Genomic DNA, 72,089 nt, shown 5'->3' on the forward strand with positions numbered 1-72,089 from the left:
GTTTGTTCTAAACAACCTGTCATTGAAACTGGACCGAATGATCTTTGGAGGAAAGTATAGGTGAGGGAATACTCTATCGTCGATTATTTAAACAAGAGCCCCGCCCAGATATCCATCTTGTCACTATTGCAAAATTCAGAGGCGCATATGAATGCTCTGATGAAGGTGTTAAATGAAGCTTACGTACCCAACAATATCACCAGTGGAGAAATGGCCAACATGGTAGGGCAAGTACTTGAGAGTCACAAGATCTCCTTCCACAAAGATGAATTACCGCTTAAGGATTGAGTCATAATAGGGCAATGCATAGCACGGTACAATTTAACGACAAATTCATTGTCAGGGTCTTCATAGACGAGGGTTCAAGCCTTAACATTTGTCCGTTGACTACTCTAAAAAGATTGGGCAAAGATTTCCACGATATACTGGCAGAAAGTATGAACGTGAAAGCCTTTGATGGGTCTCAAAGGGCCACGATTGGGGAGATTAACCTTTGCCTGCAGATGGGGCCAACTTGGTTCGATGTTGAATTCTAAGTACTTGACATATCAGCTACATACAATCTTCTGTTGGGTCAACCTTGGATATATACCACTGGGGCTGTGGCTTCCACGCTACACCAGGCCGTGAAGTTCGAATGGAACTATCAGGAGGTGATCATTTACAGAGATGGAAGTAACCTCATTTACACCAGTCAAATTATCCCAGTTATTGAGAATAGGAGAAGGTTGGGTGGAGAAACTTATCACCACATTGAACACGTCAACGCAATTGGGAAGGATATGCGGTGGACTAACAAAATAGAAAGCGTATTGGCATGGTCTGGGTATAAACCCGGCAAAGGGTTTGGGAGGAATCTCCAGGGCATTACCAAGTCGGTACAGTTTAAACGTCATGGCACAACATTCAGAATGGGTTACCCATACACCTATCAGGAGTATAATGATTGGTCGCCACCATGGCGTGGTCCTTATTACCCTCTTGAGCAGCCAGTGCCACATCTGGGTCAGACTTTTCATCAGGTCGATACAATATGGGGATCTGCAGAGGAAGAAGCTTTGTCTGGGTTAAGGAACCTATTCCTAGAAGACGAGGATATAGATTGCAGTGCGGTAATCGAGGAGGAGGGGAAGGAAGAAGAAGGACTCACCATTCAGACTGTGGAGAAGGGAGCTATTCTCAAGAATTGGACTGCCACACCATCCTAGGCCCGTCGAGTTCCTGGGTAGCTTAGCAATTAGCCTGATTTGTTTTATAGCCATGCTAGGAATTTAAGATATTTTTAGTAACTCTATTTTAAAGACGCATTTTGTTTTGAAATAATTGCTCGAGTCATCGAGCCGTACTTGTTTTGGGATATTTTCAAATTTAATAAATGCATTGCTATTTATTTTTCATTATTATCTTCACATTTTCTTTCTACAGCGTTATTATTACTTTTCCTGATGAACCGATGATTGTGACATGTAATAAGACAATGCAACATAAGGATAGTGACTCAGAAGAGGAGGATGAAATACATGAGGAAATTGTTAGGGAGGTTGAAAACTTTGAGAATAAACCTAAGTCCAACCTGGACGAAACCAAAGCAATAAATTTGGGAGACGCCGAAACCGTCAAGGAGACTCGCGTAAGCACTCACTTATCACCGTCATAGAAGGAAGAGTACATTCGTTTCCTAAAGGAATATGGGGATATCTTTGTATAGTCATATGATGGCATGACCGGTCTGAGCACATCCATAGTGGTTCACAAGTTTCCTGCCAATCCAATGTATCCGCCAGTGAAGTAGAAACTCAGAAAATTTATACCAGACATGAGCTTAAAAATCAAGGAGGAAGTCACTAAGTAGATCAAAGCCAAAGTCCTCAGGGTAGTTGAGTATCCAACCTAACTAGCCAACATTGTACCAGTTCCGAAGAAAGATGGGAAAGTCAGGGTGTGTGTTGACTATCGAGATTTAAACAGAGCAAGTCCCAAGGACAATTTCCTACTACCAAACATACACATCCTGATCGACAATTGCGCCAAGCATGAACTCCAATCCTTTGTAGATTGATTCGCGGGGTTATTACCAGATCTGGATGGATGAAGAAGGCATAGAGAAAATAGCTTTCATTATACCGTAGGGAGTATACTGCTATAAGATGATGCCACTCGATCTAAAGAATGTTGGGGCGACTTACATGAGAGCCATGACAACCATCTTCCATGATATGATACACAAAGAAATAGAGGTGTATGTTGAAAACATCATCATCAAGTCCAAGAGGGCCGCATATCACATAGAAGATTTGAGAAAGTTCTTTGACAGGCTAAGGAGGTACAATCTAAAATTGAACCTCACAAAATGTGCATTCGGGGTTCTCGTAGGAAAGCTATTAGGATTCATTGTCAGCTGCCGAGGAATTGAGTTGGACCCGTCCAAAGTGAAGGTTATCCAAGAGTTACCACCGCCAAAGAGCAAAAAGGACGTGATGAGCTTCCTAGGACGCCTCAACTACATCAGCCGCTTCATAGCATAGTCCATAGTTATATGTGAACCCATCTTCAAAATGTTGAGGAAAGATGTTGAAACGAGTTGGACCGAAGATTGTCAGAAGGCTTTTGACAAAATCAAGGAATACATGTCCACACCATCAGTCCTAGTCCTGCAAAACCTAGGAGACCTTTGCTACTCTATCTATCTGTATTAGATGGAGCTTTCAGATATGTTTTGGGACAACATGACGAGACAAGAAGAAAGGAGCAAGCCATATACTACTTGAGTAAGAAGTTCACACCTTACAAAGCACGATACTCCCTGCTGGAATGGATTTGTTGTGCTTTGACCTAGACAACTCAGAAATTGAGGCATTACTTCTATGCCTATACCACATACCTCATATCTAGGATGGACCCTCTGAAGTATATCTTTCAGAAGCCCATGCCAACCGGGAAGTTAGCCAAGTGGAATATACTATTAAGCGTGTTCGATATCGTCTATGTAACTTAGAAGGTGGTCAAGGGACAAGCATTGGCAAGCCATCTTGCTGAAAATCTATGGGAGGAGAATATAAACCCTTGAAAACGTATTTTCTTGATGAAGAAGTATCATTCGTAGGAGAGGACATTGCTGAAGCTTACAACGGTTGGAAAATGTTCTTCGATAGAGCTGCAAACTTCAAAGGAGTAGGCAACGGAGCGACTTTGGTATCAGAAACAGGTCAACATTACCCTATATCTGCGAAGCTTAGGTTTCCATGCACCAACAACATGGCAGAATATGACGCTTGTATCATGGGGCTCAATCTGGCCATCGATATGATATACAAGAGCTGCTGGTAATTGGTGACTCGGATCTTCTGGTACATCAGGTTCAAGGAGAATGGGCTATGAAAAACACCAAGATACTACCGTACTTGTATCATGTGCAAGAACTAACGAAGAGATCCACAAATATAGAATTCAAATATGTGCCCAAAATTCAAAATGAGTTCGCAGATGCACTGGCCACCTTATCATCAATGATACAACATCTAGACGAGAATTCCATCGATTCCATTATAGTGAAAATCCATAACCAGCCGGCTTACTGTGCTTATGTCGAAGAAGAAACTGGTGGAAAACCTTGGTTCCACAACATCAAAGAATATTTGGCGAGAGGAGAATATCAAGAGCAGGCAAACCATATTCAGAAACGCACTCTGCGAAGGCTATCCAATCACTTCTTCCAAAGTAGAGGGACCTCGTATAGAAGAACACCTGATCTGGGGATGTTAAGGTATGTTGACGCAAAGGAAGCTTCCAGATTGCTCGAAGAAATACATGCCGCAACTTGTGGACAACATATGAATGGTTTTGTTCTAGCCAAGAAAATACTTAGAGCTGGATATTTTTGGATGACTATAGAAACAAATTGCATCCAGTACATACAAAAATGCCACCAATGCCAGGTACATATAGACATAATAAGGGTACTACCTAATGAACTCAACGCAACAAGTGCACCTTGGACTTTTGCTGCATGGGGAATGGATGTCATCGGTCTGATCGAGCCCATCGCTTCAAACGGGCACCGGTTCATTTTAGTGGCCATCAACTATTTCACAAAATGGGTAGAGGCCGCATCTTACCAAGCTATAACCAAGAAAGTTGTCGCAGACTTTGTCAAGGATCGTATTGTTTGTCGATTAGGGGTTCTAGAGTCCATTATCACTGATAATGCTGCCAATATCAACAGTGATTTGATGAAATCCATGTGTGAAACCTTCAAAATCAAGCACAAAAACTCTACAGCATACATGCCTCAAATGAATGGAGCAATGGAAGCCGCCAATAAAAATATCAAGAAGATACTAAGGAAGATGGTAGAAAATCACAAACAATGGCACAAGAAGTTACCCTTTGCCCTATTGGGGTACCGCATTACAGTTCTCACATCAACTGGGGCAACTCTCTATTTACTGGTTTATGGTACCAAAGTTGTCATTCCAGCCAAGGTAGAAATTCCTTCTTTAAGGATCATACAGGAAGTCGAACTCGGTGATGTAGAATGGATAAGGAGACGCTATGAGCAACTGGCCCTTATAGATGGAAAACAGAATGAATGTAGTATGTCACGGTCAGATTTATCAGAACAGAATGTCCAGAGCTTTCAACAAAAGGGTCAGACCAAGGCAATTCGCACCGAGACAGTTGGTGTTGAAGAAGATCTTCCTATATCAAGATGAAGCCAAAGGGAAATTCTCTCCCAACTGGCAAGCTCCTTACATGGTTCACCGGGTGCTAACAGGGGGAGCACCCATACTTGCAAAAATGGATGGAGAAGTTTGGCCGAAACCAATCAATTCAGATGCAGTCGAGAGATACTATGTTTTGATTGTTTACATTCCTTCATATGATGTAACTGAACTACACTTGACTTGATTCCCATTTAAGAGGGGATACGCAGGCAGCCCTGTGGGTTTGGTCATATCTTAATAAAAATTTCATTTTCCCTAGGAACCAGAAACTGGGGCAGAATTTTGAGGAGGACCCTCAAAATTCCGGAACAAGTCCAGCCGGAACCATCGTATGCAAGACAGTTAGAGATTGGCTAAGAAACTGGGGCAGAATTTTGAGAAGGATTCTCAAAATTTCGGAGAAGGTTCAGCAAATTTCGTCACGCAAAATAGCTGAAGGATTGTTTACCAAACTGGGGCAGAATTTTGAGGAGGACCCTCAAAATTCTAATGCAAGAAAGCTGCAATGTCTCTAAAGTGTGTTACAGTTATTAATTCATCTAATTTACTTGATATTACATATCACTATATTTTCTAAAATAACTCTATTTTGTCAATAAGTATGTATTTTTGGAAACTTTATTTCTATGGCCGCTAGGTGCTACTCAGGGTAACTCGAACAGGGCCTCCAAAACGGAGCAAAGTGGAGCAAAAAGACAAGAGCACGACCCAACTTCCCCTTACAAAACTCATGATTTTTCGTTGGATCCAGGCCAGTGAACATAACAGGAGTATTCGCAAATATACATACCAAAGTCACTATCCTCATAACAATCAGGCCACGAGATGCAAATATACCTCCAGCTAAGAAATATTCTACTCCTACTTATTACTTGTTCACTGCAAAAGGCTAAGCATTGCCTTCTCTTTGTATGAGACTAAGCCTTGTCTCAAACCTTGCATAAGGCTAAGCCCTGCCTCCACATTTGTATAAGGCTAAGCATTGCCTTCTCTTTACATGAGGCTAAGCCCTGCCTCCCTATCTGCATGAGACTAAGCCCTGTCTTAAATCTTGCATGAGGCTAAGCCATGCCTCCATATTTGTGTTACCTTCTCTTTGCATGAGACTAAGCTCTGTCTCAAATCTTGCATAAGGCTGAGCCTTGCCTCCACATTTTCATAAGGCTAAGCATTGCCTTCTCTTTGCATGAGACTAAGCTCTATCTTAAATCTTGCACGAGGCTAAGCCCTTCCTCCACATTTGCATAAGGCTAAGCATTGCCTTCTCTTTGCATGAGACTAAGCTCTATCTCAAATCTTGTATGAGGCTAAGCCCTGCCTCCATATTTGCATAAGTCTAAGCATTACCTTCTCTTTGCATGAGACTAAGCTCTGTCTCAAATCTTGTATGAGGCTATGCCTTGCCTCCATATTTGTATTGACTTCTCTTTGCATGAGGCTAAGCCTTGCCTCCCTATCCGCACGAGACTAAGCCCTGTCTCAAATCTTGCATGAGGCTAAGCCCTGCCTTCTTACTTGCGTAAGGCTAAGCATTGCCTTCTCTTTGCATGAGACTAAGCCCTGTCTCAAATTTTGCATGAGACTAAGCCCTGCCTCAATATTTGCATAAGGCTAAGCATTGCCTTCTCTTTGCATGAGACTAAGCCCTGTCTCAAGTCTTGCATGAGGCTAAGCCCTGCCTCCACATTTGTATAAGGCTAAGCATTTCCTCCCCTTGCATGAGACTAAGCCTTGTCTCAAAGCTCGCATGAGGCTAAACCTTGCCTTCGTATTTGCATAAGGCTAATCACTGCCTTCTCGTGAGGTTAAGCTTGGTCACCCTCCACATAATTGTTGCTCTATTCTAGACTTTAAATTGTCTTCTTTCCTCAAGGCTAAGCTCTGCCCCAAAACTCTGTACAAGACTAAGCTCAGTCTTATTGTCACCTTTGGTATCATGTCTCTGCATTTCATGGGCTGATGTATAGCCAATTTTTCCAAAGGCTTCATAGTCCGAAGGCATCATCCTCATAGCCTAAAGACACCATGTCATGGCCTGAGGATCCCTCAGCGCTGCACATCATTATTCAAAGGCGTCATGATTCGGAGGCACCATTCTCATGGCCCGAGGACATCATTTCATGGCCTGCGAATCTCTTATCTCATGATTCATGGCCCCGAACATCATAGTCTAAGTACGTCATATTCATTGTCCAAAGACAATCTTTCATGGTCCAAATAGAACTTGCATCATGTTTAAATTCTCGCAATACTCTACATACTCACATGCATTGTGTTTTAAGTTTTGCAGGTGATCGAGGAAGTAACCGTTCTTCAAACAGGGGCAACCTTCGCTCTGGTTTCCTTTCATACCCTTCCGGTTACCATTCGTGCCTTACCATTATTTCAAACGTGATCAACCCCCATCAATTACCCACCTTTACTTTGTGACTGTTCAGATATCTGCCCTATGATACATCTGTTACACTCCAGACTCGTACTCATAACTCAGCATAAACCCATTTGATAATATCCTCCCCAAAGAAGGAGTCTTTCCGAAAATTGCCACCATTCCTATAATAACTCCATCAGCTTCATTCACCATTGGGTACAGAACTACACATGGCTTGATTCATGTAGAACCAGGGATATGTAGGCAACTCAAAGATTAGGGTTCGGACTCTATTTTTCAAAACATCCCATTCCGTCAAAATCGGTCATATTTCTTTACCTGAAAACTCTTTCATCCTTCCCAAGTAAAGAAGAGCAATTGTTGATACCTAATTTTTCTCTCATACATTTTTAAATATACATACATACTTTCACAATATTATACATGCATTTACAAACATGCACAAGTGTTTTTAAAAATTTTAAAGGCCTTAAATCAATTTATTTCTGCATTTTTAATTATATAAATATTCAATAATTATCCCTCATATTACTTTAAGACGATTTAATCATCTAAATTCATAATTTATGCTCATATAAGTGTTCAAATATTTTAATTGCATTTTTACAATTACATTTGCATTTTTAGGACTATAATTACATATTTTGCAATAATAGCCCATACATATGCATAACTACATTATTTGTACTAAAAATGAATTTTTATATTTTTATATTGTTAATTAGTTATTTTAAATTATCGTCATGCTTAAAAATTATTTTTATCATTTAATTATCTATTTTTACAAATTATTTTATTAATAAATCGGGGATTTAACAAATAGCCCCTTTAACTATATTTAAATTCGGACCCCTAGCCCAATTAAAACCCCGGCCTAATTCACGTAACCCAAAACCCTGACCCAATTTTATAACCCGCCCCAGCCCGGAACCAATCTTGGTCGGTGATCTCAAGAGATCAACGGTCCAGAACAAACCTTCCTTTTTTATCTAACCTACCCCTCAAACCCTAAGTCATTTACTAAGAACCGCCACCCTCAAATGCTCTAGTCTCTCTTCTCTCTCAGACACCCAACCCTTATAGCGCCGTCACCCCGAAATCCCCCAAACCCCTTCGATCTAGGGTTGTGCATTTGGACCAGATATCTGAAATCCGAACCGATCCGCTCAATTTCGGATTTCGGATATTTGGATCGGATTCGGATTTGATTTTTTAAAATTTCGAATTTTCGGATTGGATTCGAATTTGTATTGTTTGAATCCGATCCGATCCGAAATCCGAATTTATTAGGGGAAGTATCTGTTATCAGAGGAGAAAGAACAACAAGTTGCCGGATTCGTTTTAGCTATAGAGAATTTCAGAATGCAACTAATAACTTCTCAATAAAACTTGGGCAAGGTGGATTTGGTTCAGTTTACCAAGGGGTTCTTGTAGATAGGACTAGAATTGCTGTGAAGAAATTGGAAGGCGTTGGTCAGGGAAAGAAAGAATTTCGGGCAGAAGTTAGTATTATAGGCAGCATCCATCATCTTCATCTGGTGAGACTGAGATGCTATTGTGCTGGAGGAACACACATGCTCCTGGCTTATGAGTATATGTCCAAAAAAGAATAAAAGAAAATGTCCTTAATAATACGTACAATCCGATCCGAAAATTCGATCACCAAACCGATCCGAACTTTAAAAATCCGATCCAATCCGATATAATTCGGATCGGATTCGGATTGCAATTTTTGTGGAATCCGAAATCCGAAATTTCAATCCGAAATATGCTAAATCCGATCCGATCCAATCCGTGCACAACCCTACTTCGATCCCTGACTAGATATGGGATTATCTGGTGATTTTCTACCCTACCTAGCCTACTACCTCTACTGGTTGTTCGATTTTTGCTGTTATCTAAGGGAATCTCGAAGAGATTCGACTCAAAGTCTACCTAAACTCTTTGTTTCTTATGAACCTGCCTTGTGTTCATCAATGTTTGTGATTATTGGTTATCTTTGTGGCTGAGGTTAGATTTTTCCTTCACCTCGTCCCCTTTTCTCAAAACCATCATCTCTTGCAATTTGGATCTGTTCAAATCTTTGTAAATCTGAAACAATTTCGAGTTTCTATGGTTTTTTCCTTAGAGACCTCCTGTTTTCCTTATTATTAATCGATTTTCTAAGAACTAGGGTTTCACTTCGTTTTGTTTATGCAAAAACTTTTCTAAAAGTTCCTATGTGTTTGATTATCTCTTTCTATTGATTCTTTTATGACTATATTCAAGTCTTTAGTTTGTTTAATTATTTCATTGTTCACTTCAATATTTGTCCGTTATTCCTTGAGTAATTGATTGATTATCTGACTGTCTAGGGTTCGAAATTGCTTTATTTTGCTGAGATGGTTATTTTATGTAATTTTGTCTACTTTTCTTTTGGGACTCCTAATTGATACTACTTGCCTTAATTACTGTTACTAAGCTTAAACTAGGGAGTTGATTGTTTACCAACTCCAGATGGTCTCTAATTTACCTATTTACCTTATTTGTGTGACTAATTGCCCTTGCTACTGGCCGAATTTTTGGTGTTCTGACTCTAATTGACTATTAGACCTATTATCTGCCTTGTTTGGACCTCAATTCCGTGTTTATTTTTGGATAACTCCATGATTTTGTCTATTGATTGGTCTCATTAAGCCTAATTGACTGACCGATTGTTCTCTTTACTTTATTTGTGAACTCTTAACCTCCTTTACCTTATTTGCTTTACTCTACTCAATGCTATATAAGCCTCACTTTATTTTTAAACACACACACACACATACATAGAGAAACACATAACGGTTCTTGCTCTTATTCACATAATATCCTCCATCACAATCTTACTATTCTTTATTTGTTGCACTGTCTAGCCGGCTGAAAGCCAAGGCTAGACCCTTGGATCCTGTTTGCTTCACTTTCCTGTTGCTATCTCTTAACTGGTATGTCTCCACTTCTGCTATCATTCAAACTTTTATGTGATAAAATCTGTGTGCTCCCTGTCATCAGCATGTCTATTCCTATCTAATTAGACATATGTGCTTCATGTTATTACTCTTAATCAGCATGCCTACTTCCATGTGATTAGACCTAGATGATTTCTGTTTTCAGTATATCATCATGTCTACTTCTATCTAATTAGATCCATGTGCTTCATGTTTATTGATCCTAATTAGCAAGTCTACTTCTATTCAATTAGGCCTATGTGTTTCCTGTTTTCAACATGTCTACATGTTTTCTCCTATGTGAATTATACCTATGTTTACTTGTTTCTCAAGTAACATGCTTTTGTGTCCAGTTTTAAGTGTTCACCCCTAGCAGGCTCCTGATTAGTTCATGATTTCTCTGCCTCCTACTTCTGCTACCTTTCTGCATGTCTGAATGATAATCCGATCCCAGCCTGCTGTTCTTTGTTTAATACATGTTCATATGCTCATCTTAGTGGTAATTAATGAACTGAATCGAATCTAGGCAATGTGAAACTTTGCTTGAAGTGCTTGTGATCCTGTTTCTGTCTACTATTTGATTGCTGGAATTTTTGTTTGAATCTCAAGTGTTAAAATGACTCTGTTTGTTCCTATTTAACCTAGAAAATCCATTTTCTTAAAACTACCTCCTATTTTCAACTCCTACTCTTAGAATATCTAGGGTTCTTCCCCTCCAGTATGAGCACTGCCTAGAAGTCCATGAGACTCCTCTGAACTTTGACACACTGGGGCTGACTTTTCCAAAACTTGCTTACAAAAAAATGTTTCTTTAAAAGGTTTTCTGGTGTGAGCATTGCCCGGGGTCCCCGAGGCCCTTGAGAACTTTGACGCACCAGAAGACCATTGGGTGTACTATGAGAATATTTGCATGTTTCAGATTTGGTTGAAGGCCTGGCTTCCAGGTTTACTTTTGGGCCTATCCAGGCTCCCTATAGTATAGTGATTTCATTCTGTAATTTATTTATATTTGGTTTGTAATAATATTTCTTTGTAAACAGATATTGGGGTTATTAGTAAAACTGACAGGGATTCTTATATATGCCTTTGTTGGGAACGGGTAGAAATTATGCCTATAAGTTTCTGCAATGTTTGTTTACTTATGTGCATTAGAAATCGTGCCTATAGGACTCATCTAATTCTTTAAATCTTGAATTTTCTTCTTTCACATCATTAGAAAACCTGCTTCTAAGTCGTTTCTCAATTTTGAATCGATAATCATGTCTTTGAAACCTTCATGTGTGCATTAGAAATCATATTTCTAGGAATTTTCTTGTTGAGTCAACTTAGCAATTGATTGATGCTTGCCTAGAAATCATGCCTATAGGAAATACATATAGAAATCAGTCTTGATACTTAATCATTTGTGCCAATAAGTGTTAAAGAAGCAGTCCTCCATTTTGCCAATAAGTGTTAAAGAATCAGTCCTGCATTTAGATACCCTGCCTATATGGTTTTAAATCAGTTTCTGCACGTAGAAACCATGCCTATAGGAGTTAAAGATAAAATCTGCCTGTTGAGACTAACATCTGGTTTACATCTTAGATATCATGTCCATAGGTTTCTGCCCGATCATCAATTAGGCAAGCCTACAGGTCAATCAAATTATAGGTTTAAAACTGTGGTGGTTTGTTTGAAACTTGCTCGGATTCAGGAAGCAATAAAATCAGTAGGCAAATTGATCAGGTATTTACTGTTTCGCCTAATAACTACTGTCTATTCTGTTTATGCTCATTTAGGTATCAGCATATAGGATCCTTAAAATTTTAAAAATGTTTGTTTGAGGCGTGCAATTGTTTGTCTATTTGTGGAGGTAAATACAGCCCTTAATTGCATCTTTATGTGATAGTCCTACTTGACTTTTTATTTGTCACTTAGTTTTATCCTTTTTTAAAACAACATAGGTGAGTCTAGAACTTCCTTAAATAGAGGTCCTAAACACCTCCAGGGCCACAGGCAAGGTACGAGTAATGCACGCATAATGCACGTACTGGATACTATTAGAACGCTTAGGTAACAATAATTGAGGGAAGGGTAATCGGGTAGTAAAGGATATGATGACATGTGCGCTAATGCTATATGTAGCACCCCAACTTGGGGACGATTACGAAGTATTGCACAGAAGTGATCCTATAGGCTAATAAACCTAGGACCCCTTTTATCCCCATTTGAATAATCTCTATTTGTTTAAATTGTTTTGTTTGTTTATAAGACTAATTCACCTAATTCGAGTTTGGCCGGGACCCATCGTTGTGGATCTTGAGGGGTGCCTAACACCTCCCTCTCAATGTTATTTCGAGCCTTTACCCAATCTCTGGTAATGTAAACCGGTTTATGAGTTATTTGCTTTAGGTGCCCTAACGCACCTTAAATCCGTTAGGTGACGACTATTCAAATTTCATACCCAATTCCCAAAGAAAAATGAGTTGTCCCAAAAAATGTCTAAACTCGGACTCCACGAGAAAAAAGGGGCGCTACACTCATATCCATGTTTTTATCTCGTATATAATAATAAACAAATTCTAATATAAGTTATGCAACTACTAGTTATATGAAGTTCTATAATTGAATGTTGTGAATGGAATCAACTGTTATTTAGTTAGAATGATTGAAAAAAAATTCTAAACCCAAGATTCCGTATTGGATATGCTAACTTATGCAACGTTTGGCTGGTTGAAACATAAAAATGATTCCTACATAGTTTTATGCCTGCTTTTTTGATAGTATTAAATTGTACAGACATTAAGTTATACGAGAATATATCATTTTATGTGAGATAGAAGAATAATTTACAACGAAAACAATAATATTCGTCTAGATCTCCAAATAATTTGTTATCGCTAAATTTTTAAAATTTGACTCTCGATTCGTTTATCCATTTATTTTGTTAACACCTGATAGGTCAACGATTCAAAACCCCGCTATCAGATATCCCTCAAAGGTTGTCCCCTCTAGACAAGATACAAAAATTTTATAACACAAATTGAAGTTATAGAGTGCTTTCGAACACATGACTTCGGTAGAAGCCTGCGGACACACCAGCTATTTAATTCTATTCTACCATACGATGTTATTTTACTCTATTTATCTAATTTTTATTTTTGTACTTTAATTATAAATATGTTTTTAGTATTAAAAAAATAACAAAGCGATGTTACATGACACTGCTTGAATTGCGGTAAATTTGCCCTTTATGTATTACTTTTTTATATATGGTAAAAAAGGCTAACCAATACTTATATTAACCACACTTGAATAAGAGCATATAAATATAAAATGGCATCCAGAGAAGCTAGTCATTAGGAAATAAGCGAAGATATAAAGCTTTGCTTCTCCTCCTGTGGTTGTAATACTCGACTTATCAATACTATAATTCAAATAGTAATAGATGATTCCCACTATTACAAAATACGATCCTTAAATAACAATCCGCATATTAGTTAATCATAACGAAACAAATATGCATTATTTTTTATTCACTGTATAATAATGTATGCATTATAAATCATGTATAACCAAATCACCAACCAAACAACCTCTTAGGCATGTTGTTTAGGAAGCGAAGTGAGAAGAATTTTGGTCGTTTTTTTTTTCAAATTTAGTGAAATTATCTTGGACCGTAATTACATGGGCAAACAGGTCAAACGAAATACATTTGGTAGCGATCATAAATAAATAATAAATATAGCTATTATATTTGGGTTTAGGTTTAAAATAAAATATTCCTGAATAATTTTGGTCCTTCAATTTTTTTAATGGAAAATGGTCAAAAATACCTCTAACGTATTGAAAATGATTCACAAATGCCGTTTTTTAACCTTTTGGTCTTAAAAGACTCTTAACGTTTTATTTTTGGCTCACGTATACCCTTGAAACTAAAAGAACATAAATAATAAATTTTGGCACTTTAAAATATCCATGTAGCATTTTTTAAGGTTGCCACGTGTATTTCTTATAAACAAAATTAAAACCCACCTATTTTCTTATAACCCAACCCACCTAAGTCCCTATCATCCACCCGTTAAATTAGACTTGAAATTTTTTTTTATCATCTAAAATACTCTTATAATATTCTTGCCAGCTCAAATACAAATAATAATTTTTTGATCCTTTTAGTAAATTCTTATTTTTTTTTCTCTTTAGACAAAAACTTCATTTCTCCAGACACAAGTTCTCTTCCCATTATTTCCGATGTCTTCCACCACAATTATCTTTGGTACCATAGTCTTTCTTTCAGTTAGATAAGAGATTAGGAGGATGATGATTTTGCTTATTTATTTGTAAAACGCGTGGTCGATTTAGATTGGTTTGAAACATGAAGATGAAGTTGAAATTGTCATAAAAATAAAATTCAACTGGAATCTTTTCAACAACTTCTCAGATCTCTCAAAACATCTCAAATTAAAGATAAAATTTTATCAGTTAATATATCCTCAGTGAAATAAATATATAAGAGTATTTTAAAGGTTTCATACACTAAACATGTCATATTAACCAAAGAAGTTGGGCACAAGCTCCAACGTCGATGTTTAAGAGTAAAAGTATTTTAAATAACTAAGGATATATTTAAAATCACAAACTTTTAACTTAAGTTGGATATGACAAAGTATTTACTTCAATAAAACTTCAATTTAATCTAAGATTTCCTTAAATCAAGATGATAACAAATAGCATCGATCTTAGTGAGAGGCCTAAAAAATATACAAGGTTAACAAAGATTATGGCAAGATAACATAAACCTATTTTATTTCAAGAATAGGAGGATCCATGCAAGTTTAGTTATAAAAAATAAAAAATATTCTTAGCATAACAAAAAGAAAAACTAATATAAAAATACTGTAAATCCAACAACCTTGAACAAAAATTAAAAAATCAAGTACCAACTTTATGTAGAGTAAAAAAAAAAACAAAAATAGTTTTTTTGACATTACAATAAATTTGTCTCATTCAAAAATTTTAAAAATTTCAATTATTAAGATTGAATAAGTTATAGACAACATACAAAGTGATTAAAACTTTAAACGATAACTATCAAACTGATAACATAACAATTTATTGATTAACGTTGGTCAAATAACATCCATCTTTTTGAGAGGTCTTAATCAAATATTAAGGTTAACAGATAGTAAAATAGTTAGAGATATAATATATACCTATTTTATATATATAAAAAAAGAGGATCCGTGGAAATTTAATTGTAACAACAACAAACTCAATATAATTCCATAAGTAAAAAAAGTTTAGTTGTAAACAACAACAAAATAATACTCCTAACATAACAAAAGGAGAAAGGAACGTAAAAATACCCAATATCTTCACCTAAAAATATAAAAATCGATTAACAAATTTTAAGTAGAACAAAATTAAAAATATTTTGTTTGGTATGAATAAACTTGTCAAGTCAACAATTTAATCTTTCAAACGATTAAGATGGATAAGTTACAAACAATATTTAATATGAGTGACAAACCTTCAAGAAACAACTCCAAAGCAAATTATATATAAAAGTGAGAACTTTAAGTTCAAATTAAACTAGAATAACTTGTTTGATACAGTTGAAATTTTATTTATAAATTGTTTGAACTTCTTATATTATAAGAAGAGAGTCTATATTATATCGCATTATAAAGTCAATTCCTTTATTAGATTATGAGTTTCCAAGATTTATTCGTAAACCATTAAGTTTTTTCCCCTCTGGTAACATTAACCAGTGCTATTTTCAGAATTAAGAAATTTATTTGATACAAATATATTTTGCATGAGCTTAAATATTGGGCCCGTGCATAGCACGAACATTACCTCACTAGTTTTGTTTATAAGAAATACATATGGCAAGCTTAAAAAATGCCACATGGATATTTTAAAATGCAAAAATTTATCATCCATGTTCGGTTAGTTACAAGGGTATATGTGTCATGATCCAATCAGTCATTTCGAGCCCTAGCGTGTCGTTCGGCGGTTTGAGGCCATGAGCAGCTCCACTTAAGGTATTATGACTTGCACGCGTGGTCGGAACTGGAATTTTGGAAGTTCAAAGTTGATTGGGAAATAGAATTCTCATTTCAGAAGCTTCAAGTTGGAAGAATTGACTAAGATTGGATTTTAGAGTAAATGGCCTCGGAATCAGGATTTGAAAGTTCCAACAGGTTCGTATGATGATTTCGGACTTGGGCATATGTGCATTTCGGCCCCTATTGTGGAAGTTAGCATTTTGGAAGAATTTCATAAATTTAGGTTGAAGTGCATTTCAATGTTATCGATGTTCGTTTGGAATTTAGAGTCTTAGAATAGCTCTGTATGGTGATTCCAGTATTGGGAGCGCTTGTAGGTCATTTGGAGTCGTTTGGCGAAAGTTAGAAATTTGATGTTTTCTGAGAAGTTTGACCGAAAGTGGACCTTTCGATATCGGGGTCGGATTTCGATTCTAGAAGTTGGAGTAGGTCTATAATGTCAAATGTGATTTGTGTGCAAAATTTGAGGTCAATCGGACGTGATTTGATAGGTTTCAGCATCAAATGTTGAAGTTTGAAGTTCTAAAGTTTATTAAGCTTGAATTGCAGTGTGATTCATGGTTTTAGCGCTGTTTGATATGATTTGAAGTCTTCAGCAGGTCCGCATTATGTTTTGGAACTGGTCGTGTGATTGGACGGGGTCCTTGGGGCCTTGGGTGGATTCCGGATGGTTAACGGATTGAATTTGGCCTTATGAAAATTTCTAAGCCTGTTGTCATCTGGTGTAACCGCACCTGCGAGGTTTTGGCCGCAGGTGTGGAGCCGCAAAAACGGCCAAAGGGGCGCAGATGCGGTTACATGGGGAAGTGCTGAGATCGTAGATGCGGTCATCTCGCCGCAGAAGCGAGACCACACCTGCGGAAAGGAATGCTCAGAAGCGGAAGTGGGCAGCTGGGGGATAGATTGCAGAAGCGGTAGTTGGGCCGCACCTACGGAACCGCATAAGCGGTCAAGTGACCGCAGGTGTGAAAGTCGGGGCTGGCAATGTCTTATTTAAAAACGAGTGTTTGGCTCTATTTCATTTCATTTTCGCCCATAGGAGCTGATTTTAGAGCATATTGGAGTGTCATCTTCATCAATCATAATGGGGAAAGTGCTTTCTTCACAATTTTGAGTTAAATACATGCGTTTACATAGATTTGAACATGGAAACTATTAGAAACTGGGGTTTTGGTGAAAAAAACCTAGAATCCTGTATATTCGGATTTTGACCACGAATTTTGGACATGGAATTGAGAATAAATTATATATTTGATTTCGTGATTGTCACGACCCCAAACCCGAACCCGGTCGTGATGGCGCCTCTCGTAAAGACAAGGTCATCCGACACTTCCCATTTTCTAGTTTTTACGGATTAGCATTAAGAAACAGTCGAAACATGATAAAATAATCCAAAGTAGCAGATAATATCATAAATACGCGGAAGAATAACCCAACACAGCCCGATACCGGGGTGTCACTAGTCATGAGCATCTACAAGTTCTAATACAAGTTCGATAAGTCTATAACTATTACAAATGTCTGAAAAGAGATAGAAGTGACAAAGAGGGAGAAACACGGGACTGTGGACGGCAAACAGCTACCTCGTGGACTCCGATATCTGCCGGGAGCTCTCAACTCGAACTGGCAAGATCCGCAACACCTAAATTTGCACACACGGGTACAGAAAGTAAAGTGAGTACTCCAACTCAGTGAGTAATAAATGTAAATAAAGACTGAAAGCAATAAATTACGTAAGGCACAAAGCATTCTATATTGAAGCAGTAAAACCATTTAAAACATTGAATCTGTGAAAGATAGGTAAAATTCTTTACTCAAATGTAGTTTCATGAAAAGCCTTTTTCAATAATTAAGCAGGTAATTGACAGTCAAATGTGGGAAAAAAGCAAACACATAAAGGCTCGCCCCTCGGGCACAGTATCAACAAATCCGCCCGTCGGGCAATATCTCAAAATAGTACCAGCCCCTCGGGCAATCACATAGAACAATACCAGCCCATCGGGCTCAATCTCACATCACAATGCGTACCCGCACTAACTGGGGTGTACAGACTCCTGGAGGGGCCCTTTACGGCCCAAGCGCAATATCAAGCCATCTCGTGGCGTCATCATTAGGCCCTCGGCCTCATATCAATCAAGCCACCTCGTGGCGTACATATCTCAGGCCCTCGGCCTCATAATGAGTATCAAATATTTCCTCACAACAGAGGCCTCGGCCTTACTTAGTCAAAATCCTCACAAGCCACTCGGGCAATAGAAAAAAATAGTATTTCTCAACCCAAACATAATTTAAAATAGCATTTAAGTATTAAAACTAAGTAAACATGGCTGAGTAGGAAAAATAATGGAAAATAACATGACTGAGTTCAAGTCTAAAGTCAAAACAGTGAGGAAATATCAATAAAAATCCCCCGAAGGGTTCAAATAGTTGTCACGAAGCCCAAATATGGCATTCGGCCCAAATAATGATGATAACAAATAGATTTCAGTCAAATACGTGGTAAACTAGTCATTCGGGACGGACTAAGTCATAATCCCCAACAATGCACAACCCCACGCTCGTCATCAAGCATGTGCGTCACCTCAATATAGCACTATGATGTGCAAATCTGGGGTTTCAAATCCTCAAAATATCATTTACAATCATTACTTACCTCGAACCGGTCAAATTCCTAGCTCACGACGCCTTTTCCCCTCGAATTGGCCTCCACTCGCATCGAATCTATCCAAAATCAGAATCAAGACGTCAAAATATACTAATGGAACGAAGCACAAGCGAAAACAATCAAATAATACCAAAAATCTCGGAATTGGCCAAACCCGACCCCCAGGCCCACGTCTTGAAACTTGATAAAATCTCCTTATTCTCCCACGAGTCTATACATATCAAGAACACCAAAATTGGAGTCCAAATGACCCCTCAAATCCTCATTTAAAGTCTCTTAATCTCAGGCCCTAATTTCTCAATTTTAGGCTTAGATTCCATGATTTATTAGGTAGATTTCACAATAGAATAGAGTTTTAAGTCCAAGAATCTTACCTCCAAGTGTTTTCCCTTGAATCCCTCTTCAATCTCCTTCAGAAAGCTCCAAAAATGACCAACTATGGAGGAAATAAACCTCACATTTGCGGACAAGACGACCTTTTAAACTTTCTGCCTAGGCCTGAAAATCATTCTTCGCGAACGCGGTCAACGTCTCGCGTTCGTGAAGCACAATTTAACTTTGACCAAATTTCCTCTTACGTGATCGCGACCAGACCCTCGCGAACGCGGTGCTTTACCTAGACGAACCTTCGCGAACGTGTTCCATCCATCGCGAACGTGATGAGTTAATTCCCCTGAATCTCAGCTGCTCTATCCTTCTATGGGAACGCGACACCACAACTGTGAATGCGATGCACAATCTCGCAACCCTTCCCGAATGCATAGCCTGCCTCACAAACGCGAAGGCTAAATTTCCAGTTTCCTCCGCTGAGTCTTCGCGAACGCGAAGAGTAAAATACCTGCAACTGCTGAAGACCAAAATCTGCAACTTTCTTCAACTTCAAATGATCCGTTCAACCCTCCGAAACTCACTCGAGGCCCCCGGGACCTCAACTAAAGGCACCAACATACCCCAAAGCCTCATTCAAACTTGTTCCAACCCTCGGAACTCCCAAAACAATATCAAAACACCAAAATTACATTGGATTCAAGCCTAAGAATTTCAAAAACTTTTAAATTCCGCTTTTGATATAAAAAAACCACCAAACCACATTAGAATGACATGAAATTTTGCACATTCATCATAAATGACACAACGGAACTACTAGAACTCTCAAAATTCTATTCCGACCCCTATATCAAAATCTCACCTACCAACTGAAAATCGCCAAAATACCAACTTCGTTAATTCAAGCCTAAATCTACTCCGGACCTCCAAAACTCATTCTGATCACACTCCTAAGTCCCAAATCACCTCCCGAAGCTAACCAAACCATTGGAACTCACATTCGATCCCTCTAACACATAAGTCAATATCCGGTTGACTTTTCCAACTTAACCTTCCTTAAAAGAGACTAAGTGTCTCAAACCTTACCAAATCCCTTTCCGAACCCTAACCAATAAACCCGATCACATATAGAACCATTATACAAATCAATTAGAAGCAGAAATAGGGGAAAACAGAGCGGTAACTCATGAGACGATGGGACGGGTCGTCACATCGATATCACGGGCAATGTTTATCTTCAAAAAATTTCGAAATCCGTGCACGTGGGCCCGAGGGTAATTTTATCGACTTTTCAAGCGAAGTTGGGAATTGTTGTAAATAGGATTTAATGAGTATTTGAGTGTATATTAATGAGTTTGCATCATTATTGACTATTTTTGGAGCGTTGGGCGTCATTTTGAGCTGTCGGAAGGGCTTGGGAGCAAGTTATGGAACTTCGGAGTGATGTAAGTCTCCTTTCTAACCATGTAAGAGGGAATTAACCCCATATGTGAACTAAATTATTGTGTGATTTTAATTGTAGGGGCTATGTACGCACGAGGTAACGAGGATCCGTACGTAGCTACTAGTTATGCCTATGTCCGGGTAGTTTTAGGATTACATCATGCCTTGTTGATATTATTATTGATTTATGCTCATTGTTTGCCTTGATAGGTAGCGAGATTGAGTTTGCTTATTAAATATTTTGAAAGGAGTTGAAATTGAAGAATTTAATATTTAAAAGATTTCATTTGAACTTCGTAATTTTGAAAAGAATTGAGGAATACTATAATAACTTATGAAATCTATGTGTATTCGCGTCGCAGGTATGATTCGCGAGCGGGGCAATTTCCTTAAAAAGCTACAAGCTGAATTTCCCTCATTTTGAAAAGAATTAAGAAATATATATGATTTTAATATTAAATTTATATTTGACTGCGTCGCAGATATAATTTGCGAGCGGGTAATTTCTTAAATTTATATTTGACCGCGTCACATGTATGATTCGCGAGCGGGGGAAATAGATGCATTTATGGTTCGCGTCATTCGACCCTCTAGCAGTGCATATTTTACTTTTATGTTGGATTGGGTGCACAGTTTTATTATTATGTTGGATCGGTCTGTATGCCTCAACATTTTCTATATCATATCTCCATGAAATCGTGCGTAAGACTTGGCAAGAAGCCAGTGTATCGGTAAATTCCCGAATTTGAATTATGGTAAGCTACTTGATGAAATCCACTATATCTATATATGCTCCGGTTAAGGAGGGAATTTCTAACGAAGAGCTTGAGTAAAATTATAAAGAGGGAAATTGTACCACGTATTTTATACATATTTATTTCATATATTTACTCTGTTTTATATCTGTTCACTTCCTTACTGTACCTGATATTATTGGACCATTTGTAAGTGTCGAAGTCGACCTCTCGTCACTACTTCTTTGAGGTTAGATTGGATACTTACTGGGTATACGTTGTTTTCGTACTCATACTACACTTGCTGTACATTTTTGTTGCACATGCACATGCATGTCTAGTGGCCTAGTGTGTGCATCGGCATGGTTGATACGAAGACTTAGCTGAGTTGCACCTCTCGAGATGACCCAGTGGCCAGCAGAGTCTCCTTTAGAGCATTGATATTTCCCTTTCTATCCAAATTGTACTCCAGACAATTATTGTATTTTATTTTATTCCTTAGTAAACACTCATGCGCTTGTGACATCGGGTTTTGGGATGATTATGGGTTATTCAATATTGAGATTGTTAAAATATTATTACTTATTCTGTAAAGTCCATCTTTTACTATTAAATTAAAAAAAATTATGATTTTAAAAATACTAAAACGAGAACTAAATTGATTATTTAGTGTTGACTTGCCTGACAGTGGTGTCCGGCGCCATCACAACCTTTAATGGAATTTGGGTCATGAAAACATGGTATTAGGGCACTAGGTTCACGTAGGTCTCACGAGTCATGAGCAAGTCTAGTAGAGTCTTGCGGATTGGTACGAGATGTTTGTACTTATCTTCGAGAGGCTATAGGGCTGTTATGAGCACTTCCCTTCTTGATTCCTCATCGTGCGATTTGATCCCTTGAGGTTTATGCCTTTGTTTCTTTCCTATTCAATCTTATGCGATGCGAAGCGCCTGTTATAAATTGGAAATCGAGGAATTGTAATGGTATTACAGATGTGGTGCAGGATGTTTCGCCCTACGTATTTGATTGGGTTATTGTCGTCACCTTGCGAAAGGCCGTTCTATCATTTCAGCTCAGTATCAGTATTACCTAAAGTTTTGAGATTTGGCATTGATTGTTATGATGATTTGTGCGTTGCTATCGCACAGTGTGGCGTAATGGTAGGATGCTTGACTATGCGGTGAAGTAGTGAATGACTTGGAAGGATATTTACTCAGTGCAAGATTCAGAGATTCAGTATTTTATTTTCGGTGGAGGAAAGACAACCAGACTATGAGTGTTCAAGTTGGGTTACGTTGATGGAGTAACGATACTTGGTATTTTCGAGCGTGATGGAATTTTAATCTGCGATGTGGTGTCATTGTCCCTGTTGAATACGTTAAGTTTGCCGGTGTTATGGTTTTCTTCAATTCGCCTTTAGGGTAGAGTATTGTGAATAGTGCCGAAGAAGCGACTATCAGAAATCGCGGCGTGTGATGGTTCAGGAGTGAATCAGTGTTCCTGGTGTTGATGACTCAAGAAAGATGACATTTGAAAGGGTTTAATGTTAGTAGCGATCTATTGGTTCAAGTGCTACAGAAATAGATTTTCCTTTAAGGCAACAACGGGGCAGCGAAGGACAAGAAAGTACATGTGGGGGTGCCTTGTGGTGGTCAAATTTTCTATAAGGTCAAGAGTGAGGAACGAGAGTCGAATGGTTGCTTAAAGGAGCGAGTTTGACCAAAGAGGGAGAGTGGCAGAGTAGTACATGGGTTCTGTAGTAGGATGACTACACGGTACGAGAAGAGTTTAGAGTGATTTGGGATTTATGGTGGAGAGTGACTAGGTCTACGGGCTTAACTTGAAATATTGGCTATTACACGGCGGGCGACCGGATGTGACAGAAAATAGCTTGCTTGATATGAAGAATTTTATTGGCTATCCGGTAAGAGGTCGAATATGTGAATGTGGTTAGTGATTCAGATTGTTCATGAAAGGTCAAACAAAAGGATTTCGAAAAGTTTGTGAGTTGGTTGTGCAAGATCCGGTCGACGATGAAGAAAGAATCTTGGTGGGTTCCATGGTTATGTAATGGGTGGCTCCAAGATAAGTGGGAAAGTCTCATCACCTACGATTTGGGTTGCATGGTTATCTACTGGTGAAGTTTTCGGTTATCAGCGTATTGGTGGATTATTACGGCTAAGGGAAGAGAACATAAGTGGTAACTTGAGGAAATAATTTGATAAATGTATGCTATAATTGGCCTTATTGACTCATGTTTTGGCTTTGGGAAGATATAGGATTTATGCTTCGTACGAAGGTGATTTACAAGGGAAGTGATTCAGTCAGGTACTTCATCGAGAGAGTGTTCATGTGCTAGAAGAGTCTTGGAGTTGATTATTATTAGGGACTAAGTCAGAGTGGGTGGCTCTCAATAACGGTTCTAGTGGATCCAAAGGTTAAAGTGTGTCGCCTAGGTATTTCGAGTCCATAGTATGGTTGAGGATCGAGCTCTTGCAGCGGATTTTTAAGAAGGGGCTTGGAGAGTTCTATATTATCTTCGGCTTGCAGTGTAGCATTTGAAGGAATGGAGGAAAATGACTTCAGATGCATGAAGAAATTATACTAGTTGAAGACGCGAATATGCGCACAAGGAGCGTATGAGATGGTTCGTAGGTTTTGAGATAGCGTGGTCTCGTGAAATAAGTCACTTAGAATGAGTGCAAATTTGGGTTCGTTATGTTTTGAATGGAACTATTATTATTCTTGATGCAAGTTCAGAGTAAATTAGAAGAAGTCGAATCGGTTAGAAATGGTTGAATAAGCATGTTGGTGGCAATGATCGGTTCCTTCAGCGTGTTGTGTTATGCATGTGATTTGTGGCGGTACGTGCGAGGCTTGATGGCCGCTGAAATTGATTTATATTTGGAGGCACTTGAGTATTATGGTTGGTTAAGTGTAGATGGATCCCGGGACAGTTGTGGTGTCTTAGACCACTACTAGAGGATTATATTTTTCTGCAATTGTGGGAATTCAATCATGTGTTACAATGATTCTTCTAAAAGGAGTTAAGCGAAAGGTTTTTATATGATGAAGTGTCTACCCTATTAGTGGTTCAGGAGTTAAGATGAAATTTTTGTACTATTGTGTATGAGTATGATTAGGTGCAGTGAGTATCATGGGAATTGGAAGTTGTGGTTCGGTGTTGGCAAGTGTGTCAGGAGCTCGAATGAGCAGAAAAAGGATTTAGATATTTAGAGTAAGCTGGTATTATCTTCAGCGTCACCAAGATCGGTGTCTTTGTATAAGAGGCTTTATATATTGATTTGCGGATCCTCGATTCGCTTTACATCATTAGTGCAGCCGATGGTATGAATGTACATGCTTGTTACATGGTGTGGAAGGTCATAGGAGAGTATCCCACGGGAAGATTGTATAAGTGCGACGTGTAGTCGCTTGATTGATTGAAGAATTGAAACCAAGTATGAAGATTGTGGTAATATCATAAATTTGGGAATTTGTGCCTAGAGGGCACTCGGTTCATTGGTTGTGGACTGTGGAAGTTTGTTCCAGTTATGATGGTTGTTTTTGTGTGTTATGGGAAAAAGGGGTATTATGAATCCTTGAAAGGTTGTTAGCCCAGTGCGGTACGATCAGAATCAGCTTGAGGTCTGTGGATGGATCTAAATGTGAATGTGGGCTCTGTATCGAGCCGAGTGTGTTTATCTCAACATAGCGTTCCTTATGGAGGAGTATTCGGACGTTGGATGTTATTTCGCCGCCGGCTATTTCATGTAATACTATATTTTGCCGAGTGAGTTATGAAACGGCTTGATGATTTCATATGTAGTGAGGTTCCGCGTAGCGATGGTGTTATGTGAGCAGGATGGCTCTCAAGATTCAGATCATATATCACACCTTAGTTGTGCTTGAGTTTTGTGGCGTATGACGCTATATATCTCCCCAGGGATGGTATTATGCACTTGGTGTGCTTGTGGTCGATATTCGGGTATTTTGCAGGAATGAGCATTTTAGCTTAGTAAGTAATTCCTTATATATTATTATATGTGAATCAGGTGGCATGCCGCCATGGATATGTTGTATGGATCAGGTTGCACGCTGTAACAGTATGGTGTTGAGTACAGTCCCCTATAGGCATTTTTGTTTGTTTTGTTCTCCATTTTTTTTAGGAAGGTTTATAACACCTTTTTGGTTGACTAGTTAGTTGCGTGGGTTGAGTAGTCCTTTCCAGAGTTTGTTTTCCTTATGTATTACATTCGAGTTGGTAACTTGTTGGCATATTGTGGCAACATATGAGACTTTTGGTCGTGTCTGAAGTGGCTTATTGCATGAGCAGCTTATACTGGGTGAGACGAGATTATTGGACCTGAGATCAGTGCGGTCAGATTTATATGAAGTACATTAAAAAGCAAGTATAGTTATTTGGTTCATAATGAGGCAGGGGTTCTTGTTAGGAGGAGAGACTCAACGAATTATTGACTCGGCAGTCGGTTATGAATTTCTACACATCTCTTCTGTCGTGGCGGTGCTGCAAGAGTTGGAACAGGACTTATGTGAGTCACGGGGTGCATTGGGAGCATCAGATCCGTGGAATGTCAGTGATTATTATCAAAGGATGTTATTGTGGACATGTGATTACGCGGTGCATGGTGTGAATTCAGCAAAGGTATGCAGTCATGATTTGGTACATCGTGTGGTGATTGATACAGTGTTCGTATGTTGGGGACAGGTCTGGCAGAAGATTTCAGATGTTGGAATTTGGCTCCAAGGCTAATTTGACTAAGCAAAAAGGGAATCTTCATATTTACTCGAGTTAGTGTACTCAACTAAGTTGTGGTAGCACGGGTAGGTGCACGAGGTGTTAAACAGTGATTTCAGACAACTTCGGCGCAATTCTTAGCACGTTCGAGGAGAAACGTATGTTTAAGTGGGAGAGAATGTAACGACCCGAACGGTCGTTTCGAGCTTTAGCGCGTCGTTTGGTGGTTTGAGGCCATTAGCAGCTCCACTTAAGGTATTATGACTTGTACGCATGGTCGGAATTAGAATTTCAGAAGTTCAGAGTTGATTGGGAAATGGAATTCTCATTTCGGAAGCTTCAAGTTGGAAGAATTGACTAAGATTGGATTTTAGAGTAAACGGCTCGGAATCGAGATTTGAAGGTTCCAGCAGGTTCATGTGATGATTTCGGACTTGGGCATATGTTCGGATTGAATTTTGGATGACCTAGGGAGCGTTTCGACGCATATTGTGGAAGTTAGCATTTTGGAAGAATTTCATAAATTTGGGTTGAAGTGCATTTCAATGTTATCGATGTCCGTTTGGAATTCAGAGTCTGAGAATAGCTCCGTATGGTGATTTCGATATTGGGAGCGCGTCCGAGTGGATTTAGAGGTCCGTAGGTCATTTTGGCGAAAGTTAGAAATCTGAAGGTTTTTGAGAAGTTTGACAGGAAGTGGACCTTTTGTTATCAGGGTCGGATTCTGATTCCGGAAGTTGGAGTAGGTCTGTAATACCAAAAGTGACTTGTGTACAAAATTCGAGGTCAATCGGACGTGATTTGATAGGTTTTGGCATCGAATATAGAATTTTGAAGTTCTAAAGTTCATTAAACTTAAATTGGAGTGTGATTCATGCTTTTAGTGTTGTTTGTTGTGATTTGAAGCCTGGAGTAGGTCCGCATTGTGTTTTAGAACTGGTCGGTGTGATTGGATGGGGTCCCGGGGGCCTCGGGTGGATTCCGGGTGGTTAACGGATTGAATTCGGCCTTATGAAGATATCTAAGCCTCCTGTCATCTGGTGTAACCGCACCTGCGAGGTTTTGGACGCAGGTGCGGAGCCGCAGAAGCGGCCAAAGAGGCGTAGATGCGGATTGGTGGGGAATTGCTGAGACCGCAGATGCGGTCATCTCGCCGAAGAAGCGAGACCGCACCTGCGGAAAGGAAGGCGCGGAAGAGGAAGCGCAATTGAGAATAAATTATATATTTGTGTTCGTGATATCACGGGCAAAGTTTATCTTCAAAAAAATTCGAAATCCGTGCACGTAGGCCCGTGGGTGATTTTATCGACTTTTCAAGCGAAGTTGGGAATTACTGTAAATAGGATTTTAATAAGTATTTGAGTATATATTAATGAGTTTGTATCATTATTGACTAGTTTTGGAGCGTTGGGCGTCGGCTTGAGTCGTCGGAAGGGTTTGAAAGCCGGTTATGGAACTTCGGAGCAAGGTAAGTCTCATTTCTAACCTTGTAAGAGGGAATTAATCTCATAGGTGAACTAAATTATTGTGTGCTTCTGCTTATGGGGGCTACGTACGCATGAGGTGACGAGGGTCCATACGTAGCGACTAGTTATGCCTATGTCCAGGTAGTTTTAAGCTCACATCATGCCTTGTTGATATTGTTATTGATTTATGCTCATTGTTTGGTTTGAGAGGGAAGGAGATTGAGTTTGCTTATTAAATATTTTGAAAAGAGTTGAAATTGAAGAATTTAATATTTAAAAGATTTCATTTGAACTTCGTAGTTTCAAAAAGAATTGAGGAGAACTATAATAGCTTAAGAAATCTATGTGTATCCACGTCGCAGATATGATTCGCGCGCGGGATAATTTCCTTAAAAAGTTACAAGCTGAATTTCCCTCAGTTTGAAAAGAATTAAGAAAGAGACATGATTTTAATGTTAAATTTATATTTGACCGCGTCGCATGTATAAGTCGCGAGCGGAGTAATTTCTTAAATTTATATTTGACCGCATCACATGTATGATTCGCGAGCGGGGGAAATAGATGCATCTATGGTTCGTGTCATTCGACCCTCTGGCAGTGCATATTTTAATTGTATGTTGGATCGGGTCGTACGCCTCGGCATGTCCTCTCTCTCTCTCTATATATATATATATATTTATTTATTTATTTATTTATTCTTCCGCATGGAATCGTGTGTAGCCTTTGGCTAGAAGCTAGTGTATCTGAGGTTTTTTCCCTAATTTGAATTATAACAACCTCTTGATGATATATGCTATATCTATATATGCTCCGGTTACGTAGGGAACTTGCTAGTTGAGAGTTTGAGTAAAATTGTAAGGAGGGGAATTGTACCACATATTTTATACATGTTTATATCATATATTTACTCTATTTCATATCCGTTCACTTCCTTACTGTACCTGATATTATTGGACCACTAGTAAGTGTTGAAGTCGACCTCTCATCACTACTTCTTCGAGGTTAGACTGGATACGTACTAGGTACGCGTTGTTTTCGCACTCATACTACATTTGTTGTGCATTTTTATAGCACATGCACATGCATGTCTAGTGCCCTAGTGGGCGTAGTGGCATGGTTGATACGGAGACTTACGTGAGTTGCACCTCTCGAGACGACCCGCGGCCAGCAGAGTCTCCTTCAGAGGATTGGTATTTCCCTTTTAGTCCAAATTGTATTCCGGACATTTATTGTATTTTATTTTATTCCTTAGTAAACGCTCATGCACTTGTGATACCCGATTTTGGGATGATTATGGGTTATTCAGTATTGAGATTGTTAAAACATTATTATTTATTTTGTAAATTCCATCTTTTACTATTAAATTGAAGAAAAATAATGATTTCAAAAATACTAAATTAGAACTAAATGGATTATTTAGTGTTGGCTTGCCTGACAGTGGCATCCGGCGTCATCACGACCTTTAATGGAATTTGGGTCGTGATAATATATGAGCCAAAAATAAAGCGTTAAGGGTATTTTTAGACTAAAAGGTTAATGGAGGGCATTTGTGAGCCATTTTCAATACGGTAGGGATATTTTTTTGTCCTTTTCCGTTTTTTTTAAACTAATTTTTGTGTACGCGCTTTGCGCGTGTACCTATCTCAATGAATAAAAATTAATTTAAAATTTATCTTTAAATTATAAAATAACAATATAAGTTCCTGAAAATGATGAATGTTGATCGTGCATAATTAGCTCTTTAAAAAAAAGCTGCCCAACATAAATATTCAATCATCAGTCAATAATTCAAACTGAAAAATTATTTCTAATGACGAAAAAAGTAGAATTAGAAGTGTGCATTTGATTTTGAAGAGTCACTATTCAAGTGAGATTAATATTTAAACATATTACTCCTTCCAAATTTTAAATATTAAATTGTAGTTATATTTTTTTCATAAGATTTTTTTTCAAACGACAAAAAGTTTGATTAGGTAAAAAAAATCCATGTATGACATGGTCCTAGAAGAAGAAAAAAAGCAATAGAAATACATCGTAAATCTCAAAGAATTAACAATCACTATATACTATAAATAAATTCTAAACCAAATGCAAGCCATAATTGTAGTAAAAAACCCACTTATATTCAGCCAAATTTAATCTTATTTTAAAAAATTAAAATATCTTATAAATTATCTTATTGGAATAATTGATAATTATTTTATATAAATCAAAGGGTATAAAATTTTATAAAAAAATTTTGACCACCTTGTTATTATCCAAAACCCTATACTTCCTCGTTCTTACATATTTTTTATTCTCTCATTTATTCATTTTGTTTATCATTTATATATAGTTTAAATGTAAGATTTATATAAGATAAAATTTAATTATTTTGAAGTTCTAAATATAAGAACTTTCAATACAGTTCAAATAAGGAAACATTTAATATGCAAAATTTTAGTTGATTTTCAACTCCTAATATTATGGAATTAACTAACTAACTGTTCTAAAATATTAGAAAATAATATGTGTGTTGCACATGAACCTAGTGCCATAACAATGAGTAATATTTTTCGCAAATGACGTAAATATTATTAAGAAATATATCTTCCTTATAAAATAAAAATTAAAGGAAAGTGTAAGTTTAAAAAAAAATGACAATATCTATTTTGTTTAGCTAATTCTATAGCAAAAAAAATATTGCTCCACATAAATCCTCATATGCCTTATTGTAATTTCGATCCATGAGTTTTGTATTAGATTGAGAACCCAAACATAGTAAGAAAAAATGTAAAATACCTGTAGTATTAATATTTTTCACTTTCAGTTCCTCTATTACCTTTATATTTCTTTTTAGGAAATAAACTAAAAAGGTAATTGATTGCATATAACAAGAATACAGTTAAAAAAGTGGAATAATAAAGAGAGGATCTTTGCTATTATAAAGTATTATGAATATGTTGAGTTTTACCTATTATCTATTATAATAGTATTATTATTTTGTATGTGTAATGTTTTGAAGGAATAGTAAGTAAAAATATAACATTTCAAAATGTAACATGTAAATAAAGAAGGTAAAAAAAAAAAAAAAGATTCTAAAATTTGTTTGACAAGCAGCAAAGTTGCCGAAACCAGGGGTGTTTAAAACCGGACCGAAATCGAAAACCAAATCGAAATCGAAATTTAATGGCTTATTGGTATCGGTTTAACGGTTTAACGGATGAGGAATAAACTGGAATTCTTTTATTAACGGCTTATCGACTTGGGGGCAGATTATTCAATTTTCTTAACGGATAATCCGTTAACCCGTTAAGAATATAATATACATATAAAATTTATTTTAATATCTCTCTCTCTTTCTCTCTCTCTCTCTCTCTCTATATATATATATTAAATAATCAAAAACTCTTCTTCTACTTTCAGTACTCTATCTCTATTACTAATTTACTATTAGACAGATTTTAATTGCTTGCTTCACACATTCTTTTCAATCCTATTAAACCAAAAACAATTTACTTGATTGCTTCACGTATTCTTACCACCTCTACTAGGTGCAGTGGAAGTACCAAAACTTAACAAATAAGAGATAGTTTAACGAGTAGAATCTGCTATTAAATTGGGTTTAACACATACATCTGTAGGTTTTGCTTGCATGTAAAAGAAAACGTCACTCCGCACACATTTCGGCAGGTGTTCTTGGATTGTTTAGAAATTAGAGCGACATCTAAAGAAAATTGGAGCAGTTATAAAACAAGAGCAAGAAATCCATTCTTTGACCAACATCAGCATACATTTGAAGCACGACGAAGCAAATTTTGGACCCTCACTAAATTTGGTAAATTGCGTCATGTGCAATATAGATTGAATTAGGCGATAAACCGCCCGATAAAAGCTAAACCGATACCAATCCGCCCGATATCTTATCGAGTGACTAGCGGATTAATACATTTAAAAGTCAATAACCAATAAACCAATCCGTTAAGAGTAAATAACCGCCCAATCCGTCCGATAAGCAGTCATACGAAACCTTACTCATAGCAAAAGTAGTTAAGACTTTCCTTTTAATGTATTTTTTTTAATCTACGTATAGGAGAAATTTTAATATATATATATATATATTCTTTCATTTAACTTATGTTTTAGGAATTGAAAACAGTTTATTTCCTTCTCAAAAACGTACTTTTCTTATTTATTTATGGTAGGAATTTCAGGAATTAATGTATTTTTTACTTTTCTAAATAAAAGTCTCAAATATTAGGAAAATAATTAAAATGAGTATTTCAAAATATTAGAAAAGTAAATTAAATAATTATATATATATATAAATGACTATTTTGTACAATGTGAATTCTTTTTTAAAGGGATAAAAAAGGCGAACGACATTTCGTTAACAGCTTATTTGGATGGTTGTTACATATCGTTTTATAATGTATCGTACCGTATTGTATTGTATTGTACTGTTAGTTTGATGAATACAATGTTTGGATGGATTGTGTCGTTTTGTTGTCGTTTCATGGTATCACACACCAGTAATATGATGAATAAACTTGCAATATTATAAAGAAAAATTATGATACGATGTATAAAAAAGGTAGGGTAAATGATAAAATAAAATTATTTAATAATAATGAAGGGTGAGATTGAGAGAAAAAGACAAGATAACGACGCGACCATACCAAATTGGTCGTTAAATAAAATGGCACATTTCATCGTTACGTAATGACGGATTTAACGATACGATACAAATAAAATTTAAGTAACAATCAAAACAAAACATTGTATTTAAAGTAACAATACAATACAATACAATACAATCGGTAACAATCATCCAAACAAGATGTAAGGGCCTTCGTGCTTTTAATATAATATAGATATTTTGGTACGTGTCAAATAGTTAAATAGTTAACAATATAATATAGACGAGGGATTTTGGTATGTGTCAAATAGTTAACAAACTTTAGCTTTCAGATCCAAAAGGAGTTACGGAAAAAAAAAAGTTCAATCAATATAATTAGGAAAATCCTGTCGAATTCCAAAAACCGCAACACCCAAAAAATACACGAGACTCTAAACAAAACATAACAAAAATTGAAACCTAAAAGGGCTGTACCGACAATAGGAATAGATAATAAATATCAGTAATTGCAAAAATTATACTTCTAAATGTGAGTTCCTGTTATTTTTTTCAAAGTTTATGTTAAATCTAACCACAAAAATTGTTAAATGTATGATGAGACTAAAAGTGCTTAATTGTTGCAAATGTAAAGACCAAAACCACTCAAAATAATATTTAAGGGACTATTTTAAACCTACCTAAAAAATAAAGGTGCATTTTATCATTTTCTCGTACGCATCGACTAGGGTTTTAGCCGGAGGTATATGAATTAGCTTCGCAGCAGCAATTGTTCTCCTCTCATTAGCTTCTTCTCATCCCCCTCCCCACTCCCCCTCCCTCGCGGCCGCCGCCGGAGTTTTTTCAAGGAGCAACAATGGTAAGGCTCACAAATCCGAGATTTTCCGATAAACTCATGTTTTTCCTTTACAGTTTTTTCGATGATTTGTTATCTAATTTGGTAGCCGATATTTGGAAGAGAAATAGCAGAGTGTGCTACATTTTTGTTTTCGAACAATAACTTGTATTCTTCTTCATCATAACTCTATAGCTTAATGGTTTATACTAGCTCTCATATGCCTACGCTGTAACTTTTTCCAGTTTCTAGGAGCATCAGTACATTATAGTAGTATTTGCTTATTTACAACTAAAATAATATATACAACTACGCTTCAGTCTCAAACAAGTTTTGGGTTATATATTCTGCTCTATTACTTCGAAAAAATGTTTATTACATTCTATTTCGGCAGTTTTTTTTTCCTATGTTCAGTAGGTAAATCTAGAGATTTACTTAATTTCACACTCATTCCTACACACTTATGTACAAATCTGTAAAGATCTTGTTTTGATTAGTAAAGTATTGGTCTCTACCTGTGATTGTATTGACCTTTAGATTTGGTTTAATATGTAAATCTCATTTTTTCACTTCTTTTGGTTTCATTGAGACTTCAAATATGATCTTTAATGATGTTTTATTTGTCTCTGTTGGATTGGGACAAATCAATGCTAAATGCTATTATGTCAACTATATTGCCTAGAAAATGTCGACAGGTTGATAAAAAGTACAAATGTACCTCAATCCAAAACTTGTTGAGATTGGAGATGAATCCTCAATATTTATTCCGTTTTATCTGGACTCTGCAAATACATAATTGTTTGTCTTTCAAAACCAACTAAGGGTTCTCTAAAATATTTAAATTTTATGCATTTTCTAATGATATATAAATCTCTAAGCAAACTAAAATGACTCTTAAGAAGCACCATACGAAATGTCAGTGTACCAACACAACAAAAGCTTCTTTTAAAGTGTGCTACTTTAAATGGATGCTTGGTGAAGTCGGAACTTTAATTTTAAATTATGATCTGATGCAGTTCTTCTGCTTGACACAGTTATTTTATTATGTTGCAGGCCTTCATCAAAGTCCAGAAGACAAGGGCTTATTTCAAGCGTTTCCAGGTTAAATTCAAGAGAAGGAGAGGTGCAGCTTCTATTGTCTTCATCCCTTTTGTCCTGTTCTTAAATTTGCAATTCAGGACTCACCATTTTCGAATTTTTTTTACCGTGCAGAGGGGAAAACAGACTACAGAGCCAGGAACAGATTGATCAATCAGGACAAAAATAAGTACAACACTCCAAAATATCGTTTCGTTGTCCGATTTGTATCCTAATACTTTTGCTTTACTTTAAAACTTACTTAAATGTGATGGCTTCCTCCTGGAATTTTGTTTATTGTTTTGACATGTATTATCCATTTAATATTACATGGTTGGTTTATGAAATTGTTACAGTGAGTGTGCATCACATGATTGGAGTGATGGGCACAATAGCTGTGCTGGTCCTTTGCTTTGCTTCCTAAACATTTTTTCTAGACTAACAAAGACATAATTGCACAAATTGTGTCGGCTAGTATTGCTGGTGACATGATTCTTGCCTCTGCTTATGCTAATGAGCTGCCTCGTTATGGCCTTGAAGTTGGACTGACAAATTATGCTGCTGGTACTTCCACACAAGATATTATATTTTGTTTGGTTATCTCACTTGAAATTGTATAGTTCTTAATTTCTTATTGAACTGTTAACTCATTTATATTCATTTTAGCCTACTGTACTGGACTTCTTTTGGCACGACGAGTTCTCAAAAAGCTTGAAATGGACGAGGAGTATGAAGGGAACCTTGAGGTAATTGCAGATGTATTGTAGTGTTATGGGCATTTTGTCCTTCTGTAGAGGGCTTTTATTTGTTAACTGGTATTTCAATATTTTACAGGCCAATGGGGAGGATTACTCTGTTGAACCTGCTGAAAGCAGGAGGCCGTTCCGTGCTCTCTTGGATGTTGGCCTTATAAGGACTACTACAGGAAATCGTGTCTTTGGTGCTCTCAAGGTATAATCCTGCTTTTGGTATGGTGCTGTATCACTTAGTCTCTGTCTAAACTGCATTGCAAAATTTCTACTGCTTCCATTATATATCACGTGGATGCTTGACTGGGCATGGAGATTTAAGAAATAAAATATTTTTTACACTTAAGCCAATGAGTTAAAACATACAAAAAGTATCCTTATCTGTCATGCAACATAGCTTCTCACTCCTATAAGATCATACCATTAAGGGTAATATTGAAACCTTAACATTAAAGATTTTCCAAATTGTAGAAATGTATCGATCTTTTTGGAATGAACCAAAGAGGATAGATTGCCATATCAATGAGATAGACGTAGTAATTCTATCTCAAGTTAAAATATACTTGGTGTAACAGATGCTTTGATTATTTTTTGTGAACCCTTTAATGAATAGTAGCCACTTGCTTAAATCTCGATGAATATGGTGTTATGAAACCCTGATTACAATTGTCCGAGGAAAGCAAAGAGTGGTTTACTTTCTGACTATTATAATGTGGATTTTGAAGTTAAGCGGAGTCCCTCCCTGCTGTCAAATTGGTCTGTTTCTTTTCTCTTTTGAGATTTGAGATGTATTATTCATGCCATGTGACCGTTTGTTTTTATGATGGATTATTCATGCCATATGATCTTGCATATGTTCTGTAAATAAATGCAAGTCTTTGCTTGGTGTATTCAGGGCGCATTGGATGGTGGAATTGATATCCCTCACAGTGAGAAGAGGTTTGCTGGATTCAGCAAGGATTCTAAGCAACTTGATGCTGATGTTCACCGCAACTACATTTATGGTGGTCATGTTGCTACGTACATGAAGGTGAAACAGAATGGCTATATGGATTCCTTTTTTAGTTTATTATAACCATCGAATCCATGCAAATGCTCAATGGAGTGTTATGATGTTGATGATCTTGCTACATCTAGGTGAACACAAAGCTAAACCTCTTCCCTCTGTTTATAGACACTGATCGAAGATGAACCTGAGAAGTATCAGTCACACTTTAGTGAGTACATCAAGAAGGGTCTTGAGGCTGATGGCCTCGAGGAGATGTACAAGAAAGTTCATGCTGCCATACGCGCTGATCCTACCTTCAAGAAGTCGGACAAACAGCCTCCCAAGCAGCACAAGAGGTCTGACATCTTCTTTAGTTTGATTAACTCATTATCTGCTTTTTATGTGCTTCCTGTTTATATTAAAAATTTGATATATTCATACATATTTTGTATGGGTCAAAGTTGACAATCACTTTACTCTTATGGTTGAAGGATCTCCAATTCCTATTTCTCATTGAAATATGGAATTCATTTTATGTTTGCCTACTTTGTCTTTATTTCTAGAGTGCCATGTAAAAAATGTGGCATATGTGCTGACCATTCCAATTGTATATGCTATCTTTCCTTACTATGCTATCTTTCTGCATATTCATTTTTGGATACTTTTTGCAGGTACAATCTAAAGAAGCTAACTTATGAGGAAAGGAAGGCTAAGTTGATCGAGAGGTTGAACGCCTTGAATTCAGCTGCTGGAAATGACGACGATGATGATGAGGATGACGAGTGAAGTGCAGTACAAGAATCCTGAAATATTGTTGCTTATGTTTTTATCATACTGTGTTTTTGCTTCTTTATTGATATCTCAGTTTTGCATGCTCAGTAGAATGAGAATTCACCAGTTAGACAATTTACAAGATTGTAGTGCATGTATTCCAAATTCAACAAAGAACTTTTTCCCCTTATCATCCTTGCATCACTTGGGCTACTATGATTGTCTTGGTCTTTATCCAAGTTGTATTGATTCCCTATCACTAGGACAGTCACTGCTGTCAACTTCTATGCACTCTTTTCCAGTCCACTGAATCTCCAGACCAACTTTATCTACTGATTATACTAAACCAATATATGCAAGTCATGATTTTCATATGCATGATTATTACTTGATTGTGGTTGGGTGATTCATTTTCACCTTTTTTAAAAGGTGAAATTGCATAATTTAGTGTAAACATTGGTGGAATTAAGTTTTACCCTTTTCTCCCCACAACATTGCCTCATCCTTGTATGTGACATCAAATTACTTTCAGCTGCAGAGCTACATCCCAAAATCTATTGCACAAGTAATAACCAAGGAAAGTTTTTAGTATGTGCTTACCGGTGAACTGGCAAAATATTTGGTAAACTATGAGGACCCCATATCATCATTAGCATCCTATATTATTGCGACAGTAGTATAAAAATACCCAGCTAGTAAATGAGCTTCAGGTGCATAATGGGATTAAGCTATGAAATTCCTTATTTACTAGTACGATTACGGCTTGAACTCGTGATCTATAGGTCAAACGAAGACAATTTTACTGTTGTTCCAAGGATCCCTTCATTTACTAGCAATCTATCGGGGAAAAAAAAAATCAAACTAGGTGGTCAAGCAAACTATGTATCAGCATATTCAATTTTGTGGATATGCCCGCCTTTTCTTGGCGAAATAGTTAACTAGGAGCACTTTTTAATTGTGTTAATTAGAATGAAGAAATTTGGAGTTCGAAAATCAAACCTGCTAGTGTTTGGTCCCAATTCGGATATCGATATTTAATATTTTCAAAATAAAGTTCACATTTTTCGAAAGTAGAATATACTTAAATGGAATACTATATGATAGTAATTTGTAGTAAAAGAGGAGTTAGTTGTCTTTTCAAATAGTTGTTAATAAGAGTATCGTATAAATTGGACCGGCGGGAGAATTAAACAATCTGTCACCCGCCATAGCATGATTTCAAAAGTTCATCGCCCTGCACTTAAAACACTTGCAGTAGCAAATCAAATGCACCCAAACTACAGGAAAACCTTTTCCCATATATTCCAAGAATGTGCAAAACAATGCACCCAGGACCCAGGCAAGCAAGCCCATGCTCGAATGATAATATCTGGGTTTCAACCCACTATTTTTGTCACTAATTGTTTGATTCAGATGTACATAAAATGCTCCAATTTGGGTTATGCTGATAAAGTGTTTGATAAAATGCCTCTTAGAGATACAGTTTCTTGGAACGCCATGATTTTTGGGTATTCTATGGTTAATGATATGGAGAAGGCAAAATTGATGTTTGATTTGATGCCTGAAAGAGATGTAATTTCTTGGAATTCTATGATCTCGGGGCATTTGCAAAATGGTAATTATCAGAAATCAATTCGAGCTTTTATGGAAATGGGAAGAGATGGTATTGCTTTTGATAGAACAACTTTTGCTGTTGTTCTGAAAGCTTGTTCGGGTTTGGAAGATTCTATGTTAGGGGTGCAGGTGCATGGGATGGTGATCAAGTTGGGTCTTGCTACTGATGTGGTGACGGGGAGTGCAATGGTGGATATGTATTCGAAATGCAAGAGGTTACATGAGTCGATATGTTTCTTCAATGAGATGCCTGAAAAGAACTGGGTTTCTTGGAGCGCTTTGATTGCAGGTTGCGTTCAAAATAATGAATTTGCTAATGGATTACAGCTGTTCAAGAAGATGCAAAAAGAAGGGGTAGGGGTGAGTCAATCTACTTATGCTAGTCTCTTCAGGTCTTGTGCCGGGTTATCTGACTTAAAATTGGGTTCTCAATTGCATGGTCATGCATTGAAAACTGATTTTGGATCTGATGTCATTGTAGCGACTGCCACTTTGGACATGTATGCCAAATCTAACAGTCTGTCTGATGCTAGGAAGGTATTCAACTTGTTGCCAAGTCATAACTTGCAATCTTATAATGCCTTGATTGTTGGGTTTGCTCGAGGTGATCAAGGATATGAAGCTGTATTACTATTCAAGCGTTTGCTGAAGTCTTATCTTGGGTTTGATGAAATAAGCCTATCTGGTGCATTTAGTGCCTGTGCAGTTCTCAAAGGTCATTTAGAGGGAATGCAGCTACATGGGGTAGCTTGTAAGACTCCCTTTTGTTCGAATGTATGTGTTGCAAATGCCATTATGGACATGTATGGCAAATGTGAAGCACCACGTGAAGCTCGACGTCTGTTTGACGAAATGGAAATAAAAGATGCAGTGTCTTGGAATGCAATAATTGCAGCTCACGAGCAGAATGGACATGAGGATGAAACTTTGATACTATTTTTTCGGATGCTTCAGGCAAGGATGGAACCAGATGAATTCACTTATGGTAGCGTTTTAAAGGCCTGTGCGGCTCGTCAAGATTTGAACATTGGCATGGTGATTCACAATAGAATCATAAAATCAGGGATGGGGTTGGAGTGCTTCATTGGGAGTGCTGTAATCGATATGTACTGCAAATGTGAAAAGGTAGAAGAGGCAGAGAAACTTCATGAGAGAATGGAGGAACAGACAATTGTTTCTTGGAATGCAATCATATCGGGCTTCTCATTGCGTGAACAAAGTGAGGAAGCTCAGACATTCTTCTCTAAAATGCTGGAAGAGGGAATAAAACCTGATAACTTTACCTATGCAACAGTTCTTGATGCTTGTGCCAATCTAGCTACTGTTGGGCTAGGAAAGCAAATTCATGCTCAAATTATAAAGCAAGAATTGCAGTCGGATGTGTTTATAACCAGCACTCTTGTTGACATGTACTCCAAGTGTGGAAACATGCAGGATTCCAGGTTGATGTTTGAAAAAGCACCAAAAAAGGATTTTGTCACATGGAATGCTATGGTTTGCGGTTATGCACAACATGGTCTTGGAGACGAGGCTTTGCAGATCTTTGAAAAGATGCAGCTTGAGGATGTTAGACCAAATCATGCAACTTTTCTTGCGGTCCTAAGAGCTTGTGCACATATTGGGCTTGTTGAGAAAGGTCTGCAACACTTCAATTCAATGTCTAATAACTATGGATTAGATCCTCAATTGGAACATTACTCATGTATGGTTGACATACTAGGGAGAGCAGGCCAAATTAGTGAAGCTTTGAAGCTTATTCAAGACATGCCTATTGAGGCTGATGATGTGATCTGGAGAACTCTACTTAGTATGTGTAAGATGCACGGTAATGTGGAGGTAGCAGAAAAAGCAGCAAAATTTCTCTTGCAATTGGACCCTGAGGACTCATCTTCTCATATACTTTTGTCAAATATTTATGCTGATGCAGGAATGTGGAAAGAAGTTGCCGAAATGAGGAAAGTGATGAGGTATGGTGGGCTAAAAAAGGAGCCAGGTTGTAGCTGGATTGAGATCAAATCTGTGCTACACATGTTTCTTGTTGGGGACAAAGCTCATCCAAGATGCAAAGAGATATATGAAAACCTTGACGCATTGATATATGAAATGAAGCGAGCTTCTCATATACTAGATGATGAATTTTTGCTCAGCTGTGAGGCCACAGAAGATGAGCATCAATACCTGTTTCCAGGATGCACAGTTTCTTGTTTTTAGACCAATTTTGTTGGGAACCTAAATCTGGTTTGTGATTGTGATGGCGGTATGCAAGGAAAAGAAGCTTCCCTCAGGTTGACCCAAGCAAAAGATTGGGCTCGATTGGGGGTAGTCAAGAGCAATATTAAGTTAGACGTGCTGGACCCCTTCAACAACAACACACCCAGTATATTCCAATTGTTAACTACCTATTGGCCAATCCTTGGACTTTACTAGAATATCTTCAGGCCTCAACCAAATTATGCGCACACCCCGTGGAGAACACGGATCGTTAAATGTTTAAGTAACAACAGATCCTTCTACTGTTTGACAAAATACACTTCTGCTGGTCAATAGGAAAAGGACTAGTGTGCATATTTGTAAGATGGATCTGGTGAGAAGGACTTGACGTTCAAGGAGGATTTCAAGAAGGGAAGTTATCACAGGTGAGTTTCTGATGCAATAACCGTTCTCTTTCTGATGTCATCGCCTTCTAATTGATCCTGAGGAGCAGATTAGTTAGTTTTTCTGGATTTCTTAGCCATACAATTGAAGAAAGGAATAGTGGTGTCCTTATTGGCTTGAGATCATACTTTCCAAATGCAGCAGCAGTTGTTCTGCTAGTCACATGCATAGCTTGAATGCACTTACTAGCCTGCATCATCAGGTCGTGCCATACGCTAAGAAGGTGGTCGGGAGGAAAGGAAAAGATGGAGAAAATTGTCCTCCAGATTTGTTCAACAAAAAGAATGATTCAAAAGGCAATCAATAGAAACTATAAAATGCTTGGGACTGCAGTCTTGGGCTTTCCACTACATTATTTATCTGAGAAATTCCCTGATTCTTGGGATCTTTATAGTAATGGATAAACTTTCACAAATCTGACTTCCAATTTTACACCACGATGAAATGAAAGTGAGTCTAAGCGGGACAAAAGGTGATTGAAATAAGAGCAAGAATGACCAAAGCCAGAGAAAAAGGGAGGGATCTTCACTCTGAGGAGTCAGATTGGGGTGATATTGCAGATTGACTGTTATACTTCAGATTTGGTGACTGGTTTCTCTACCATATCGAAATGTTGCTTCTTTACATGGATGAAGCGACTCTTTAGCTGAATGACGAGATGTATTTTCATGCTTGGCATGGAGTTTTTATCGTACTTCTAGAGTACCATCAACTTTATATAATCTCTACCCTTTTTTGGGGGTCTTTCGTTCAGTTTTTAATAATTCTGTCGATCAATTCAAAGTATGAAAAGACCTTCACTTTGACCTGTTCCAGTTATTTCTGATGATGACATATAAAAGGATTCTTTCTGCGATAACGAACATGACACAACCTCAAGTACAACAATAACATACCCAGTATAATCTCACATAGTGGAGTCTGGGAGGGTAGTGTGTATGCATACCTTACCTTGTAGAGATAGAGAAACTGTTTCCAATAGACTCTCGATTCAGGAAAGCATAAGCACCACAATAATAATAATTAAAAAAAAAGGAGACAACACCGAGAAGCCATGCAAAAGCAGCATAAATAATAACAAGATAGTAAGATGATCGCAATGTAAAAAACGACAGGTAGTCAAAGAAACCTAATACCAACCAAATGCGAGAGTACGTACTAATACTACCGGTATGAATAATCTAGACTACCTAACCTACTATCCTAATCTTCGACCTCCATACCTTCCTATCACGGGTCATGTTCTCGATTAGCTGTAATTGTGCCATGTCATGCCTAATCACCTCACCCCAACTCTTCTTCGGCCTACCTCTACCTCCCCTAAGGCCCTCCAATGTCAGCCTCTCATACCTCTTTACCAGAGTTTGTGTGCTTCTTCTCCTCACATGTCCAAACTATCTACACCCACCTTGTCTCGAATAGCTTCATCCTAATCCTATCTAACTTGGTGTTCCCGCACATCTATCTCAACATGCTCATCTCTGCTACCTTCATCTTCCGGTGGACATGGGACATGACACAGCCTTCAAGTGAGATGTTAATTTGCATTTTGCTGGTAGAATGCTTTACATTCTTATACTGTAGTACCATGCTCCTTGCGATGGGAAATGCCAATGAAGAACTGGACAATGAATATACGACTATATAGGGATAACAAAATAACAAAAGAAAACCATGCCACCTCTTCCTCCAAGCACTGATTTTACATAGAGAGGAACCATAGAACAATAACAACAACAACAACAACCCAGTATAATCCCACCAGTGGGGTCTGGGCTCTGGGGAGGGTAGTGTGTACGCACACCTTACTCCTACCCTAGGGTAGAGAGCTTGTTTCCGATAGACTCTCGGCATCCCTCCCTCCAAGAACTCCCCACCTTGCTCTTGGGGTGACTCGAACTATTAAAAAATCTTTGTGCACTACAAATTAAAAAATCTTTGTGCACTACAAATTAAAAAATCTTTTATGAGATGTTTCTTTTATAAGACCAGTAAAGTACATCAACAACATCTCATAATCTTACAAGAACAATGTATCTCTTATAAATAGCAAGTTGAAACTTGTAATGTGCTAAATTTCTTGGAAAAGCAATAAAGGTCTGATCTTGCAACCCTTGTCAGATTTTACCTGATCAAATCAGACCATCGCTTAGATCATGAAACTTCTGTCAGACTATTGCTCAGGTCAAGAAACTGCCTTTGTATGGTTGTTAAGCCCTGTGAAACCAAAAGACTATGAATACCCTGAAAAAACATGTGAAGATGAATTAAACATTTGAAAGGATACGGTTGGAAAGAGCAAACATGTGTTTTCATACTCCTGATCTGATCTGAATAATTATACAGCTCCTAGGTCAAAATCAGACCTGAATGCCTAACCTAGTTGCCACAACCTATTCACTACTCTTGGGGTTTAACTTCGAGTTGGGAGTCTAGCTACCTTCTCAGATAAATGCAAAAATCAATAGTAAGTGCACTGCAAAGCAAAGCTTGAAACTGATCCTGGCCACTTATTTGTTACCTTCAGGATAAGAAAGAAATAAGCTTCTTAAAAAGCTGAAAGATTGCATGAAAGAGAGCCTATGGCAGGGAGTGTTCCACAGGTGAGCAAGTGTGATGAAACAAGAAATACACACACATCTCTTCATTAATTTATACCAATAAATGAAATAAAATACAGAAAGGAGCTTTTCTAAATATTCTGAAAGTGGGCACTAAAATGTAAGCATGAAATTCAGAAATTTTGAGAAAAAGATGATATATTCCAATGAATAGTACATGACCTTTTATAAGACATGTAGTGGGTCAACTTCAAGTTTTTTATATTTGTTAGGTCAACATGTAATTAAATCTCATAAAAAGGTGGTACATTTATACAAATAAAATAAGGAGATCTAAAAAGACAGCGATGCTAGACAATTTATAAGCGTGGCTACTCAATCATCAACTAATTCTCGGGTACTTGGGGGTCGATAAAAGGAAATTCTATGACTACAAAAATGGTCATCCCATTGCTGCTTTTATATGTATAATTAAGGCTACAAATCTATGTATTGGTTGGCTAGTCATCTTACAAAGTACTGCATCATACAAATCAACGGAACATGCTGACATTTGACCTTCCAATAGTTGATCGGATCGTAAACTAATCAAGCTTTAATCCCATTCAGATGACCTAATCCTATTAAATATAGATGGCCGTCCAATTATGGGGATTTGAACTTACCCCATGATCCATATGCTGGCAAGCTGACGTACTGAGGACACGACCCAGAAGAGACTCTGTCACGTCTAATGATAGATCCACTCGCACAGTCACGAGGCTGTAAAAGAAACAAGAATTAAAGTACCCTTTCACTTTGATGCTAGAAATGGGAGTTTTGGGGATGATAATCTGACAGTAGACAATTAGACATTGTTTTGATAGTAAATTAAACAAATAGAGAATTAAACGTAAGATTAACCAAGCAGAGTTCAGAATTAAGATGTCCGTTTAATCTGCTAACATGAAAGATGAATGAAATGGAATGGAAATCGTGAGACAATTAGGTATTGTTTTGATAGAAAATTGGGCATAAGATTAACCAAGCAGAAATTCAGTTTTTTTGGGGGAAATGAACATAGATTCAGAATTAAAAAATCTGTTTTACCTGCTAACAGGAAAGATGAATGAAATCAGAATGATCATGAATCGTACACATCTAAATTGTACACTCATGATAGCTACTGGTTGCATTTGGATAAGGAAAGAAGTTAACAAACAAGAAGTGTACTATTGAAGGGCATAATAATTTATGTCGTGAACTAAACAATAGCAAACATCTTAAATGAGGCATCAACATCGCCTTATAAAATCAAGTAGAGCCACATTAAGCAAATCTTGCAATAATTTATTCAGAGGATTAGAGAGAACCAACCTGGAAATCCTTATAGAAGCATATCCGAAGTTCCTCCACATCATCACCCGAGCATATCAACTCTGGAGTTGCATGGAAGGCATTTTGAATGGCAGTAATGATGCCTCCCAGTGGATATTTCTCGGAATTTGACGGTACATACCCAGCTTCAAACAGAACTCCCTGGTTAATTTCAATTTTTACAATGATGGTCAGCTACCAGACAAATACACTATGTAATTATATACTGAGTAAGAGGATGAACATATAAGTTTTCAACAAAATGAAATGAAGTCGTACTGACCTTTTAACAAGAAAAAGAACATGGAATGCTAAAAGAATGTTAAGTAATTCAATGCTTCAACATACCCAGAAAGTTATGATGCAGTTAATTAAGAAAGAATTCAGCACACATGCGAGAAGTTCACCATTTTCAACACTCTGTGCCAACTTATAAAGTCCAACTGTTAACCCTCTAGGTATATTGCTACGAATAATTTCCAGCAGGCTGCGGTATACGTTACCACAAACTTGTATATCTGATATTGTAGACGATCATCTATTTAAAAATTCATATCAGCCAAGAGAAATTTTCTTAGGAAAGAAACTGATAACATCCGTGATTTAAGTTTTCATATAATATACGAACCAAGTTATTCAAGATGAGCAATTACACTGCTGTTGCGTCTGATACATCTAATAATTTCATGGCCCCAATATTGAATATATGCAAATAAGTAACTGAATCAAAGTTTAGAATCAATAGAAAATATACAAGAAGGCAAACTTTATTGCAGTAAATAAATAGAATAACAATCAACTTACAGTGACATTATATTTGAAGTAAACATTCAAGGTCGTTAGGAAGTACTCATACTCATCATGGACAACTGGATAAGAACATGTCCCGTGTTTTTCTGCAAACAATGACATAAAACTATGAAAGATCACACTACATATAGAGAACATCATTTACCCGTCTGACTTTTGTCCCTATTAAGTTTTACAAGTGTAACAAACACAAAATTTTGAGCTTTGGGTTGCAGTTGGTAGACTGGTAAGGCCCTTAATCTCTCCATATCATCCATATTACAGTTAGGTGCTTGCTTAAGAATTAAAGGACAGTATGTCCTTCTGAAGTATTTTAAGGGTTCTTTTTGGTTGCCAGACAAGAGAGAGGATAAAGAGCGGATAATGGTATCCCACATTTAGTGGCAAATAACACCCCAGACTGGCCTTAACTTTGGATTAATTATCTGCAAACTTTCATATGATATTCTGTCCCTTTCTTTTTCTTTTTTTTTGTTTTTTTTTGGGGGTGGGGGGTGGGGGGGTGGGGGGGGGGCTAATTTTAAAGAAAAAAAGGAATATGTAAAATGAGAATGTACAAGAACATAAACTTTTAAGGTAATTAATATCCAGGAAAAGAAGGAACCTATATTGTTCAGAGATGTCAGCAATAAGGTCTTTTCTATTTTGTAAATCCTTCTGGTAAGTAAAGAATCTTGCTTCTCTTTTTAATCAAACTTATATAATAGCTCAAAACCATCAATTGTCTTGCGAGGTATTATAAACTGAATATAAAATAAGGCAAAGAGTGATTACCCCACTGAAAATGAATATCCCCAGGGTCAGATACAATAAACGAGAGGACATGTTAGTTCCTTGAATTGTATTGAATTCTTTACCAATCATATAGTACGAGTAACAATGAAAACCACCTCATGAGCCCAAAATGTTCCTTTTCCATGATGGCAATTTGAGACGGCCTCGCAACTAAAAGAAGGCCAGTACTTCCTCAAGGGTTTGAGCAATGTTGAAATCTACAGAATGAATGGATATATAAAGCTCATAACATAAATTATTTCAGAGTCAGTATTGATGAATATTTATAGATGAATAGGCAGTAGAAAAGGGATACACCATTAAAGCTGAAGAAGTATAAGCTTCTTTATTCAGTCTCAATGCTGAATTCTCAATATTCTAATTAGATCAATGGAGTAAACATTAACAGTTCCACCAATTATTTCTCTCTTCAAACAGATCTTTATCTAAGCAGTTAACAGTTCCACCAATTATTTCTCTCTTCAAACAGTCCTCGCAGAATAAAAGGGTGGTGCGCAGAAAAAAGGCTAGCAATCTACCTCTTTCTTATCAAATTGGGGACCAGAACAGCAAGCAGGCCAAGTTCCATCATTGTAATCAGCCCAAAGTCCATCTGCAGTACAATAAACCTTATTCATATATATCCAGCTCTCACAATACACAACAAGGAAAAACATAAATATGCATCCTTTCCAATCGGAGCACGACTTACGAATTGTGAATTCGGATAGCGAGCTCGAGCTGAACAAATACACACACACACACACACACAAAAAAAAAAAAAAAAAAAAAAAGAGTCAGCCTCATCCTCTAAATATTATCAAAAAAGTTTAAGTTCTACGCACTGATGGTGAACAAAATAGTTACACAATCAGGTCACCTATTAACTAATTAAAGTTAAATATCTGATAAACACTAAAAGGTAATCTGGTAAAATTGGTAACTAACACGCTACCACTAGCTTATTAATTTAATAAAATTTGTCAGATATAAGACAATTTTACAACCTGAGAAATAAATAAAGGCAAAGTGAAAGAAATCAACCGGTCAATTAACTATGCTTTACTATCAGTAAACGGAATACAATCCTATGATTTACCGGCAACAGGCATTGGAGGAACAGCAGCGAGTTGTATTGCGGCAAGCGGTGGCTGGCCAAAGGAGAGAGAGTTTGAAGTAATCAAACTGTCTCTGGTGTACTCCGCTTCGCTTTCGTAGTAATCCTTCTTCTGCATCCCAACTACAGTTGATTCCTATAACAGAAAATGCTACCATAAATAGAGCTAGCAATTGCATACAGAGAATCGCTTTAATTGGAGGCGTAGCCATTGCTCTAGCTCACTACTATGAAGGGGACGGCGGAGTTTGGCTTGTTGACGTTAAGTAGTTAACTGACGAAGTATCAGCTGTAGAGTTTGTGAAACGTAAACCGTTTGCTAATGCGACTTATAAATCGCAATCGTCAAACACGACTTACGCGCAATCACAAATGGGGCTTACATATGCCAATCACAGAATGGGACTCAAAGACAGAGCCAATTCTGACTTTGGTGGTTGTAATATTTAACTAAGCATATTTAATTTTTTAGTTAATTAATTTGTGCACTTTTTATTCCTTTGCTTGTGAATATTCACAAATTTATTGATTTATTAACTGTTATATCAGTTAATTACTCATGTATTACATTAAGTTTGTAAAGGTAATCCATATTTGAGAATTATATAGTTTTAAGAAAAGCTAATTTAAGTTATTACTCACAATTTCTTATAAAGGATTAAAATGGAAAAAGGGTAATTTGTTCAAACAGTCGGCTTGCCTAGCTCACACTAGTAGGCGCTATCACGACTCCCGAGAGTGGGAAATGCGGGTCGCGACAAGTACATTGGAATCACAAGTACGAATACGTTCATTTCATAACCTTTCATACCATGTTTGTAATATAATATTTGAAAATACAAAAAAATTAGTTTCACTCGTAATATTTAGTTTTATATTAGTTTGTTTTAATCTAGAGTGATTTTTACATTTTTATAGATACATTGTATTATTTGGTCTTTTTAGCCTAAGTTTAAACCCAAAAAGATATGGTCCAACCTAATTACCCTTAGCCCATTCTTCCCAACCCATTAGCCCACTTAAGTGCAAGATTTAATCCTAGCCATCAATTTCTTTCTAATCTAATGGCCACCATCCCTTCCCACCACCATATAAAATACCCAATTATAGAAACTCTATCCTAAGTTTTCAATTCCTAGACCTACACCCTAAGAGCTGACAACCGCAAGAGACCAAAAAAATAGACGGAGGAGGCAGATTGTTTGTTTGTTCTTGAATTTCACCAAAGAAGCAGCCATTTTCCGATTCCCTTTGTAATTCCATCTTCCCATTAAAGAGATAACTAATCTCAAAAGAACAACAGACTCCTTACGGGAAAAAAAGTTGCGTGCAGCATTCCCAAAAATACAGACACACACACATTTTTATAAGGGGGTACGAAAATAACAGGGGAGGGGATTCATTTTTTTGGGGAGAAGAGCTTCCTTTCTTTTCTTGGATATACACGACACACAAAAAACTCAAAACAAACAACACGCACACACAAGGATGGAGGAAATAAAATTTGGACAGAAATTTTAGTCCAATTTTAGATTCTGATCCATTTATTTTTTGTTTCAAAGAAGAGTTTAGAAGGGTTTCTAGGATTAGCTTAATGGGTATTAGGTATTGGGCTTAAGGAATGGGCTAGAAACTTGGGCATTTATGACTAGTTATGCTTAAAATTAGTTTAATTAACTAAAAATCTATCCATATAGAAATATTATCAAAATATTAATTAGCCCTACTTAAGTAAAAATAATTATTAAAATAAGACTGACCGTTAAAACAAAACTATTTTTTTGTATTTTTTCAAGATTAAAAATGACTACAGAACATTAATGAACCTATTTTTTGTAATTTTTGTTTTTGCAATAAAATAAAAGTAAAAGAGTAAAAATGAGTTGAAATCGCTATATTAGGCCTAAATTAAATATTTATGTGCTAAAATATGAAAAATCTTGGGGAGGGTCAAAAATCACATGTCTACAGCTGCCCCTCTTTGACTGGAAACGCGAAGAGTTTTCAGACAAAGAACGACTAGACATGTTTTTTGACCCGAACCTTATTTGGAGAGACTAAAACTAAGAGAAAAGGGGAATGTGATCGAGCCCTGATATCTGAGCTGCCTACATATTCTTGGCTATAAAGGAATCATGTCACATGTAGTTCAGAGGTGAGTGAGATGATGGAGTATACCGAGGTGGAGAGCCGGTCGAGGTGCTATTCCGCCGAGGTTTCGGTCCGCGATCCTGATATTACATCAAAAATCAAAACATGAAAAAGACTAGCTAAGTCTATCAACTACGAGTTACAAGATTTATATCTATAAGTCTTCAGAAGCTTGATCTTGAGTCTTGAGTGGTTCTTCACGCAGACTTTGGATTTGAACCTTGACGCTTGCTAGTTGCAGGTGCTAGCTCGTTCTTCTTCAGCTTTTCAGATCAAAACCGGGCATGCAGTGCTTGTGACCTCGGCCATGTCTTGAGCAACCAACATCTTTCATCAACTTCTGCATTTGAATTAACTTGTTGCCTTTCTCTCTTTTTCCCTTATTGTGACTAGCTTCTGTTGATCACTTCGAACTGTTGACTCGCATTCTTGCCACGAGCTTCTTTTGTTGCTGACTTGAATTGTAATCTGAGATGCTTTCCTTTTCTCTAGGTGGACGCCTGATTGCTGAACTTGAACCGTTTTCCTTTGAACATTGCTGCTTTCCCTTCGTTCTTCAGGTGGGCTCCTGATTGCCGAAACTTGAACTGTGTTCCCTTGCTCTCCAGGTGGGCGCCTGATTGCCGAAACTTCAACTATATTCCCTTGCTCTGGGCGCCTGATTGTCGGAACTTGAACTGTATTCCCTTGCCATCTGGCCCGCATTCTTGCTATGCTAGCCTCAGATCTTTCCAAGTCTTTTCAGCTTTCAATGACCTAATTCCTTAACCCTGCTATCTGCCTTTTATCGGACCGACTTCTCCGTTGGTTGTCGGCATCCATTATGACTTGTCGGATTTGAGCTCTAAGGGAGTCATTTTCTTGGGCTGATTTCTTTCTGTCCCCTTCATCGACCGCGGTCTGAATTTCTCTTTCAAATTGAAGATCTATGACCTGCTGCTTTAACCTACCTATTGTGGCTCTGTATTCTTTTTCCTTTGCCAACCAGTCCCAATGCTCTTGTGAGGACTTGACAAATTCTTGAAGGTGAGGTCTTTTAGCCGGCTTTCCAGACGACACTTCCCCTTTGTACCAAGCCTGATATCCGGGTGAAACTTCCCCTCTTGCCCGATTTAGTACACAAGTATTTGCCTCCAAGTATTGACATTGGCTCCAAATCTGGCGGACCCTTGCTTCAGGAAACTGGCCATCGGAACTGATCTCAATCACTTGGGCGCTCAGGTCCTCATCTTTCGGCACTATCTGACACCTCCCAAGCTGCCTCAAAACCCGATACGGCGCATAAGGTTGAATGCTCTTAAGTCCCATCAAGAGAAAATGGGGCCTAGCTGCTGGCATATATATGACTTCATCGATCGGTAACCATCCCAGTGTCCACTGTATTTGACTGGCGTTGAGGGTCCGGAAGTATGAGGTCCACGCCGAGACTCCTTCAGCTAAGCGGACCTCATTAATTCTGGTGTAGAACTCTTCTATGCAGGTTTTCTCAGAAGATCCATGGCTCAGGAACTGGGCTCGGTGACATAGGTGTTCGGTCATCCACATTTGCAATAACAGGTTACACCCTTCGAAAAAGTTCCCTCCGGCTTTGCAGGCCGTGATAATTAAGGGACCAAAGCATAATTGACCTATTGGACCTCCATTTGATCAAGTAAGCTCATGCTCATAGGTCATAATTAAGAATTTGAATCCTCTGTTTAGTGATATTACTCTTTGAATTCTGAGATTAAAATGTTCGATTGTTACACAAATGTGTGAAATTACGAAACTTTGGAGAACAAATTATAATGCATAACTTTTTTTTTATGTGAAGTTAGTTGCTTTAAGCGGTAATTGGAGTTCAAAATTTCATAAAATCATTGTTTATAATGTTTTACCACTACTTTGGATCAAGAAAGTTCATGTTATTGTTTAAGATTTAAATTGTTAATATTTTTTAACTTTATTTTCTGAATTGTTAAACGATCGCCTATGTTATAATCAGATGATCGCCACATTATGATGTAATGAGCCTATTTATATTTACGTTCACCTAAGTTTAAATTTTAAAGTTACCTTTTGTGTGCTTTGCAATTTCTTATGTGAAATTACTACAGATACCAATATGATATATTAGGAGCAATCACAAGTTGGATATCGTTTTTTCAAGTTATTTAAATGCTATGAAATTTAATAAAGAATATAAAAATCACTTTTTTGATGTGTACTTATCCAAATTCTTTTTTTTTTGTTTTGTTAAAGGGAATATATATATATAAACACTAGGTATTACATTGCATAGTACTGTCTATGTTGGGGTATTGCAGTTCCCTAAGACGGCCATATTTTATTTAATTGTATCAATATTACTTGCCCAAAAAATCTTAACAACTTCAGTTCTTAGATTGTCTGCCCAAAATACATTGTTTGCAAATATCGGAGGAACTACCAGTATTGGTGGTTTAACCCAAAAAACTTGAATTTGCTGCCTCCTTTGCCAGTGCATCGGCCACCCTATTCTGCTCCCCGTAGTTGTGCCTCAACATTACCTTGTCCATTAATAACCTGCATTCACAAATCATAGGACCGTAAGTTGTGTTGCATGTGAGTTCCGAATCTGTATTTATGTCTAGTGGAAGCCAACCATTTTGTTCTACTAGTTAGAGTCCCTTTAACAGAGATTTTAGTTTTGCCATGGTATTGGTGGTATGGGGTATATTTTTCATATACCCCATAATCCAGTCCCTACTATGATTCCTAAATGCTCCACCAATTCCCCCAATGTCGGGGTTATCCGTGGCAGCCCCACCCGTATTGAGTTTATAGTGGTCCCTCCTGGGGGGTTCCCATTTAACTCTGGTACGGAATGGCCTCTTGATAGCACCATTTTGTGCCAATATATAGTACTCTGTTGCTTTGGAGATGAAGTTATTAGTATTGATGTTGTCTCTTTTATTATTGAAGAGGTTATGATTTCTTGCTAGCCAGATGTGCCAAAAAAAAAGGATGATGTTCTCCCAATAAATGATATTGTTGAAGGAGAGCTTTTTCAGCTTATTCCATGTTAATGGCCATAGTTGGGCTGAGAAAGTAGGATTCAACTGCTGACTTTCAGTAGATCCCTTGGATAGTATATCATGTCAGAAGTGGGTTGCATTGAGGCATTCAAAGAAGATGTGGTCACTTGTTTCAGGACTTGCTGGGCAAAAATAATATTGGGGGGTTACAGTTAACACTAATTATGTGTAGGAAGGCTCCAGTAGGCAGCCTATCTTGGGCAAAGAGTCGGTAAAGTTTTTGATTTTGTTATGGACTTTTAACTTCCATATCCAAGTGAAGTTCCCTTCTTCATCTTTCCACAAAGACTCTTTATTGCTGCTAAGGAAGGTATAGGCTGATTTGGTGGTGAAAAACCCACTTGGGTCAACCTCCATATTAGCATGTCCTCCTTGGCAGAGTTGAAAGGAATGAAGGCTGATTTGATTAGGTTAGTGATGTTATTAGGGATGTCTATAGAGATGGAAGAGAGATCCCAGTTCCCAAAATTGTAGACAGAGTCCACTTTGGTAGCTATGTCATTAGGAGTTAGAGGGCCCTCAATCATGTCCCTAGTAGCTGGCTGGTTTGGGATCCAAGCATCATTCATGAAGCTCATCATGTTACCTTTGTGGACAACCCATCTACTGTCCGTGTTGCATGTATCCCAACCTTGAGGATACATTGCCAGATTGGAGATTTAAGCTTCTTGGGAGTATGGTTCCAGTTACAGTGCTTAGAGATCAGGACTCTAGCCCATAAGCTGGAAGTGTTATGGTAGATTCTCCAAGCCAGCCCGACATGCAAAGCTTTATTTTTAAGCTCAACTTTTTGCATACCCAGTCTTCCACAGAACTTCTGCCTAGTGACTTTGTCCCAGCTAACAGGTGCAATTTTTTCTTATTTGGGTGTTAAACCCCATGTTTTCGTATGTGGAATAACGCCATAAGTAAATGGATATAAGCTCGGAAATGAGATGTTACATTTTGCATTTTCGTATGTTAAAGTTTCGTCGTAAGTTAATCGACGTAAGTTCGTGAATGAGATTTATTTTTTGATTATAAGTATTATGCTATTAAGTGATAAGTTAATTCGTGAGGGTAAGAGGGTAATCGAATCGAAAAAATGAGTTTCGTCGATGTTTGACAATTTGGGATAAAATACGGTCCGGGCTATAATACACGGTATTTATAGACTAGTACCCTACAAGGTACTACATGACTATGATAGTAAAGTGTATAAAGTATGTGAAAAGTGAGTAGTATTTTAAGTAGTTTAAAATAATTCTTAATTATGTGGATAATTGAATTAATTAATGATTTTGGTGGGAAGATTAACTAAGAAATTAAGATCTTTGGATAAGGATTTACCTCCCAAACGTGGCAGCCAAGAGCAAATTTAATTATGACTCTTAAGTCATAAAGTAATGTGGCACCTTTAGAGAATTTATGTGGCTTAGTCATCTTATCAAGTGGGGCCCACCTAAAGGTTAAATAACCTTTCTAATTCACAATTGAATTGCTCATCTTAAAGAAGAAAGCTTCAGCGAAGATATTGTTGAAATAGTAACGTGACTGCCTCAAGCATTTCATACGAATACTAATTAATACTATAGCAACATGAGATTTGAGATTCTAAGGGAGTACAGTGCAATCTTTCTCAAGAATATCATACGGATCGTTCCCTATTTCGATCTCTTCGTTACATATTTCGTCGCGATTGGCATGTGTTAGAAGGATTGTCAAGAGAATCGGTTCAGGCATGTTAAGGTTATCCCTTATTTCTTTTTGGCATGATCCATACGATACAAATGAAACGAGAAAATGCACAACTTCCATAAATGACTCTATTCATAGAAATGCTAGAGATGCTAATATTGTTGATTCCCCATGTGTCCTATTATTCTATCATCTATTCATGGGTCTTAGAAAAGACGTAAATTGATAAAGTTTACTTCATGATATTAATCAAAGGCATAATAGTCTTATGACGCTCCGAAAGATTGTATTAACGTACTTCTCATGTATTACATTCATTTATACATGTACATTGACCCATGACCAGATGTCGTTATATACGCATATATTATGTATATATGTATATTACGTTATATATGCGTATATATGTATATTATATGTATATGGGATATGGGAAAAGGTTACGGCGTTATATACGCACCACCACCTGATCAGCTGGTATACGTTGATGATTTTGCCCACAGTGGCCGAGATGATATGATGGGATGCCCTCAGAGGCTTGATGATGTTATGAACACATGTACCTATGCACGACATGACATTCATACGCATATGCATGACACTATAAGTATTTCATGATTTACAGATGTCACACCTCCTTTTTACCACCCGAGGGCGATATAAGGGAGTTTTTCCAATTTAAGTGACATTATTCGAAATGGAATTATTTTATTTATTTTTCAGAGTCGCCACTTAGGATAATTTATTTGGTGTCCCAAGTCACCAGTTTATTTTTAAAATCCCAAAATCGAGGAAATTTGACTTTAAAAGTCTGCAAAATCTGAAATTCTAGATAAGGAATTCTGTTAACCCGGGAGAAGGTGTTAGGCATTCCCGGGTTCCGTGGTTCGAGCAAGGTCGCTTAAACTATTAAAATTGGCTTAATTATCTGATTTACTACATGTTTTAAACCTATTGTGCATTTTATTCCTTTTTACCGCTTTTAATTATTTATGGAATTATTTTCTGGAACAAGGTATTATTGTCATACACTTGTTGTTTTGGTACACATTGCAAATCGCATCACATGAAAGTGATTTACAACATGTTTATTTTATTACTATTAGAAGATGTGGTCGAGTCACATGAAATGTGCACCCCGGATTTGGAAATTATGTATCACAACTACGTCACGGGAATCGTACCCGTAGCTATGATGATTTATTATAGCGCGCCTAAAGCAAACTATGGATGTTCATATTTAAAACTAATTCGAAGTTCAAATTAAGACTACTAATTATAGATATGCATTGGATAGATAGGCCATTGAGTAAGCACTCCTTATTAAGAAATTAAAACTTAATGCTTTGTTGACTAGCTATTTATGAAGTAGTAGTATTAATTGGGCATGTCATCAGTTCTTAATTACATGAAGACATCTAGAGATGGAATAAGGACAAATAATCCCAGTCATTTAGGCCAAGAAAATTTAGTTCTACTAAAAAAAAACTGTTTCTAAACTATTCATTTCGTAATTTGCAAGACTTTAATGGAGAAACACGACAATTAAGTAGCTAGAAGATATTACCATAAGAACTTGTTATACTAAAAAATGTATATCTAATTAGGTAGGATTTGCTGAAATTCATTTTGAAAAAGCAGTGGAAGCTGACCAAATCTTGGAAAAGGCTGCTTTATCCACAACTCCAATTCTCTAATAAACCTTACTGTCCATTACTGCAATGTGCTACTACTTCAATTCAACATAACTACTTTGTTTTCATTATTCAAAGTTCTAGGACAGATTTATACGGCATAGTTTAAAGGGAAAAAAATAAAATAAACAAGGAAACCAACCTAGATTAAACGGATCAATGTAGATTTAAACTTATCAAAATAGAGTGTAAAGCTACTAATCAATAAAGAATGAAAATAGATGAACTTTTACTGCTGCATATTCCTCGACGACGAAGAAAATTTCCAAAGCAGCAAAACCAAAAGTGAGTTGTTAACCCAAACCTCGAACCTGATAAACTCTAACGGGATACCTTGCCGACAAAACGGTTACCTCACGGACTTCGTTGCTATAGAGAGCAACAGGTTGAAGAGAAAGCTTGAAAGGAACAGAAAGTGGAGCTGCTGAAGAGCTAAAATGGGAGCTTGAAATCTTGAGACCACTCAATTGGGAAGTTACAAAGCTCAACTCCGAACTCAGTTTTAACTTTGGTAAAGGAGCCCTTTTTGTCACTGAAAATGTCCTGTGACTACTCACCACTGATCCTCTCGGCTTATACCTACCACCATTGTTGCCATTTTTGGTTCCAATTCCTTAAAGTTTTCTTTTTTGCTTCAAAAATGAAGAGTGGATAACAAAATGGATTCTGGGTTGCGGCTGGAGGTCCTTTTCTCTTAGCTAGGTATAGGAATTGGAAGGTTAGGGTAGGTTTCTATAATTGAGTATTTTATATGGAGGTGGGAAGGTATGATGACCATTGAATTAGAAGGAAATAGATGGCTAGGATTAAATCTTGCACTTAAGTGGGCTAATGGATTGGGAAGTATGGGCTAAGGGTAATTGGGTTGGACCATGTCTTTTTGGGTTTGAACTTAGGCTAGAAAGACCAAATAATACAATGTATCTATAAAAATATAAAAAGCACTCTAAATTAAAATAAACTAATATAAAACTAAATACTACGAGTGAGACTAATTTTTTTGTATTTTCAAATGTTATAATACTATAAATACAATATACTAATTGACTTTAACCTAAAGATGAATAAAAATTTTTGTAATTTTTATTTTTGTGATAAGAATAAAGTAAAAGTTAAAAAAAATAGTGAAAATAGTACTATTAGACATAAACTAATATCTAAACACTAAAAATGTGAAAAATCTGGGGAGGGTAAAAAATTAGATGTCTACAATAGAGTTATGCAAACTTACAGGTTGAGTCATTTACTCCATGTTTCTTCCATGTCTTTTATATACTTATTTATGCGCCTTACATACTTGGTACATTATTCGTAGTGACATCCTTTTATTGGGGACACTGCATTCATTCCTGCAGGTATAGATAATTAATTTGACGAGCCCTTATAGTAGGCGAGGTTAGCATTCATCGAATGATTGGTAAGACTCCACCTTATTCAGAGTGCAGTCTAGTCTATGAATTATCGTGTCAGAATTTTGCTATAGACTTATGGGTAGGCTGGTACCCTATCCCATTTGATTTTAAATACTTTTAGAGACTTTGTAGATAGAGGTTCATTTTGTATAGTATGTCATAAGCCTTGACGGCCCATATGTATTCATGTTTTAAGAAAGATGGTTCATTGATAAAGTGCTTTCCCACTTATAGTTATACATTACGAGTTGTGGCCATGTTAGCCGAGTTACCAATGATAGTACGATAAGAAAAATATGTTGCGTTGGTACTCGGTTGAGTAAGGTACCGGGTGCTTGTCGTTACCCTTCGATTTGGGTCGTGACAAAAGTGATATCAGAGTAGTTCCGTCGTAGGGAGTCTACAAGCCGTGTCTAGTAGAGTCTTGTTTATGGATGTGTTGTGCACCACACTTATAAGTAGGAGGCTACATGGCATTTAGGACTGTCACTCTTTCTTCTTACTCTAGATCGTGTAGTAGAGCTCAGTTGTAAGAACTCAATTTTCTAAACTCTATCTTATTCATAATACGACAATGCCTACATTTAGAAAGACGATTGATAAGGGATTGAATGTGGCTATGGAAGAGTTGAGTCAGAGGAACTCGATTCTGCATGATGCTTATGATGAGTAAATGTAAGGTCTTCAGCAGATCATGTGTGTACTAAGACGTGTAAGCTTCTTATTAGGGAGCCCTAAGGCATGAATATCTATCCACCCATATGGTGAAAAGAAACGAGAGAATAAGAAGGTACAAGTTCCAACAAGTAAAAGAAGCAAGGTGAAGACGGGTACAAGGTACCTAGTTAGTAAAGATGAACATTACCTACTTCAAAAAGATAGATATAAGCATTTTGAGTTACCTTCAACAGTAACAGAGGTATGTACAATTGGCCACATCGATCTTAGTTATGCCCTATGAGAGCTAACAGATATGGTTTAAGAGAAACACATGATATCAGGATCCGGTTGGGGTTAGAGTGACCCAAAATAGTGGATGGATTGTTTGCATTAGTTGACATTTCCGAAGGATATTGCAAATGTGCTAATAGATCTCCTTGTGAGACAACCAGATGGTGCACTCTAAAATAGTACAATTCGATAGGAGTATTACAAAGATAGCCAATGGAAGCCTTGAAAGGATAACTATTACCTTAGTATGGCTCTCATCCCTATTAGAAAAAGAATGTTAGGCAATTCGAAGAGCCAATGGAGGGAGCAAGGGGAGCTAAAGCAAAAGAATGTCTTGTTCGAGTTTTCAAAATAAAGTGATACACATAATTGTTAGTGGAAAATAAGAAGAGAGTTAATGAAGCATTATGAGTAAGATATGACAGTATTACAAAGTCTATAGTCAACTGAAGGAAAAGATGAGAGGTGACAGGCCTTGAGAAAACAAAAGAAAATAGGCCATAAAGCCATATCCTTATTTCGAGAAATAAGCTCTGACTCTAATGCAACTACCAGAAGGAAAAGTTAGACCCCAAAGTAATAGAAATCAGTATGGATTGGTGAACAAGATAAATTAAACATGAATTAGGGACTGAGTGATTTGATAATGGTCACCGTCATGAGAATTTCATATTGCGTTCCGGCGATAATAGAATGGACAACAGAAGAAGATTCATAAAAAATTCAGAGAAAGGTCATTCAAGAAGACGCTTCCCTAAAGTAAGTAATGTGAGCAAAGTTAAGCTTAAGGGACTATGTGTGCAAGTTACACTAGGTGTTGCCATTGTAAGTAAGGAATTTTGTTATTATTGGTACAGAAAGATTACTGCAAGGTGAGTAAAGGTCATCAATGATGTGAAAAGACGCCAAAGATGAAGAGGTAAAACATCTATAGGTAGATCATCGTAGCACTAAATCTTAGTACTCCCCTAAAGGGGAGGGATATGGAGTGATGTGGCATTAAGTCAGAATTAAGTGGTTCTAGTAACTATGGAATGGTAAAGGAAGAATGCGATAAAAAATGAGAAAGGGATGAGATTGCACTTATTCAAATCCGACAAATATGCTATGATTCCAGAACATTATGCAAGCAAGACATCAAGGAAAAAAAGTAAGGGTTCCTGCCCAGGATGTTATGGATAAATAAGGAGCCAGTGCGAGAGGTAAGTTAAGACAAAGAAAATAACCCAAGAAAGATTACGCAGAATATTGATATGAGAATGGGCTAACGAGTAGTTAGTAGTTGGTTCAGGAAGAGTCTAGTTATGGATAGATAAGAGGATACAAATAAATCAACAGATTGTGCAAGATAAACATAGTGAACCCCAACATGGGAATTTAGTCTCGCAGATATGACATCGTGGTACTTGAGAAATATTCAGATAGGAGTTGGGGTAGTTAAAGGTACCGTATAAGTGTTACAGAGATAAAAGAGAGTGTCATTGGGAAGACAACCAAAATATTAGCTCAAAAGCAACCCTACTTGCACAATGGCGTGAAGGTAAGTAACTATGGATAATTATAGGCAAGAAAAGACATCAAAAGGTCCGTCGAGTATACAATATAATAAGCAACTACTAATTCATCAGATAAGATATTCCAGAAAAGTCGAAAACTAAGTGATAAAGGTTTTGTGAAATCTTCTAAGATGTTAATGGGTAAAAAAATTGGGGTTGGTTGAATATATTTTCCAAAATAACCTAATCTTTTTTTGTAAGACCCGCATAGAAATATGCCACTAGTGTGAGTAAAGCCAAAGCAACAGTAGTATTTATATCATTCGTGGGTGCGTCTAACTCCCCATGAGGTAATTGTATGATTTTCCAAGGTAAAAGAGCTCCGACCAATTAGAAACAAAAATAAATGGTCAGCTTTACAAGAATCAGAGGGTCCTCCCTAAGTGATACAATGAAAGACTAGCTGATGAAGTAAGGAAGAAGGCTTCAACCTAAGCTCAGTGACCTAAAGAGAAAATGGTCTTATAACAACAGTCTCACAACAACATTATATGTATCCATAAGAAAGTGGCACCTACAGTGGCTAATAAACGGGAAGTAAAATCAGAAGTGATATTCAAGATCATATGAGTGGTATGGAATTCTAACATACGTGGTAACTAAGATAAGCTAGGTATGCATGCAATAAGAGGGCAAAAGGACCAGGAAAAGTAATGGCTTACGTTTAAAGAAAGCTGAGAAGGGACGAAAAGAATTATTTGATTAATGATCCAGAGTTAGTTACGTTATGAACGCACTTAAGAGTTCGGAATATTATTCGTGCAACATATATTTGACAATCATATAGCCGTAGAATATTCCGGTATAAGTTAAAAGAAAGAATTGAGTACAGGTCATAGACAAAGGATTGAATTGTTAGAAGATTGTATCTTGGATATTCCATAGCGTCCATGAAAGGCTAAAGCAATAATTAATGTCATTAGCCACATATCGAAAGATAGCGTAAGCCTACATAAAGGTTGATCATAAGGAAGAGGAAACTAAAGAGTTACATCAACGAAGTAAATTAGGAGTCTGATTATTAGACCCAGAAAATTATAGAAATCATGATTGAGAACATACCAGAATCACTCTTAACATCAAAGGTGCAGGAGAGATAGTACAACAACCATATTCTATAATATCTCTACAAGAAAGCTAGTTAGAAGAGTACCGGCCTCATAAAAAAGTCAGTATGGAGCTACCACCAGATTGTGGATGCACCAGAGGTGTAAGTATTATAAAAGAGCTTCAAGTTATGTATGTGAATTATACCTATGTGGAAGGGGTTATGAAAGAGATAAAAGATATGATGTGAGACTTTAAGATAAGTAAGGTAAAGATGGACAACGTACGAGATACTCAAACGTAGGAGGTTGTGAATAGTCCTTATTTAGGACAGAAGGCAAGAAGTACGGGGATTCAATATCCAAGAATGATAGAAGCATCGTCAGTGGCATGTCTTCCAGCCTATGGTTTCTAGGTATCGAGAAGCCTGATTAAGAGAGTAAAGAAGAGTTAGAGACAATGTGATGTCTCGCTTGATGTCCCAAAATAACATACGGAACTCTATGATACAAACAAGTTGAAAGGTTGCGAGTAATATAAATAGATATGTGTAGGTCGCAAGCTATTGTATGGTGAAGCGACAAGATTCTAGAAGACATGAGTAAGGATAAGAAAAAACGAGTGAGAAGGTGACGAGAATGGATAAGTCCTCAAGATTAAGCCCATGAAAACAAGAGAGCTAATGGTTTATCTAAGTTAAAGAAAGCTCAGTATAGCCTGAATGAACTCAAAGGAGTCTAAGACTAGTAGTATTTAGAAGAGATGGAATGTTGCCCTGGTAGTAGAATAAAAGTGTAATTATGATAGGTAAAGAGTGACATTTGGGCCTTCGATTGAGTAATGATTTGATGAATTGTACAGGATTAAAATACCCTCATAAGGAGAATCACATTGGGATGTAATGAAATATGGTTATTGAAGTAATCACACCTATGTGGATTAGGCAAGCCACTTCAGATATTTCCTGATGAGACGTAAGCTCTAGCGACAGTGTATTACGTAAGAAGTTTCCAGTTATCAGTGGTAGATTATAGATCAACATTGAGGTGAATTAACAATGGACAGATAAATATACAAAGTATGAGATGAGATTGTGCCATCAATCTTAAGAAGAACAGTAATAAAGAAGCGTTAAAGGACTTAGATTTATACATATAGGATAAGCAACGAGAATAACCTGGGGTTTGGTAGCATGCCTCAGTAACGATAAATCGAAGTAAGAGTTATGGTGCAGTATGACCTACCTAGATGCAGTAAAGTCACACGGATGGATAACCGGGGCTATGAAACAAGATATAGCAATAGTGGTAAGTTCGACAAAGTACCAAACAAAGAACTTCAATACACCTATTGATGCCCAAAGGGACATCTTGTCAAGTTTTTATATGTTCCCAAAGTGAGGCCTAGAGATTGGCTAAAAGCTGAAGGGAAGAGTCGCATAGGCACACATACAAGGAAAAAGTCATACCGGCTGCATGACAGAAGATAGCAACAGTTACGAGATTGGAAGGATTACGGCCACAAGTTGTGGTATGAGAAAGAGGCCTAAAAGGGGGAATGTCTTGGCCCTTAGATTTATTCACATAACAGTTTCCTAGATGGCAAGAAGAGTACTAAAGTATTCGAAAGACATAGCTTATGAAAATTATAAGTGCATCAATCAACATTCGAGGACGAATTTTCCAAAGGGGGGAATGATATTGCACCCCATATTTTCGTACATGGAAGTACGCCATAAGTAAATTGATATAAGCTCGAAAATGAGATGTTACATTCCGCATTTTCGTACGTTAAAGTTTCATCGTATGTTAATCGACGTAAGTTCGGGAATAGATTTATTTTTGGATTAAGTATTATGCTGTTTCAAACAAATGATAAGTTAATTCGTGAAGGTAAGAGGGTAAGCAAATCGAAGAAAATGAGTTTCGTCGAAGTTTGACAATTTGGGATAAAATACGGGTCTGAGCTATAATGCCCGGTATTTATGGACTAATACCTTACAAGGTACCATATGATCATGATAATAAAGTGTATAAAGTGCGTTAAAAGTGAGTAGTATCTTAAGAAATTTGAGATAATTCTTAATTATGTGAATAATTGGGTTAATTAATGATTTTGGTGGGAAGATTAACTAAGAAATTATGATCTTTGGATAAGGATTTACCTCCCAAACGTGAAATCCAAGAGCAAAGTTAAATATGACTCTTAAGTCATAAAGTAATGTGGCACCTTTAGAGAATTTATGTGGCTTAGTCATCTTATTAAGTGGGGCCCACCTAAAGGTTAAATAACCTTTCTAATTCACAATTGAATTGCTCATATTAGAGAAGAAAGCTTCAGCAATGTATTGTTGCAATAGCAACGTGACTGCCTCAAGCATTTCATACAAATACTATTTAATACTATAGCAACGTGGGATTTGCGATTCTAAGGGAGTACGGTGTAATCTTTCTCAAGAATATCATACGGATCGTTCCCTATTTCGATATCGCCGTTACGTGTTTCATCGCGATTGGCGTGTGTTAGAAGGATTTCCAAGAGAACCGATTCAGGTATGTTAAGTCTATCCATTCTTTCATTTTGGCATGATCCGTACGATACAAACTAAATGAGAAAATGCACAACTTTCATAAATGACTTTATTCATAAAAATGCTAGAGATGCTTATGTTTTTGATTCTCCATGTGTCCTATTATTCTATCATTTGTTCATGGGTCTCATAAAAGACGTAAGTTGATAAAGTTTACTTCATGATATTAATCAAAGGCATAATGGTCTTATGACACTCCGAAAGATTTTATTAATGTACTTCTCATGCATTGCATTCATTTATACATGTACATTGACCCATGACCAGATGGCGTTATATACACGTATATATATATATATATATATATATATATATATATATATATATATATGTGTGTGTGTGTGTGTGTGTGTGTGTGTGTGTATGTGTGGGAAAAGGTTATAGCGTTATATACGCACCACCACCTGATCAGCTGGTATACATTGATGATTTTGCCCACAATGGCTGAGATGATATGATGGGATGCCCTCAGAGGCTTGATGATGTTATGAACACATGTACCTATGCACATCATGACATTCATATTCATATGCATGACACTATAAGTATTTCATGATTTATAGAGTTATCCAGACTTACAAGTTGAGTCATTTACTCCATGTTTCCTCCATGTCTTTTATATACTTATTTATGTGCCTTACATACTCGGTACATCATTCGTGCTGACGTCCTTTTGTTGGGGACGCTGCATTCATGCCTACAGGTATAGACAATCAGTTTGACGAGCCCTCATAGTAGACGAGGTTAACATTCAACGAAGGATCGGTAAGACTCTACCTCATTCGGAGTGCAGACGAGTCTATGAGTTATCGTGTCAGAATTTTGCTACAGACTTATGGGTAGGCCGGTACCCTATCCCATTTGATGTCAAATACTCTTAGAAGCTTTATAGACAGAGGTTCATTTTGTACAGTATGTTAGAGGCCTTGACGACCATATGTATTCATGTTTTAAGGAAGATGGTTCATTGATACACTGCTTTCCCACTTATAGTTATACAATACCAGTTGTGGCCATGTTGGCCCAGTTACCAATGATAGTACGATAAGAAAGATATGTTACACTAGTATTCAATTGAGTAAGGTACCGGGTGCCCATCGTGACTCTTCGGTTTGGGTCATGACATTGGGGTTGTGCCCCAGATAAAATTCCTCTGAATTCTATCAATTTATTTGGTAGTCTTGGTGGGCAATTTGATATATTACATTACATGGCTTGGGATACTACTGAGAGAGGCCTTGGCAAGGATGATTCTTCCAATCATATTTAGACAATTTGTTTTTAGTCAGCCAACTTGGATTGCATATTATCTATTATGAACTGGAAGTCAGACTAGTTAGTCTCTTATGGAACATAGGGAATCCAAGGTATTTCCCAAATTATGTTGTAGCTTGGATTGATAGTGCATCTGTGAGGCATTCCATAGTATCCTGCCTTGTGTTAGAGGAGAAAAGGACGCTGGACTTTGTGAGATTGATTTTTTGGCCAGAATCATCATTGAATGCCTGTAGGATATAGTAAATTGTGGTGCAATTCCTAATATTTGCTTTAGCAAAGAGGGTAAGGTCATCAACAACTTCTATTCTAGCAAATAGAAGTTGAAGGTTGCTAATGTATATGCATAATCTTTTTTTTTTTTTTGGTTTCCTTTCCTTCTTAGGTTTTTAATTTGACATATATGAAAAAATATAACAATAATTCATAGTAAAAAAATACTTAGAGAAAGGAAAAAATGCAGACACGACATCTCATGTTTACATCCTCTAATTTTATTACATAATATTCTTCTTTCTTTTGCATTAGTTTTTATTTTCTACTTTTTGTTCCCTTTTCTATTGTGTTTTCTTATTCAAGCTAACATATTATGAGTGAAATAGGTGGTTTCACGCTTAATATATTTTGATTAGTAATTTTTTTTAAATAAATAATGACACTAATTGAATTATATTTTAATTTAATTTTATTGCCGCACGTAGCATGGTTACATATACTAGTTACTTATATTTAGTGTTATAAACAATAGAGTTCTTTTGATTTTCATATTATTGTTGAATTTAAAAGTGGTTAGCTTAAAATAAATAGTGAATAGGAAATGGAGGGAAAGATAAAATATTTAAATTTTTCTCCTTGACAAAGGGATATTGTCCCATATTTGAGGAGGAAAAGAATTTTGATGGGTATATATACAATTACTCTTCTTCTAACTCTTAAAGAGTTAAGAAGAAGGCAAGCTTCGCGTCGTCGCCATCGTCGCTCAGCTTCGGCCTAGGACAAATTATTGTGGCGGTAACTCTACCTGGAAGACTGGAGATCCCAAGATCTAGGTTTAGGAGATCAAACAAAGTCATTAATGACGGTTCAATATTTTCAACTAAAATTATTTGGTCCATTCTCGTGACGAGATAATGTTCAGTACCAAGGATAAAGCATTAAGGCTTTTTAATGGTTTCTAAATTTGATTCGGAGTATATCAAATAGTGTATCTATGGGATGAAACGTTTAGGAATTACCTATGTAAGTGTGAAGTGTTAGCCGCTTCAAGGAGAATTTTGTAAAGCCAGTTCTCTACGCACTTATGAAACCAGGAAGTATTCATGGCTAAAACGAACACAACAATGATAACCAAAAACGGTTAAGGGTCAATTATGTGACTTATGATTGTTTAAGTATACACCAAAGTTCGACGGTTCAAATATATCAAATCTACCGATTGGTTATAAATAGCAGACCATTCCCTCAGATTTTTCTTTTGCATTGTTTCTTCTGCATTGTTTTAACTATAAAGAAAACAAAAGTAAGTGTGATCTATTACCGATTATTGTGTTCACTGAAACACTGAGGTTTAAAGTACCGCTACACCAGTGTGTAATTCGTTCTATCCTAGTAGAAAATAATCCACAACCTCAAGTACTAGGAGGGGAGTAAGTTCCTTAAGAAAACACTGTGAATTCAGTGCACTCGGATTAAATTTTGTTTCTTATACATTTCTGTTTATATGTTGTTTTTCTTCTCCAGAATTATTTTACAAATACATTATACTAACAAGCTTAAGAAGTTTAAATTTATATTATGTATTTGTATTGTATATACTGTTCTGGAGACTAAAACCTGTGTGGTTTTCTACTCCCGTTTTGGAGATTAAAGCCTTCATGATTTTCTACTCCAATTGTTTACTTTAACATATATTCTGTTTTGGTTCACTATCTGTTATTTGGAGATTAAAATTCTAGTAACTTTCTATTCTATTGGAGATTAAAATCTTTCTACTCCAGTTTTATTCGGTTTGAAGATATAAAAACTTCACCGTATATTAAACATTTATTTGTGTCATTCTTTTAGAGAAATGACGAGTGAGAATGGAAACTAGTCTGTTCCTATGGTGACTGCCAATGCATCAACAAGCCGCACAACACCAGCATTGGCACCGGCAGAAAAGCCGAAAAAAATTTCGAGATTGATTTCAAGCGGTGATAGCAGAAGATGTTCTTCTACTTAATGATTTTAAGTCTACAGAAGTTTATTAAGGAAGATGTTCATGTTCTGCCTGACGAAACTCCAGACAATGAACGCTTTCTCGTGACTGAGGCGTGGAAGCATTTTGATTTTTTGTGCAAGTATTATATTCTTCGCGGACTGGAGGACGATCCGTATAATGTCTATAGTAATGTGGAGACGTCAAAATAACTGTAGATTGCACTTGAAAAGAAATACAAAATTGAGGATGCCGGATTAATGAAATTTGTTGCCGTAAAATTTTTGGACTACAAAATGGTAGATAGCAAGTATATTATTACCCAAGTCTAGAAGTTGCAAATGATTATTCACGATCTCCTTGCTGAAGGTATAAGTCGAATTAATACTTACGTTGAAAGTATTAATTATATTATTATTACTAATAGAATTTCCATTGAAGGCCTTATCATCATTGAAGCATTCCAAGTTGCAGCGATGATTGAGAAGTTTCTTCCTTTGTGGAAGGACTTCAAAAATTACTTGAAACACAAACGCAAGGAGATGTCGCTCGAAGATCTCATTGTTCGGTTGAGTATCAAAGAGGACAACAAAGTTGCTGAAAAGAAAGGTCGTGGAAACTCAACAATAATGGGAGCAAACATTGTTGAGGATGCTTCACAAAATAATAAAAAGAAGAAGAAGCCTTCTGGACCAAAAAGCAACCCAAGTAAGAAGCGGTTGAAAGGAAATTGCTACAACTGTGAGAAAGCTGGATACAAATGAAGTTGAAATTCAACTTAACAAGAAAATCAAAATAATAAGGGTGGTAAATACGAATCTCCTTTTGAAGAAATATGTTTAGAATATGGAATTATTCATCAAACAATGGCCCCTTACACGCCCCAATCCAATGGGATTGCAGAAAGAAAGAATCGTTGATTAAAGGAGATGATAAATGCCTTGTTGATAAGTTCTGGTTTGCCACAAAAAATTATGGGGGAAAGCCATTCTTACGGCTAACCTAGTACTAAACCGAGTACCCCATAGCAAAGCGCAATCCATTCTATATGGAAAATGGAAAGGAAGGAAGCTCAACTTGAATTATTTTAAAGCGTGGAGGTGTTAGGCAAAAATACAAGTTCCTAAACCCAAAAGGGCAAATATAGGATCAAAAACCGTTGATTGTGTTTTCATAGGATATACGACCAATAGTAAAGCATGATTTCTGGTTCATAAATTAGAAAATCCCGACATTCGTAATAATACGGTTATAGAATCAGATAATGCTGAGTTCTTCGAAAATATATATCTGTATAAAAAGGAATGTGAGTCAATTAGCAAAGGATCTAAACGACCTCGGGAAGAAATAAAAGAAATTATGTCTAATCAAGAGGATCCAAGACGTAGTAAACGTCAAAGAACGTCTACTTCATTTAGACCAAATTTTGTGACTTTCTTATTGAAAAATGAGCCTCGAAATTTAACGAAGTTACATCTTCTTCAGAATTATTATTTTGGAAAGAGACAACCAATAGTGAAATAGAATCCATATTGAACAACCATACTTGGGAATTGGTTGATCTTCCTCCTGAAAATAAACCGTTGGGTAATAAATGGATTTTAAGAGGAAAATGAAAGATGATGGCTCTATTAATAAATATAAGGCAAGACTTGTGGTCAAAGGGTATAGACAACGAAAAGATCTTGACTATTTTGATAAATACTCTCTAGTTACAAGAATTACGTCCATACGAATGTTAGTAGCATTAGTTGCGATTTATGGTCTTGAAATTCATCAAATAGACGTTAAGACAGCCTTCTTAAATAAAGATTGGAGGAATAAATCTACATAGAATAACTTGAAGGGTTTGTGGTTCTAGGTAAATAAAAGAAGGTATGTAGACTTGTTAAGTCCCTTTACGGACTAAAAAAAGCACCCAAATAATGGCATACGAAATTTGACCAAACAATATTGTCAAATGGTTTTAAGATAAATGAATATGATAAATGTGTGTGCATTAAAAATGTTCCAAATCACATAGTCATTGTTTGCTTATATGTGGATGATATGTTGATAATGAGTAATGACATTGCCAACATAAATGCGACTAAGCGTATGCTAACTAGCAAGTTTGATATGAAGGACTTGGGAGTTACTGCTTTAATTCCAGGGATTAAGATCAATAAGACTCCTCAAGTAATGGCATTGTCACAATCTCATTACATTAAAACAATACTTGGAAAATTCAAGCACTTATTTTAGAGTTGCAAAGACTCCAATTGACGTAAATCTTGCACTAGCAAAGAACAAAGGCCAAAGCATATCACAATTGGATTATGCTCGTGTGTTGGGATGTTTAATGTATATCATGAATTGTACATGACCAGATATAGCTTGTGCTATAAGTAAATTGAGTCGATACACGAGTAATCTAAGTCAATCTTATTGGATGACAATGAAACGAGTTTTGTGATATTTAGAACATATCTAGGACTTTGCTTTGCACTATAATAAATATCTTGAGGTGATTGAGGAATGCTGTGATGCAAATTGAATTACCAGTTCAACTGATTCTAAGTCCACAAGTGGATATGCATTCACTATTAGTGGGGGAGCGGTATCTCAAAAATCGTCCAAATAAACTTTTATTGCCCGTTTTATAATGGAGCCTGAGTTCATAGCCTTAGATAAACCTGGTGAAAAAGCTGAATGACTCCGAAATTTTGTGGAAGATATTCTATTTTGGCCCAAACCATTGGCTCCAATATGTATACATTGCGAATTTGCGATAGTCAAGCGGCAATTGGAAAGGCTGAGAGCGTTATGTATGACGGTAAATCTCGTCATATATGAAAAAGTCATAAAACCATTACGCAATTACTCTCTAGAGGAATTATCACGATTGACTATGTAAATTCAAACAATAATGTGTCGGATCCACTTACGAGAGGCCTGACTAGAGAGATAGTTGAGAAATCATCGAGGGGAAAGGGACTATGGCCGAGGATAAGTCATTGTGACGGTAACTCTACCTAGAAAACTGGAGATCCCAAGATCTAGGTTCAACGAGATCAAATAAAGTCATTAATGACGGTTCAACATTGTCAACTAAAATTTTTTGGTCCATTTTCTTGATGAGACAATGTTCAATACCAAGGATAAAACATTAAGGCTTTTTAATGATTTCTAAATTTGATACGGGGTATATCAAATAGTATATCTACGGGATGACACGTTTAGGAATTACCTATGTAAGTGTGAAGTGTTAGCCGCTTCAAAGAGAACTTTGTAAGGCCAGTTCTTAATGCACTTATAAAACCAGTCTGTGTTCATGACTGAAACGAACACAACAATGAGAGCCAAAGACGATAAAAAGTTGAATGTGTGACTTATGGTTATCTAGGTATACACCAAAGTTCGACGGTTTAAAGATATCAAATCTATCGTTTGACCGAGTATATCTGACATAAGTTCTGTCACACCTCCTTTTTCCGCCCTCGCGGGGGTACATGAGTTTTTTCCAATTAAAGGACAGTCGAAACGGGATTTATTTCTTTATTTCAGAGTCGCCACTTGGGAGATTTAGGGTGTCCCAAGTCACCTATTTTAATCCCGAATCGAGGAAAATAATGACTCTGTATTACAGTCTGCACACCAGAAATCCGGATAAGAAATTCTGTTAACCCGGGAGAAGGTGTTAGACATTCCCGAGTTCCGTGGTTCTAGCACGGTCGCTTAACTGTTATATTCGGCTTGATTATCTAATATAATACGTATTATAAACTTATGTGCAAATTTTATCCCTTAGCCGCTTTTATTATTCTTTTTATTTATTGTTATTATTTTACGAAAAATTGCAACATTGTGAAAACGTATTTCAAATCACGTCGCAATCAATTGCACCCGTGGTTATCGACACATTTCGACTCCGTTGAGATTTAGATTTGGGTTACATAAATGCACACCCGTATTACAGGAAATAACATTATTAAATACGCGCCTAGAGCGACTAGCATGTCATTATTTTGGGTAGGGCCGTGAAATTTGCTAAAACGGCTCCTCCCTAATTCTAAGCAATTAACTGTACATTTATTGAAGGCCCCGAAATCTATACATTTCATTAAGCGAGGCTCATCTCATTTATTTTAAATGGACAAATCTTAAAGCGACTACATTTTTTTCTATAAAAATTAGTCTCTAAAATAAAGAAAGAAAAATCCTAATTAATTACTAGCTTTTATAATTTTAAGAAAACATGACATGCTAATTGCTTGGTTAATACAAATATTGATGAAAAAGAAAAAAAAATTTACTCTTAATTTCGAAATTTTAAATAAAATAAAAATTCAACAACTAATATTCAAAATAAACAAATATAGCTAGATTAAAACTCAGCATTGTTATTATTATTTTTTTTTTTAAAAAATATTATTGAGATTAATTATTCACAATCATTTGAAACTAGATTTAACCATAATTACTAAAGCTTATTAGAAAGTTTATTAGACTTAAACGTTCTTCTAATCTTGCTTAAGCTCAAGTCATGCCTTAATGCCTAATTTACGATGTTTAATTTAAATTCATGTTTTAACTAAATTTAGCTACTTGTTCATGATCAACCTACAATCTTGAAGCCTTCATAGCTAGTGAATTAACCTGTTTTGCCGAACTGATTTATTACAGACTAACTTATGATATTATTTTCTTATTCCAGCTATTATTTAGTAATTCATGAAATAGCTTAAATACAATCAACAAAAGAAACAAAGAAAAAAAAAAGGAAATTAAAACTTCAAAGTTTCATTCTTCATATGTATTCATGCTTCATATTTTGGATTACAATAACCAGCTTTTCAGTTGTGTACCTGATATTGGAAGCAAAAGAAAATGAATATGAGAATCAGCAGCAGCAGTAAAATCAGTACAACACAGCAACAATAGCCCAGCAACAGTAACAAACCAGTGGAGTAGTAATCCAAAAAAGCAAAATCTTCCAGCTTTGATGAAACAACAATTAATTCTGATTTCAAACAACAAAAGAAAGCAGAATATTTTT

The 72,089-nt window shown here is 36.8% G+C and overlaps 3 protein-coding genes across 3 annotated transcripts; 2 read left to right on the plus strand and 1 right to left on the minus strand.

The window, feature by feature from the left end:
* The first annotated feature begins 32,856 nt into the window (after window positions 1-32,856).
* On the plus strand, window positions 32,857-36,748 carry LOC107784297 (large ribosomal subunit protein uL18). The gene is made up of 9 exons (XM_016605406.2): window positions 32,857-32,997; window positions 34,027-34,096; window positions 34,186-34,277; window positions 34,488-34,614; window positions 34,717-34,796; window positions 34,885-35,001; window positions 35,695-35,829; window positions 35,974-36,143; window positions 36,459-36,748. The coding sequence occupies exons 1-9, from the start codon at window positions 32,995-32,997 to the stop codon at window positions 36,571-36,573; spliced, it is 909 nt and encodes a 302-aa protein (XP_016460892.1). The 5' UTR covers window positions 32,857-32,994; the 3' UTR covers window positions 36,574-36,748.
* Window positions 36,749-37,604: 856 nt separating this feature from the next.
* On the plus strand, window positions 37,605-41,639 carry LOC107784296 (pentatricopeptide repeat-containing protein At3g02330, mitochondrial-like). Its single transcript, XM_016605405.2, has one exon. The coding sequence runs from the start codon at window positions 37,771-37,773 to the stop codon at window positions 40,381-40,383; it is 2,613 nt and encodes an 870-aa protein (XP_016460891.2). The 5' UTR covers window positions 37,605-37,770; the 3' UTR covers window positions 40,384-41,639.
* Window positions 41,640-42,772: 1,133 nt separating this feature from the next.
* Window positions 42,773-47,839, minus strand: LOC107817987 (ribonuclease 2-like). Its single transcript, XM_075219081.1, has 9 exons — window positions 47,428-47,839; window positions 47,041-47,069; window positions 46,868-46,941; window positions 46,445-46,546; window positions 46,329-46,332; window positions 45,549-45,640; window positions 44,745-44,906; window positions 44,054-44,150; window positions 42,773-43,044 (listed from the first exon to the last, which is right to left on the minus strand). The coding sequence occupies exons 1-9, from the start codon at window positions 47,655-47,657 to the stop codon at window positions 43,013-43,015; spliced, it is 822 nt and encodes a 273-aa protein (XP_075075182.1). The 5' UTR covers window positions 47,658-47,839; the 3' UTR covers window positions 42,773-43,012.
* Window positions 47,840-72,089: the final 24,250 nt, after the last annotated feature.

The sequence above is a fragment of the Nicotiana tabacum genome, chromosome 8, assembly GCF_000715075.1.
Source record: "Nicotiana tabacum cultivar K326 chromosome 8, ASM71507v2, whole genome shotgun sequence".
Taxonomy (NCBI): Eukaryota; Viridiplantae; Streptophyta; class Magnoliopsida; order Solanales; family Solanaceae; genus Nicotiana; species Nicotiana tabacum.

What these genes read in the sequence shown, in the direction of transcription:
- LOC107817987 (XM_075219081.1), bottom strand. Translation starts at nt 47,657, where the DNA reads ATGGCTACGCCTCCAATTAAAGCGATTCTCTGTATGCAATTGCTAGCT. An exon ending in GCTATCCGAATTCACAATTC is followed by an intron (nt 46,942 to 47,040) that starts GTAAGTCGTGCT and finishes ATTGTACTGCAG; the next exon opens with ATGGACTTTGGGCTGATTAC. An exon ending in CCCAATTTGATAAGAAAGAG is followed by an intron (nt 46,547 to 46,867) that starts GTAGATTGCTAG and finishes TTCATTCTGTAG; the next exon opens with ATTTCAACATTGCTCAAACC.
- LOC107784296 (XM_016605405.2), top strand. Translation starts at nt 37,771, where the DNA reads ATGATTTCAAAAGTTCATCGCCCTGCACTTAAAACACTTGCAGTAGCA.
- LOC107784297 (XM_016605406.2), top strand. An exon ending in AGTATGAAGGGAACCTTGAG is followed by an intron (nt 34,797 to 34,884) that starts GTAATTGCAGAT and finishes AATATTTTACAG; the next exon opens with GCCAATGGGGAGGATTACTC. An exon ending in ATGTTGCTACGTACATGAAG is followed by an intron (nt 35,830 to 35,973) that starts GTGAAACAGAAT and finishes CTCTGTTTATAG; the next exon opens with ACACTGATCGAAGATGAACC.